We start from the raw sequence: 72,089 nt of genomic DNA on the forward strand, positions 1-72,089 counted from the left end.
ATGACAGAATAATGAAGAATTCTTTCTCTGTCTGACTGTCTTTGAGCTGAGAATTAGTTTTTTCTTGCATTTGTTGTGAAACTTATACCATTGACTCTCTTGGTTCTCAGGCCTTTGAACTCAGACCAGAACTTACCAGCTCTCCTGATTCTCCAGCTTTTGACTAAAAACTGTTGGACTACTCAGCCTTGACAACCATGTGAGCAAATTCACTATAATAAATTTCTTTATATGTTGTTGGTTCTATTTCTCTAGAGGATGCTTATTAATCAAATAAGTAATGAAATATAGATAGGTCTTTTTGCCCCAGTATAGATCTTTCTCTTTTCCTATTCTCCCTCCTTACCACCTTCATGCAAATTCTAGGAGCATCATCATTTCTTCTACTGAGTTTCTGATCTATCAATGGATACTCAGTGGGTACCAAGTAAGACAGTAAATTAATAAGAATGATTGAGATGTGATTTGTTTCCAGCTTTAATGTAACATTGCCTATAGCTTTCTGGGAAGTTTTCAGAGTACACAGGGGTGTCATATGGCTGATTTTTCTGCATACTTACCTAGAAACAAGTATCCACACTAAATAAAATAAGCATGTTTCAGGTTATGTGATATTGTAACACCCATTGTGATGTCCTTAATAAATAACCCCCAAATGAAGAACATCAGAAATAGGTATACATTATATCTACCTTTCTATTGTAGAAAAAATAAAAATAAAATGCTGATAAAATATCTAGCTTTCTTAATAATATCCATATACTCTTATATTCTAATCACTCACATATTGGCACTCACTAGAATGCTTGAGGAACATGATTTACAACCAAGTACACATTTGTACAGCCCATTACTCTATTTTCGATTAAATATTTAAATTATGTCCTATTATTATGCTATTTCCTTGATATAAGCAATAAATAAAAGTAAGATTTAAACAAAATATAGCAAAGCTTAAAGGCAAAATGAGTGTTTTTTAAAGGTTGTTTCCTAGGGGGATCCCTAGGTGACTCAGAGGTTTGGCGTCTGCCTTTGGCCCAGGGCATGATCCTGGAGTCCTAGGATGAGTCCCACGTCGGGCTTCCTGCATGGAGCCTGCTTCTCCTCTATCTGTGTCTCTTCCTCTCTCTATACATCTGTGTCTCTCATGAACAAATAGATAAAATATTTAAAAATAAATAAATAAAAGTTGTTTCCTAGTCTTGTGGATCAGAAATGGAAATAAAACAAAAACGACCAAAGTTAGTTTAACGTTTATTTTACATTTACTAGGACTCTGTACTCAGTAATGTGTTTATGGAGTTTCTGATCCTGCACACATTATACAGGGATGAATTGCCTGTTACTGGGTTTCACTTCTAGAATAGATATATTAGCAGCTAAAATGAAGGCACCGCTCTTGAGCAATAAAGTACTATAGTCTAAAGTGAGACCATCTTTCATCATTTACAAATCTTAAGGGATTTTTGTTTCTAAGACCTTCAAATGCAACTGATTGATGTGATATGACAAATTACAAGTAATGTTTAATGGGTTGTTTTGGACACTTTGGGATTGCATTTTTCTTTCGCCATATTCATGCTCCTCCTTGACAATGTTTTCTGATATTCAGATTCTGCTACCCAGCACACTGTGAGTGTTGGAGGTACATGATTAAATTTTTCTCAATAATTTTTTTGCATAAAAAGCTAATATGGAGTCCCACAAACATCCCTCAGATGTGCAAATACATGAGCACTCCAGAAGTATAACTAAATAGCAACCTGGAATTGCTAACACACCATGGTTCTTATCTGGTCATGTAGATCTCCCTGCACATATGGTATTGGAATATTAAGCAAGCCCAATCCAACAGCCGGGACTATAGAAAAGAATATAAAAAATCCTTCATTCCACTTGCAATTTTTCAATCTACATTATTCTTATATGAAATGTTACTACATAAGTTCTTTTTTCTATCCATTGTAAAATTATACTTACTAAAATGTCATCTTTTTATAGAATATATGCATGTGTATATTCATATTCACACATATATTTTACATATATTTATATATATAAATAATTGAGAAGGGAAGCAATAAACTGAAGCTCATTCATTCATATGTTCACTCAATATTAAATACCTGTTATGTGTCAAACATTGTACTAGTTGCTATAGGAGTAACTCTTATTTTTATTTTTTTATTTTTTATTTTATTTTATTTTTAGGAGTAACTCTTTAAATACAGTTTACATTCTTAGTGGGAGAACGGCGATCCTTTTCAAAAAAATTATATAAACCCAAATTTAACTATTATTATGATAAGTGCACAATAGAAGTGCTATGTGCTGCAAGAATATAACTGAAAAATCAAAAAATTTGGGGGAGGAAATTGGAAAAAGGTAGATTTAGTGGTGAAATTGATATTTTAAGTTGCAACCTTGAGTATGAGTTGCAAGGTAAAAAGGATTAACAAGTAATATTCATCATAATAGATCCATTCCTTGGATTATAAATGCAGAAATCTCTGAGGGCTATGACTCAGCAGAAAAGACTAGAAAATGAATGAAATTAGGCATCAAGTCTGTGAATGATTAGTTATCCCCCCACAATCACTGCATATGAAATACCATTTTGCAGCTAAAGATTGAGACCAAAAATGGTTTTTTTGAGAAGAAAACTAGTTTTTTTTGCTCTATTTCTCTGTTCCAGCTCCTATTTTCTCCATAAATCCTTTTCTCATCTTGACCCTCCACAGAGTCCTAAAGAAGGATTATAAGACAGTAAAAAAAACAATATTTGAACAAAAGGCAAATAAACAGGAGACCATAATATTATATATTTGTTTTAGACAAATGTATGTCCACTTAGAGACACATAAACATATGAATGAATAAGCTTCAGTTTATTGCTTCCCTTCTCAATTATTTATATATATAAATATATAAAATATATGTGTGTATATGAATATACACATGCATATATTCCATTATGTGTTCACTTAGAGACACGTAAATCTCTGTTGACAATTTTGGTATGTGAAAAATGAAACAAACCTCTTCCCTCCTGATGCTACCACAATAAGATTTTATTCATTCAGTGCCAAGATATGGAATGAGGATAGGATATCTATTCTCAAACAACTCTCACAGAGTTGACAGTGAAAGCCCATTGTCTCTGATTGCATGGCCCTATGAGATCTAGTGGTTCTTCATGGCTTCTGAGTTATTCCCAAGAGACAAACATCTGCTTGTAGTCCCATTTGCCTGATCTCCGATGCCACAATTTCTACCCTGATTCCTTGCCTTTCAGAGGTATTGTAGCTGGGAAGAATGGCATAGCAATCCTATTTTTCCCATATGCACATGTCCATGTTTCTCTACTCCCCAAGCCTGAGGGAATCTACTTGTAATCTGAATGAAATCTTTCTTTTTTTATGCTTTTCCAAACCACCTTGTGTATGCCTACTGCTATAGGACTTTCTGGACCCAAAATTTAGGAACTAAAGTGTATTCATTGCTTTCTTTCCTGTGACAAACTCTTCTGAAGCAAAAAAAAAAAAAAAAAAAAAAAAAGGACAAACCTTGCCAACTGCTTAAAGGAGGGAAATAAAGGTCAACTTAAAGGGAAGAAATAAAACACAAATTAAGATTTCAAAATATTTTCCAAGCAAATATGGAATAAGAGTAGTCTACAATAGACATTTAATTGAAAAACAGATAACCCATTGATACGTGGAATAAAGTTGAGCCTTCAAGTCTCCCTAATCTAAATACCCACTGACTTCTGCTCCTCTGAATATCCCTGTTGGTAGCCTGTTTGCAACAGTCATTGCATGCTTGTCAAGTTTTCTCTTGAGACAAATCCTGTGTTTTGCTTTTCTTGTTTCCTCCTTAAAAAACACTTCAATATTTGGCATATAACTACCACTGACTATTTGCCAGGCAAATTACTGACTACAAAAAAGGAGTATTTTAACCATAGCATTTCAAATACATGAAAATCAAAAGAAATATTGGCATAATGGTTAAAAAGAGAAACCAAAAGGTGGGTGGGTAATGAGCTTCATGATGATAGTACCCAGCTTTTTTCTTTGAATCTCTGGAATCACTTGTAAAGCCTAGTACATACTAAATCTAAATGCTTGTTGAAATTTTGAAAAAGCAAAACTGCACAGTGAGTATATTTCCATAATAGATTCTTTCAAAATAATCTTTAGTGATATTTTAAAAATTGCATATATGGTTTAATTCCTTGTCATGGCATATCCACAGATCTTCTCAAGAATAGTAAACTGCCACTGAGAAATATAAGATATAAAAACATATAAAGAGGGATGCCCTGGTGGCTCAGTCAGTTAAGTGTCTGCCTTCGGCTCAGGTCATGATCCCAGGGTCCTGGGATCAAGCCCCACATTGGACTCCTTGCTCAGTGAAGAGCCTGCTTCTCCCACTCCTTCTGCTTGTTCATGTGCACACTCACCCTCTCTTGTCAAATAATTTAATAAAAGAAGGTTGTGCAAGAGGCCAGAAAATGATAGGTTGCCAATGAAATCTGCAATGAGTCACAGGCTTAATTCCCTGAATAGTAGAGTATAAGACAGTGGATAGCATGTAGGCAGTTTCTTAGGGAGTGTTTTTGGGATTACCACCTGTGGAAAGGAAAGGATTGGACTAGAAAATTTGCAGTCTCAACCAGGACCCTGCACAAGCCCATGGGAGTTCTGAAACTGAGATGGCCCTATACTTTAATCTCAAGTGCTGGGGTGGGGGCCTAAATATTTGTATCTATTGAAGGTTGCCTACTTCTATAAAGATTCACGCTTAGTACAAGACTCTTCAGCTGAGGAAATTTGGAAAAAGGCTCACAGCACTCCCAGCAGGTAGAGAAATAAGTCCTTCATTATTAAAAGGAGATTTACCTAGAGGAAACATACCATAAAATCCATTACACATAGTATTTAAGGAAAATAGTGAAAAATAATGGCGTGCATATAAGCAAATAAGTCAATAGAACATAATCGAGAGCCCAAATATATCTCCTAGCAAAAAATGGAAAATTGTTGTATTGTAAAGAGGATATTGCAAATCTGTGAAGAAACTATAGACTCTTCCACATTTGCTATTAGAACAATTACATTATAATTGGAACAAGAAAACAAATCCTTAGTAATTCCCAATCACAAAAACATATTCCAGATAATTAAAGATCAAAGGGAAAAACAAAGTTGGAGAACTTATTTTATCCCACTTCAAAACTTACTATTAATTTACAGTAATCAAGACAGTGTGGCATTAGTGAAAGAATATACAGATTAGTGGATGAGGATATAGAGCTTGGAATAGACTCCCATAAATATAATCCACTGATATTTGAGAAAAGAGCAAAAGCAATACAGTGGAGCAAATACAGTGTTGTCAACAAATGGTGGTAGGACAACTAGACATCCACATGCAAGAAAATTAATCTAGACCAAGACCTTACAGCACTCACAAAAAATTAATTCAAAATGGATGTTATACACAAAACTAGGAGATAAGATAGGAGAAAACCTGCATGACCTTGAGTATGGTGATAACTTCTTAGATACAATCCATAAAATAAATAGTTGATAAGCCGTATTTCATTAAAATTAAAAATTCTGCCCCACAAAGACATTGTTCAGAGAAGAAGAAAAGCCACAGACTGGGAGAAAATACTTGCCAGACATGTCTGACAAGACTATTATGCAAAATTTATAAAAACTTTTTAAAATTCAAAAATAAGAAACAAATAACTTGATTAACAAGTGGGCAAAAGACCGTAATGGACACCTCATCAGATATGAGAAGTATTACACAGATGGAAAATAAGCATATGAAAAGATGCTCCACATAATATGTCATTAGGGAAATAAAATGAAAACAACAACGTGATACCACTTATAAGAATGGCCGAAATCCAGAACACTGACAACATCAAATGTTAGTGAGAATGTGGAGCAGCAGAAACTCTCATTCACTGCTGGTAGGAATCGAAAATAGCACAGCCACTTTGGAAAATAGTTTGGTGATTTCCTCCCAAATTTAACGCTGCCACAAAAACCTGCACACAGGTGTTTCTAGCAGCTTTATTTACATTTCCCCAAATCTGGAAACAAGAAGATGTCCTTCAGTAGGTGAATGGATAAATGCACTGTAGTATATCCAAACAATGGACTATTATTCAATGCTAAAAAGAAACAAGGTGTCAAGTCATAAAAAGGTGTGGAGGACACTTACATGCATATCTCTCTAAGTGAAAAAAGCCAATCTGAAAGTCTAGATACTATATAATTCCACCTATAGGATATTCTAGAAGAGGCAAAATTATGTGGACCTTAAAAATATCAGTGTATTCCAGGAGTTAGGCTAAGGGAAAGTTGCATAGGTGGACAAGGAGGATTTTTAGGACTGTGAAAATACTCTACAAGATACTAAATGATGGATAAATGTCATTCTACATTTGTCAGAACCCAAAGAATATACAACACCAAGAGTGAACTAAAATGTAAACTCTGGACTTTGGATGATAATGATGTGCCAGTGTAGCTTCATCAGCTGTAACAAATGTACCACTCTGATGGGAGATATTAATAATGAGGGAGACTATGAATGTGTGGGAGTAGGGGATATAGGAAATTTCAGTGCTTTCCTCTTAATTTTGCTGTGAACCTAAAGAAAAAAAGGGTAATTATTTTATCACATAAATAAAACAGTATTTCCTTCTTACCTTAAAAACAAGAATATGATCTTTAGCTACCTTAGTTTCAAAGTATAAATTGACAGCAGTTCCAAAGTAATTACCTCTTTTTTGTAAAAATACATTATCTCCAGTTCTGTGTCTGATTCTGCTGAATCTTCTGGTTCCAACTATCCTCTCGTGGTTAACGTCTTCTTCGTTTGAATTTGATATTACTTTATTTAATCCTAGATTTCAGTTCAAACACTATACTAGATAATCAATAGGTAATGTGATGTAATTGATCCAAATGAATGAGTAGTCCCAAAAAATCACCAATAACTGTTTCACTTCCTAGAATTTATTTATATTCTTTTTCCCCAGAAGTTTTGAGGAGCCTTTCAGAAAAAACAAATGCAAAGTATAGAATAGTAATAGAAAAACAAGTACAAAAATAAAAGAAGATTAACACAAACAAAAGCCCGCTATAATTCAGTTCTGACTTTGAGTATCCAGGCAGCAAGATCAAAATGAGAAACGTGGTCAGTTATATAGTTTGTGGAAAGAAGAATATTGTTTTAGTTTCTCATCAAGACAAAGACTTTCCTATTATTTAATTTTATGAAAAATTTTCCAGGTGGGACTTAACATAATGGATACTAATTAAAGTACCAGGTGTAACGTCTTTTGATTCTTTCCTGTAGGAAACTTAAATACTATCAGTTTATAACTTCAAAATGCAGTTCAGGAACCCAGGTCTTATTCTGATAGGAGCTAAACTAATGTGCTTCAACCATTTAGGCCTTTGATGGTCTAAGTGCTTTAATTGAATGTCAGGTCTCTTGTTCTATTAGCCTATGGATAGTGGCTCTATTGTCTATATTAGATGACAATGGAGTTCAGCAGAATATCTTTAAATTATTGAGAAATATATTAAGAAAGATATTAAGAAAGGATCTTGCAAAATTTTCATAAGCCTCTCACGAGACTTCTACATGTATTTGTGCAGATTATGCCTGGCCCAAAAGCTGAGTGTGCCAGTGGCAACAGAATTGTAGCCTATACTCTACTCCCTAAACCATACCAGAGTAAGGGGTATCTTGCTGTAATTAATCTACCTAGAGGCAATTCCCTGCCTGTGACAGACGGCCCATTTAACTTCCATTCCTAATCCACATCTCTATTGGCCCCTTATGTGATAAAGGATGAAAAAACTAAAAAAGAAAATCCCTGCTATTGTAATCAGGAGTGTCCTAGCAAGTATTGAAAGATTTTTGTAGGATTCATCTGAACATTTATCTGTGTTTATTCATTTCTTAAATCAGAAAGCAAAGATATCTTGGAAGTTTCTCAACTTCCTCTGTAGCTAGACTAGGCCTGGTGACTCTATTCCTTATTTCTTCTGTTAAATGCAGATATGATGACAAACTGAGGTAGCCATATGGCAACCATGAAATGCAGCCTAGTCCACTCTGGCATTAATTAGCTACCAAAGCCAGGTACTGCCTACCTCCACCCTTTTCCCTACTTTTGTTTACACAACTGCAAGTTGGATTTTCTGTTTTACATCTAATATATTCCTTACTGATATAGTGCCATAATAACAAAACAGGCAGCAACAACAATATGCTCACAGCAAGTTCACAGAGCTATATAGATCTTTTAATTCTGACATATCAGATACTCTATTTCTAGTATTCTCTCACCAAAGCTTGTTAAAAGTCTATTTTAAAATAATTTGTTTCTTTGATGGTCTAGGTTTATTAGAGAGCATTTATCAGCATTATGTGTGTGTGTGTGTGTGTGTGTACAATGTCATTCAGCCACCGCTGAATCATTAGCTCCAAACTGTGCATCAAATACCTCTTAGCTTCTTCTCAGAAGAATCTCCCCACCCCTTCATTTTTTCCTCTCAGATTAAATCACTCATATAAATGGCAATCCTCTTGTATTTTATTCTAAGAAGAAACATAAAGTCACTTAATATAACAACCTGGAGGACAAAATTATTCTCATTAATGTCTCTAAACTTTCCGTGGCACTTTCAAATGTTTATTTTTATCACTTGCTTTGAGAATATCCCTTTACATGGTTGTAGGTTTGAAATTTACATTTTATCCAAGTCCAACAGAATCCATGTTAATAGACTTCCATTCTGCTTGCTCTTCTATAACATTTCCCTAGAGCTCATCACTGGGCTTGAACCCAAAATTCTGTCCTCCTTTTCCCTATACTCCAAGCACCTGATAAATAGGCAAACAGATTCTGGGGCATGGGTAGCACTGCCGGAAGACAATGCTCAGTAGTCCCCTAGTGGCCTGAGAGAGTTCATGCAGTTTACTAAAATGCTTACGCTACTCCATGGAGGTGTGGGAAATTCATTAAGCAGCAAGATCACTAGGTATTTGCCAATTAGTACCCTCCTTTCCAGAAGGCCCAGGAAATACACTCATGATTCCACTTTGCCTAGGTTTGCTCTCCAGTGGGTCGTGCAGTCAGTCCATCCAGGCGATGTACTGTATCATCAGCTGCTTCTGAGCTCTAAAAGACCCTTTAGGAGCTAGTGACAGTAACCCAGTTACCTGGAGCAGAAATAAATAAACATAATCTATAAAAAGGATACAGTGCTTTCAGGGGGAACTCAGGGCAGATATGACACCTAGATTATGAAGGAATCAGGGAGGCCATCAGATATCTGGGCATCTGCTCTCTCAGATTTTTCGTTGCAGTGATTTGTCTCTGCTTATTTCTGTAGAACTGCTCCATTTCTGGTTCCTCTGTATCCATAGATATTTCTCTGACGTAGCATGAATTTGACCAAACATGCTTTCCTCTAACACTGGCAGCCTTAGTAAATACACACACACACACACACACACACACACACACACACACACACACATTTTTTTGCTTCATTTCTAAATGCTGGAGAAAAAAATTGGTTTGACCAAGAATGATAACAACAATGATGATTATGGGTGATGATGTTGGAAGTGATGTTTGTTGATGGGTATTTTTTTTTTCTTGTTTACTATGAGCAATTTCCTGTAATAAAGGCCTTAATGTATTTTTAATTTAATCCTCACCAAGACCCTGTAATTTCATTTTGTACGTGTTGAAGATGATACCTAGAGATAATAAATAATTTGCCTAAGTTATTTGCATGCTAATAAACCCGTTACCTGATACCAAAGTGGTATAATCAACAGAGACTTGATACAGAATCAAGCAGTACAAGCATGACAAATTAAGTACCTACCCCTATGAAAGGCCAATTCTCAAAGAAAAAGAGCTATTATGAATTCCTTAAACAACTCCATCATAGCCTACTAACACATGGCCATGGCTTTTCTCAAATCCTCCACTGAGGACCATGAAATCTCTCTATATTGAACTAGGTCTATCTTCCAGTCTTTTTATTCATTATATTCTTAGTCTCCTATTTTCTAGTTTCTCAGAGTTATTTGCTATTTATAAACATATCATGAATTGCCACATGTCTGAGTTCATCATACAGCTTGAAATGGCCTTTCCTAATCTACCAAAAGTTTATTCAACTTCTGAAGCTCATTTCAAATGCTGTGCCTTTCATGAAATAATCACTGGCACCCCTTCCACCACAGTTGCCTTTTTACTCTGTTCCCATAGCACATGGTTAATAATTAACTATATACCTTTAGCACCCAGTATCTTATCAGTTCTATTATGTTGATATTAACATCTAGAATATGAACATTCTAGAGTGAGCATTATTTTGTAAAATGTTTATATCCTCAGCATCAAGGGCTTGTCATCAGGCACTTAATGAATAAACATTAAATTGAAATGATACTGGTTGAACAGGCATAAGTCATGAATTCATAGACCTGTAATCGTTTGGACGTGACTTTTGGTCCCTCCATATTTGTATTTTAAAATTTGAAATTGATTTTGCCTGACTGTATTTCCATGCCCTATAATGTGTTGAACATTCTATTGGTAACCAAGCCAGAACAATTTAAAACTGGTGACCAGAGGATTCTCCCTTTATTGTCCTTTGTCTCCCAGAGCAATTTTATTCTTATTGCACTGGATTCCCAAACAGTATTGCATGGGAATTTTCTACAGTGTCCACAGAGAGGTCAGGTATCCCTTAACAATATAAAAAATATTGTTGGCCCAGAGAGCTTAAGAGGCCCAACTTTAGAAAACAGAGTCAGAGATATCATATGTAAGCATAAAATATAAAAGTGTAAACTTTGGAATCAGAGATAATAACTAGCTCTGGGACATTAGGGTATTTACATACATTTTCTGAGCCTCACTTTATCCTTTTGTAAAATAAGATGAAAATTGCTAGCTTGCAAGCCAGTTCTACAAATTAGAGATAATATCAATGTACATGATTGACATAGTAAGTGTTCAATAAATATTAACTATTATTTCATATTCTACCACTTTTTCTTCTTCCTTTAGTACAACCTAGTAGTACCTCTCCATTCTTCTCTTCCAGTGTACCTCCAAGATACATTTTACCACAAAGAACCTCTTTAAATCCCCTTTCTCACCACACTCCAGAGAAACTCCATAGCAGAATCTATGAATCCAAATATTCACTTGAGATCTCTACCAAACAGCTCTTCCTCATGATGACCCCAAATAACCTCCATCTCCTACTGAATATTCTTAGGGGTTATGTAATTTCCTCCTGAAACATACATGCATGAAACCTACCCATGGTTTTCCATGCTATACTTTATTAACAGGTAACTCATTTACCTTTATGGTACTTGTTCCATCTTTGAATAAATACCACAGTTGGAAATTATTTCTTTAGTAAATTGGAAAATTATTTTTCACTGTGTTTTTTCCAATGGCCTTAGCTTATACTTAGCTTTGAATTCTGATTCTGCCCTTTTTTTAGCCGTGAGATTAGGCAAGTTACCTTCTTGCTGATTTACAAAATGGACTCAATTATAGATACTTCACAGATTTTTGTGTTAGCAATGAATGAGTTGGAATATATGGAGTTCATAACACAGCTCTAGGCCCATGGTAAATGTTAAATATCTGTTAGTTACTATTAGCATTATGTTAATTTTCACTGATATAACCTTAAATTGCATTTATTATTTTTAGACTGACTTGTTCTCCATAATAGTTTCTAAGAGATAGGGGAAAATGTTTCATGCTCCTACAAGGTGGACAGCACTTAACATGAATACCAGAATCTTTTGGTTCTAGCCCTTTCTATACATGAAAACATTAATAGCTTTTTATATCATGGAAAGTAGTACTTGGTGTTTGGTGCCAAGTTTGCTTTTTCTGTAAAATAATTTCCTCTAATCATCTTTGAGTCTGTATAAATTATTTTATACACAGAAACCTTGGTGATGGTACAAGCAGTAGTCTCTTTAGAGACAAAGGTGACTTAATTACTATTTGTTTCTTTTAAATAAGTAATTTTAATGAGAAAATCATTCCCATTCTGTAGGTTGTAGGTATATACATGTACAATCTCACCTATAATTTTTTTTTACTATATGAAAAAAATCCAGTCTTAAACATCTAAGTTTTCTCTCTGATGATAGAAATCAGAGATGGATGATAAACATATTGATAGAAAAAATTATGCAAGTTTACAGGGATCAATACAAATCCTATGCTTGAATAAAAATAGTAAGTTGTAGTAAACATGAACAGAGAATTATTTCATAGCATCATATATACCGATAGGGTTTCGACTGTAACTGTACAATCATTGGAAGTTCAAATGTGTTGCAGTCATCAGTTAGAGTAAGTTTAGAGTGAAAAGAATAAAAAGAGATATGGAAACCAGGTCCTGTAATGAACAAGGGAAGATTCTAGGAATGTTTAGCTTAAATTTGAGAGGACATGATAGATAAATAGATATATTTAGATATATATTTGTTTAAATAGCTACCATGTGTTTTTTTTCCCAACAAATTATTGTGTATGGTTTCAAAGGTGAGAGCTAGGACAAGGGTGCAGGTTTTGGATTCACGCAAGTAAAACAATGTAAGAAAACAGATGCTGAATACCACTTACCAGGAATATTGGAAGGAACTGGGGGTTTTGATGAATAACCAGAAAATTCCATGTAACAGTGAGATTCTGTAATCTTAAAAAAACTACTTCACAGAAATCTTGCAGTTTTCCCTTTTTCTATTGTTTTTTTAAGTCATAGCCAACTTATTGAAATGTTCCTCAAATAATTGATGTCATGTTCTCAGAAATGACTCTTAAGACTGTGTTATATGTCTGCAGTAGTAACCATTACCTTTGTAGAATTTAGATTCTGAAGATACAGACTGTGAACTGGGTGAATATTGTGTAGATATGGCAGAGGGATGGTCATGTGAGACACTTGCTTCTTTCTTACGTTCCTGAATTTATAGATAAATAGAGGGAGGCCCTGGTGGCTCAGTGGTTGATCATCGGCCCTCGGCTCAGGATGTGATCCCGAAGTCCTGGGGATTGAGTCCCCACATCAGGTGCCCTGCAGGGAGCCTGCTTCTCTCTCTGCCTGTGTCTCTGCCTTTCTCTCTCTGTCTCTCATGAATAAATAAATAAAATCTTAAAAAATAGATAGATAGCATATTTATCTATAGAGAGAGATATTCACAATGCTTTTCCTTATTGCTATTTTAAATTATTTATTTAAAGATCAAAATTTTAAAACTTAAAATGACTTCCTTTATTCCAACTTCCATCTACCAAACTAGGCAGAGAATGCTATTTCTTGGGTTCAATTATTTTGCTTTTGACCTGTGGCAAGCCTTGTGAACTAGTTCAGCAACAGCATCATGAACCATGTCCTTGGATGCTCGATTCTTACAGTATTTCTACTTGGGGAACCTTAATCAGCTATTTCTGGACATTGTCTCTTAGAGGCAGCATCCATGAAACTGGCCAAGTTTCTAAAGATAGTGGTAGGACCCATTTACCTCTTAGCTTGAGATGTAATATCTTAGAAAGGATCAGCGATGTACTTAAACAAACAAACAAAAAGACATCAATTCAATAGCAAGACAGCCAGTTGTTTTAGTGTATGTAAATGCTTTTCAAAGAATAATAAGGGACAATTTTTAAGTGCAGAGGAAAGGTATGTCTGATGCAATAATCCTAATGAAATTAGAAAGAGGGGAAAAAAAGAAATCAGAAAAAGAATCCAAAAAGATCTCAATATTGTTAGACTTTAGACTTTTTGAGCAATAAGAGCTGTGTAGGAATCCTTCTGTGAACCAGAGAAATAATAAATGCTGAGCCTTTGGAACATAATCTCAATCAGCAAGATGCCACTGCTTTCCAGATTTTCTCACAGGGCCCTGCTAATTCCATGCCAAAACTAGCTGTGGATATCTTCCTTCTAATCTCCCCTAGTGCCTTATTCGATTATTGTCACTGCTCTCTGACCATACACTGTCTCTTCAGACTCTCGTTTCCCAATTGAGTCTACCAGAGGAGGCTGAGTGTCCATCAGGATGTAGTCTAAGACCACAAGCCACCTTGTTCCACATGAGAAGACAGAAGCAAGAACAAGAGAGTAAAGGGAACCTTCAAAGTTTTGCTGGCAACCTCTTCAGCTACAGATTACTGGCTGGATGCAAACAGGGAAAAGAGATATGAGGGGTCTGGACGATTACTCTAGTTGATTGGCAAAGGGGAGCTTGTTAAGAGGGAGGAGAACCTAGGAGGAGGGTGAACTGGACGTTGCAGTGCACTGCAGGATGGCGTCGCCTCTGCCCTTGCTATATATTATTCTGTGGTGAGTAAGATTTTTTCTGATTTTTCCTTTTAGTGCAGAGGAAAGTGAAAGCACACACTCACTGGGTAACTTCTAGACCAAATCATAGAATAAGCCTGGATGGTGTGGCATGTATTTGTGGTGGGGTAGATGAGGGAAGATTGAATAGACCATTCTCTTTGAGGCTGGGAGTGGGGTTCATTGATTATCTCCTCACAGGGTAGAAAATACCCTAGGGAAACTTGAAGATGAGGGAAACTTCTACTCCAAAAACATCAGTCGGATCCTGGACAACTTGCTTGAAGGCTATGACAATCGGCTGCGGCCAGGATTTGGAGGTGAGAGGAAGCATCCTTACTAGACCAAACATCTGTACTCTCCTTCCCCCTTCCTGCTGTTCCAAGACCCAGAGGCTTCATAAGGATAGCAGAGTGGTAGGGTGCAGGGGTACTGGGAAATGCCATGTGTTCCCATCCAGTCTCTGTCCCTCCTTCTGCCTGTGACCTTTTATGCATGTTATTTGAACCCTCTAAGCTTCAGCTTCCTCAGCTGTAGTGTGGGTATATGAACAGTACTTGCCTCATAGATTTGTGTGAGCATAGAATGAGATTCTCCATGTAAAGCACTTTTCTAAGTGTTCGTCCTATTAAAGCTATCAAGATGTGCTAGTTATTGTTATAATTTTTATAAGAACACTTACTTTCCCTTCATTCCTTCAATTTTCCAAATTGACCAGAAAATTTTTACAGTAATGCGACTGGTATGAGTTTTCAGAGTTGAAAAACCCAAGGGCTCTTGCTACTGGATTACTTAAGGGTGGATTGCAGATTCTGACCATGACAAAGGACTTCGTGGGAGGGTCATTACGTTCAGTCCCCTTAAAACCAGTGATGATAATTATTCTTATTCTTCTGGGCTAATTTCAGGTTCTGTTACTGAAGTCAAAACAGACATTTATGTGACCAGTTTTGGGCCTGTGTCAGACGTGGAGATGGTAAGCGAGCCCTGAGTGAGAAGGGTAATTTTACTGATTGGCTTGAGAATAGAGTCCTAGAACTAACAATCTTGGACATTGTTACCAAGCTTGGCTCCAGCATCCTAATGCAATATGTGTGCCCATGCTGGGAGGGCATGGTCATTAATGTAGGTTACTGGCTTAACCCCCTTCACATTTCACTAAGGGCTCTGCTTGAACACTTTGACCTGAGGCACTTTCTAAGATTATATGTTCTCTTCTGACCACCTATCATGCATCAATTCTTTTCTACAAAGATAAGATTTTCTCTATCTTAATGAAGTCCTGGTAAATTTTTAGAATAGAAGAAAGGAAAACCAACAAAGATGATACATCATGTAAGAGTATATTGAGGGTATCTGTGAAACTTAAAATATAGCTATTTTCTGTAACACATTATTTTTAGTATATTTTATTAAATAAGGAAGGGTATCACTTGAAAAAGCTAGTGCATTGTACCTTTTGTGTTGCAAATGGACCAGTAGGTGTTCTGGGAACTCTGTTCCAGGTACAGATGGCTGTAGGATTCGTAAGAGAGTATTTATAGTAAGTGGCAATGAAAATCTGAACTAGTCTTCTAGAACGAAGTGTATCACGGTATTTTTTCACAGTTCTCAGGTACCATTTCCTCCCTAAAAGTAAAATATAAAAGCTAAAATTGAAATAAACATAACTTTAAATAGTTCAATCATTAAAGTTTATTAGAGAAGTGTAGCTCTGGATAAATGGTTATTGAAGACTTTTTTATATTCTGCTTTTTAAGATGACAAGAAAAGAAAGAAGCAAGAAGGGAGGAAAAAAAAACGAAGGCATATCAGAGGAAGGGAAAGGAAAAGTTAGGGGAAAAGTAAGGAAAAAAAAACAAAACAAGGAAGTGAAGAAGAGGAAGGAGGACTTTAGGAGATAAATGTATTAAGACTTGAAAGAAAGGAGAGTCAGCAGTATCCAGAATCTTCAATTGTTTTACTATCATATTTTTCACTGAGTACTGACTCACCTCAAGTATAAATAACCAGAGCTCTATACTATACTATATTATGGAAGTCTGGGGAACACTTGGCACTTCATTTTATGCATGTGTGTCATTTTTAAAGAATATTTGTACAGTGGAGACTTGTGATAGCCTGGCTCTTTATTATATGGATACACTGTGTATCAAATTATATTCTGAAAATCTAATCACACAACTTGTAGTAATAGGTCTCATACAGGAACATATAAAGTAGGCAAAGCAATTGTTAGCAATATTTTGATATACTTATAAGGTATTATTTATCATTGTCTTTTGCAATGGCTCTTACCATAATTCTTAAGATTTCTAATGTTATTTAATAAAAGCCACAAATTAAAGCTCAAAATTGTAATTATGATGCTCTGGGTAATCATGGTAACATTTGCTTTTATATTCTCTGAAAACAATATAAAATAATTGTGATGTGCAGCTAGAGTATACTTATCAAGTGAAGTTTATCTATCCTTAAAAGTTTACTAAATAGTACCATGGTGTTCAGCAACACCTTTGAAAGTGAACAAGGCATTGAGGGGAATGGTTAGACTTAAGTGATGGCAGGAAGGCCAGTACAAAACCAGGACTGTAAATCTTTTCATATTTTTCTTCTAAATTAATGGAGGGGTAATTTCCCTAATAATAGGTCAATAGATAGAAAGGTGGATGACTCATAGGAAAGAGGAAGATTGTTGAAGAGAGCCAAGGTAGAGGAGGAAGGTTTGTACAACACAGCACTATCTTTTACAATAATATTGCAAATTATAAGTTTGAGAAAAATAGTTTACTGAAATCATAGTTTCTCTGATAGGTTATTATCATGAAAAATTGCTTTATTTCTTAAGTTTTAGGATTGGATATATAAGCTGGTGAATGAATTATTCTTAATAAATTATCTCCCCAGCTTGCATGAATATTTTATTTTCTCTTAGGAGTATACAATGGACGTTTTCTTCCGCCAGACTTGGACTGATGAGAGGTTAAAGTTTGGGGGACCAACTGAGATTTTGAGTTTGAATAACCTGATGGTCAGTAAAATCTGGACACCTGACACTTTTTTCAGGAATGGCAAAAAATCAATTGCACACAATATGACAACCCCTAATAAACTCTTCAGGATAATGCAGAATGGAACCATTTTATATACCATGAGGTGAGACTTCCCCAATTCAACTTCCTCTAACCCAAATGATTTGTCCAGTATACTAACTCAGAACCATTTATTTCAATGTCCCTAGGCTTACCATCAATGCTGACTGTCCTATGAGGCTGGTTAACTTTCCTATGGATGGGCATGCTTGTCCACTCAAGTTTGGGAGTTGTAAGTTACAAAAAGCCTCTGAGAGTCAAATAATGCATTCAAAATGTCTAATTATTGGGACACCTGGGTGGCTTAATTTGTTAAATGTTCAACTCTGGTTTTCAGCTCAGGTCATGATCTCAGGGTCCTGGGACAGAGCCCCACATTAGTAGGGCAGGTTGTCTGCTTGTTTCCCTCTGCTCTTCCCCCCCCCCACGCTCTATTTCTCTGAAGGGAATAAATAAATGTAAATAAATAAATAAGGGTAGAATATATATATATATATATTCTGACTACCATCAAATATATATATTTATATATATTCTGACTATAATCAAATATATATAATTATTTGATTGTAGTCAGAGATCAGAAAACAAAAGAGAAATATTACATGGTAGTCTCAATATGATTCCAGGAATATATGTATTTAATCCTGTCTGTCAATCTTGTAAATAGTCAGAGGTGTAAATCACTCAGATAAAAAAAAAAATTAAAGAAAGTTTATGGTCTTACCTTTTTTATATGGACGAAATATGCTTTGAAAAAAAACCACAACTAGTCAAATTCACTGCTATATTTCATTTGTTTAAAAAATTCAGATGCTTACCCCAAAAGTGAAATCATATATACATGGAAGAAAGGACCACTTTACTCAGTCGAAGTCCCAGAAGAATCTTCAAGTCTCCTCCAGTATGATCTGATTGGACAAACAGTATCTAGTGAAACAATTAAATCTAACACAGGTAAGAATTAGACAAGTTCCAGAATATAATCCAGCAAGGTGACTCCAGTGCACATTTTCAAAATATCTAGTTCTTTCTTCTCTGCATTAACCATCCTCAGCTATGCTTGTTGTTTTGAAGTGATGAGTAGTTTTCTTTAAACTTGATTTTGCAACTATGTGCATATAAAGATTTGTGTAAAAAATAAAAATAAAGATCTGTGTAACCTTGAAATAAGTAGTTTTGTATGTATATAACACAAAGAAACCAACTGGAAACAAAGACCTGATGTATCTATCCTCTGCTTGATCAAGTATCTTTGTCATACAGTGAAATATGCCTTTACTTGTTTTCTTCCAGCCCATGTTAATTTAAAGATCTGCACAATTTATTTCCAGTTACTTTCTTTTTGCACACTGTCAACAGCAATAATATTGATATACGTGTTTTCCAACAGGTGAATACGTAATAATGACAGTTTATTTCCACTTGCAAAGGAAGATGGGCTACTTCATGATACAGATATACACTCCTTGCATTATGACAGTCATTCTTTCCCAGGTGTCCTTCTGGATTAATAAGGAGTCTGTCCCTGCAAGAACTGTCTTTGGTATGCTTCACTCTGTCTATATTTCCATTCATCCTATAGCTCTTACTGCTTGCATATTTTAGGGGAATCTTCACACTAGTGCACTTTTTTAATTCACAAAGAAAATAGACTCCTATCATGAGTATGATATAAAATGGCTCTTATATTATCCCAAGCTATGTGGTACATACACAAAAAAATTGTCTTGGCAAGAATTCTGGATGGATTCCTGTGACTATTTACGAGTATTTTTTTTCTTTTTTAAAATCTCAATTTGCTTTTTCATAACTAAGGAAAAGCAGAAAAGTAAAAACCAACATATAAATCCATAAAAAGAAAGGCTAAGATATTGAACCCCAAATATAAATTATGTCTTGCTTTTATTAGGTTGAACTATAAGAAAGTGCCATTTTTCTAGGTCTAAAAATAGTTACATATGACCAATTTCCCATGTTTCAAACTAAATATTGAGTTGCATTTATGATATGTAGAATTGCTATTAGTTTTGATGGAAAAAATGACATTAGAAAAAGAGCTGTAACAGAAAATATCATCAATAGCAAAATCCAATTTTGGGGGGTTTTAATGATTATACAATTAGAGAGGTTCACAGGGAAGACCTGAGTCAAATTGAAATCGTAGAGGAATTTTGACTTTTTAATTTACTATATTAAAATAGATCTCATCCTGCAAATTATAAAAGAATACCTATATAATGATGTTGGCCATCTTCAAATTACATATATTCTCCACCTATTATATAAGACATTAAACTGCTAGTGACTGATGAAATTATTTTCTCATGAGTAAATATTTTACCTTAAAATCAAGCTAGATTTTTTTTTAAATTGAAGAACCTAATATTATGTTTACTATTCATACCAGATAGACTTCTTAAATATGATAGGTATTATCAGCTATTCAAATTGACCAAGAATTCAAGGTTTTAGTACTGATGTGATAATAATTTGCTGTAAGTTTTCTTAATAAGTAAACGATTAGAATTATTTGTGAGTTAAACTTTACAATAGTTAGGCTAAATCAAATCAGAAAATATTTCTTGAACAACTATGGTGTACACATCACCGCACTAAATATTGAAGGATACAAAACGATAACACCTATGATAAGAATTGTGAACAATTATAAAACAATAACAAAAATTATATTTGCAGAGTGTTTAATCCACTGACACATCCTCATTTGTTGTTATTGGATTCCAAATGCTAATGCTGCATTTCTCATTCTTTTTCATTGTAGGGATCACCACTGTTTTAACCATGACCACATTAAGCATCAGTGCCCGGCACTCCTTGCCAAAAGTGTCATATGCAACTGCCATGGATTGGTTTATAGCTGTTTGCTTTGCTTTCGTCTTCTCCGCTCTTATTGAGTTTGCGGCTGTCAACTATTTTACCAATCTTCAGACACAGAAGGCCAAAAGGAGGGCACAGAATGCAGCCTCACCCCCAGTTACAATATCAAAAGCAACTGAACCCTTGGAAGCTGAGATTGTATTGGTAATTGTTTACTTTTCTAATGTTTCTCATCACTATAGGAAAAGACAGCCTAACAGTGATCACAAACAAGTAAATAGTCCAAAAAATACTATTATGTGAACATAAATTACATAATTCTGGTTACAAGGCCAACTTTTGTTCCAATTTTGTAGGGGAAAAAAAAGCAACAATCTTTCATTTATCTTTGCTCTTAACTTCTTGCATTCTTCTTTTATCATCCTCACTGGTACTAGTGGATTCCAAGCTCTCAGAAGAGATGAGAAAATTCTTCTCAGCATTTAGATATTTCCTTTGAGCAGGTTTACTTATACCAACTAGGGAGAATAAGGTGAAAAAAAAAGTTCCTAATGAGGCTTCAGAGTCTGAGGGAAATAAACAGGGACTCCTATAGAATGGACAATTTTTGTTAGAAATCTGCTTGCTGCTTTATTTCAAGGCAAGATGTAAATATTAGGTTCTATGAATGCTGAGTCATAAGCCAGGTTTTTGATTGAAATGAAAACATTCTCATGTTCACATTTGTATATTAAGCACATGTATCCTAAAGTGTTTTTATTCAAAGACTTATAATAAGTGATGAATACCTATAAAATTCAGTTTAGATTTGCTGTGGCTAAGCTCTAGTTTTCAAAAGATTTTTTGAAAAAGAAACAAATGATGGCTTTAATAACTCAAGGGTCATAAATATGCCCCCAAATTTCAATTTCACATATGAGTAAATTTTCACAACAGTAAATTTTCATAGTTCAGCTGCAGACATTTTTTAATGGATTATAGGAATCATTGACAAATATACATTTTTATGTCAATGCAAATTCCAAATAGTAGTTCTTGAAAAGAAGAAAATCTTGCTCTGTAAAATTGAGTACTCCCGACACTTTGAATTAAAAATGTCTTTATAATCAATTCTTGTGACCTTTTCCAAATCACAGAACCACATGAAGTTCAGCTAATCCTAGTTTAACTTTAATGATAAAAATTGCAAAGCTATGTGTGTTTTACTCTCAAATACTCAGGCATTTATTGGTTAAAAAGATGATAGCTTCTTGTTGAAACTTCTCTTTTGATATACTAAGAAACTTGTTTGAGTATCTATATTTTCTCCAAGGAATAAGATAAGGCTGTTCCAATAGTGCAAATATATAAAGTCTTTTTTTTTCTTAAATTAGTTCTCATTAAAAAACAACAACAAAAGAAACCAAGTTTGCTATCCAGTGATCCAGACCAATTACCTCTGCTTACGAATCAAAAATAGAGAGGTAAAATGTTAGTTACTAGTTGCTAGAAAAACTAGGGTTCAATTCCAGATGTCATGATATACACAGATTTACAGAGGCAGAGTTATCCCATCTCCAACAATTCCACAAAGGCTGATGTATAAAAGAGTGCACACTACAAGATAAAACATTTTCAGAATATGAGGTCGTTCCTAAAATTCTTCCCTTGACCTCTTTTTTTTTTGATCTATTGTTTTTATATATATGTTTTGAAAGGCCACAAAAATATACATTTTATAGTAAAAGTATGCTAGCCTTAAGACTCAGTCTAAAACACTTGAAAATAATTTTTTAAATATTTTAAGAATTAGTTTATGTTTATAGTAACAAGTGATTATGCTATAAGCTATCCGTATTTAATAGGTACATGATCAACATATTGCCCAATGGTCACATATTATCTTACCATGTATCTATAAATAAAGAATAATTCATATTTATTAGAATTCAGTTTAACAGTTTCAGAAATGCAGTAAAAATGAAAAGAGAAATTCATGAAAAATAAGATAAAAAATAACTCAAATGATTTTGAATATGTTCATTGATCTGATGTTGAGATTAAAAGGAAAGACCAACTTCCTTACTTCAACTTCAGTTCTTTTGAAATATGTATTACTGAAAGGAATCTGATTTCAAATCCTTAGAGAAAGCATAGAGTTAGCATTTCCTTTGTCTATTATTTTAAAGGTATAATTTATTAATAAGATGGAATTTAAGATCTCAGGTCTTCATATAAGCTATCTTCTACAATTCTAAAATAGTAACATATAATGAGCAGGTCCTTTGGGAAGCTGAATAAAAATATGCATTTAAATCATCTCTAAGTACTTTTTTCTTGTGAGCTGACTTTTTCTTATGAAAAGTTTTATTTCTAAACCTGGCTTCACTTAAAACATTTTAAGGCAATGAAAAGTAGGATTTTGTTTCTGAAAGGCTAGGTCAAAGCATAAAAATAAAAATAAAAACCAAAATAAGCAAACCTAACAATACAAGCCTTGTAGGTATCAAAAATAAATATAGATGATTACATGGAACATTTACATTTTATTTATTCATGTCAAACCTTGGCAATTTGCCTTATATAATGTAGAGGAACAAACATAAATTACACATTTGCAATTTATACAACACAATGGTATATTATGATTGCTAGGCCATTTCTTTCTTTCAAATACCATGACATTTAAAAACGCCTATTCAGTTGTAATCAAAATAACGTCATTTGGGTAAGTTGGACATTGAAAAAGCAAACCAATGTGGTTAGGTTGAAATAAAATTAAGTGCTTAGATGTTTTATGTGATTCTAAGTTATATTTTAATGTCCTCATTGCTTTTCACAAGAAACTATTTAGAATGATCATGGGAAAGAGTTTATCACTTTGATTTTGACCTTGAAATTTGATATAATAATGGCAAAGAAGTTCAGGAGTTTTAAATCTAGCACTCAAACCCAAAGAGACATCTAAAACTAAATCCTCAGAAATGCTTGGTAGACTAATGATTTTCTGGTTTTAAGGCATTTAGACCTAGATACTAGGGTTTGGGTTTTGGGTTGTTTTTTTGTTTTTGTTTTTTGTTGGTTTGTTTTTAGATTTTGAGAAGAAATTATCCACACAGCTTCTTTCCTGCTTATATGGTACCTTTCCTTATTGCTTTTTATCTGGTATGCTGTATTGATATTAGAGAGTTACTCTTATCCTCATGTTTCACAAATTATTGTGTGTCTAGGGTATGCTTATTCTGCATGTTAGATCAAGTTTGGACCTACATCACTTTTTGGATGTTTGATAGTTTCCTTGTTATTTTATTTTTAAATTTCTCAACATCTTTTTTTTAAGATTTTTATTTATTTATTCATAGACACACACACAGAGAGGCAGAGACACAGGCAGAGGGAGAAGCAGGCTCCATGCAGGGAACCCGATGTGGGACTCAATCCTGGGTCTCCAGGATCATACCCCCGGGCCGCAGGCGGTCCTAAACCGCTGCACCACCGGGGCTGCCTAATAGTTTCCTTGTTATTTTAAAGGTCTAAGCCCTCATTACTATGTCCCTAAGAATGAATTTCCCCACCTATTGATACATTCAATGTGGCTTTTCTTTTTCATAGGAGGTATGATGTTCTTGGCAAATTATCTACAAACAAAATTGGCCAAAATTTCATTAGTCAAGACAAAAATTATATTTATGCTGATTACATTATTTGTTCTTTTTTTTTTCATCTGGCACCCATTTATCGAGTACCTATGTATTCACTGAATTACTCATACCATAAGTGCTTGTTAAATGTTCCATATCCTTTGTAGAATGCTGGGGATATGTTAGTGAGTGACATCAGTATCGCTTCTTCCCTCACAAGCTTTTTGCTGAACAGGAAGAAAGACAAACCAATGAACCATGACAATTCACTGTGATAAAGACTCTGGTTAGAGATGTATAGTGGCTAAAGAAGGGCCATGCAAGAGTACCTAACACAGTCTGGAGGGATTATCATTCTGGAGGAAGTGTTGCCTCAGCTGAGAACAGAAGGATGAGCCTGGCCCTGTTCTAGAAACACCAAGCCAGTTGCTAGCAACTTGGGAATAGAGAGGGGAAATAAGACATATTATATTCTTTCTTTAATCCCTTTCAAGATTGGGATGATCTGCTGGGTCATTATCATATTGCCTTCCACCTATGTAGAGAGATATGAAGCACAGAATACTAAAGGATTTACTTTCCATGTTCCAAATATTTCCTGGATTTCTTTGAATATTATCATTACTCTGTAGAACTAAGGGTTAAACTAAACCCATCAGAGACTCTGGGTCCCTTCATCATGGTTGTGCTATTGCATAAGTTCTAGAGAGGTCAGGGTGGATTAGATGAGGGGTGTAGGTAGTTAGTTCTTTCTCTATACCTTCTATCAAATCCCCATCCAATATTCCCTTCTTTACCCTCCAAACATTCCAGTATGATTTCCAGACATGTACCTTACACCACTGACCCACCAGATTGCTGCCAATAAGCTGCTTCTTTGTCGAAATTCTGGAATCATCTCTGTCCCAATTCTACCAGCTATTACTTAGATGCAAGAAAATTTGATTTGAAATTCTTATTTTCTCCATAATAATTCACATAATAGTTTTCTAAAAAAATTAAGTACTAAATGTTTTCATATTTCTCTTATATTTGATGCTCCCGTCTGCTGGTTCAAAAAGCAGGTGTTTTGTTTGTCCCTTGGATAATGCAGCCATGGCTAGAATATCTCTCTTGAGAGATAACCCATTGCCCCTCCCTCTTTAACATATTAGATTCACTGAATGCTGTATCAAAATTGCTTTAAGTACTTCCCAAATGTCTTATCTTTACATCAAATAATTAATTGTCATAAAGTCCTGTTTGACTCAAAGTACCTTTGCAATATGGCATTACTTAAAACAAAGCAGTGCTCTATAAATACCCAAAGCAGGATGGCATTCAGCAGCAGGGAAGCCCTGGAAAAATTCAAAACCACAGGTGTTCCACTCAAAACAGTGACAGCCCCAAGCTGAGCCCTCATCTGGACTCTGACAAAAACCTATTTTACCATCAGCTGAAGTTGCTGGGCTTACAATAGAACAGGCGGGGTCTGAAGCAAACCTGTATCTTGAATGGCTTGTAAAATTGGCTTTCTTTTCAGAAATTCAATGTGATTCTTCTAAATTGGAGTCCAGTTTCCTGTACTGCCAATTCCCAATTATGCAGGAGCTGATTATCCAGCATGTGGGTTAGCCAGGCCTCTTGCATTTCCTTGAGCATATCATATTTCCTGCCTGCTAGAAATACCCCCAAGCACTGCTGGACAGTGAGATAGCTGTAACTCCAACAAGCCAGTGATACTCAGTAACAGGTGACTTTTTTCCCTAGAGGATATTTGGCAATGCCTGGAGATATATCTGGTTGTCATAATGTTGAGGAGGGAGATGCTACAGACATCTTGTGGGTAGAAGAATCCAGTGATACTTCTCAACATCCCATGATGTGCAGGATAATCTTTCACAACATAGAAGTATCCTACCCAGAGTATCAATGGTTTTGTGTTTGAGAAACCATGCCCTGAACCTTAGAGCTGATGGGAAGAAATCATAAAAATTATTAAGAGTGTGATCTTAAGCATCTGAGAGTGATTAATCAATTCAGGCAGTGATTACCTTGTGTGAGTTTCCCACTTCAGCCTTCATTTTCTCATCTCTAAAATGAAAATAATAATTACATTATAGTTTTTTTCCAGGAATAGGCAAAATAATGCATGCTAAGGGCTGTGTAGTACTTGTCAATTATAAGCATTTAGATTTGGTACTTGTAATATGAAATGATACACTAAAATATAATGTAAAATAATCATAAAACTTTTTGTTTCTTTTCCCTGCCTGATCACTCTAAGAAATCCTGGAAATGTTTAGATTTTCATTCGTTTGCTGATTCAGCATATGCTTATCAAGCATAGATTACGCTCTGTGCACTGGTGAGGTACCGTGAAGCACTTATATTTGGAAATAATATGCCCTCTACCAACAAGGAGATTTTATGTCAGGAAAGGATATAAGGCACAACTGAAATCATGTTTACAAGGAAGAGTATGATAACAGCTAAGTAAATTATAACAGCTAAGTAGGCAGAAAAGTATTCTCTAATATGTCTATGATATACATTTAGTATATCTAATATCTATCCATCTATCTTATCTGTAAATATATACATCACATTTGCTTTCTCAAATTTTTAGGGAAAAGGAAAACTTACAGAGAAAGTAATAATTGTCCCTAGCTTTAAAGAAGGGAACTTCATATAGCAGAAAATTAGTATATATGGAATTGCAATCTAAGGCTTTTTCACTTTATTGTCCTCCTAACTCTTAAACAACCCTCCATAAAGATTGTTTGGGGAAGTAGATGAGGAAATGGGGAATCCTGTTGTAGGGGATCTTTGATTCCAGGCTAATGCCATTAAATTTTTCATGTGTTTTGAATGTCATTTGGTAATTCTTACTTTATGTGTGACATTGTGACAATGCCAAAAGATTGACAAATAACTATTTTCTCCCATAGCTTTAAAGAGGGGGAGATAAAACAATGCTTTACATTTTCATGGTAAAATATGTTTTATAATCATTTTTTGCCTCAACGACCTTTTTCATGTCTTCCCTCTTTCTTCTTAATAAAGGAAATAAACACAGGCAATGTGTGCTATTAAAAATCAAGATGAGTTTAGAAAGAGAATCTGCTCTAAAGGCTTGCTCTCATTTTCCTCCATCATGATCCTTAGAAATTTTACTAAAGTATTTCAGTGTTCCATGTATCTGGGAGGAGGATAACACTTTCTGGAAAATGAAATAGTAACACATTTTGCTCTTTCAGTGGGGGAATATTTCAATAACATAGTTAAGGGCTAAAAATTCAAATTAGAGTCTGAGATATATGATAGAAACTCTGAAAAGAAGGTGCTATGTTTATTCTCTATTTGCACTGAGACCAAAATACCACTGTTCTGGTCCTATCCACATACTGGCTGGTGACCATGGGCACAGTAGTCCTCAGCTGTCACATGATTTTAATAGAAGGTGTTATTTATTTCCTGTCTAAGATATGCAGACAGAGCCCTCTACTATTTAAGTTATATTCTAACATCAAAACCTATGATTTATTTTATTCTGTAAAAAGTCCTTAGCACAATACTGGGTGAATACATAATAAATAAAGATATTCTTTCCTTGAAATTCACCATGGTCATGAGAAATCTGACATGACTACAGAGATTCATTTTTGCTTTTGGTGAAGAGATTTTCCCATGGCCTCTAAAAGCACACCGGGCTTTAACTCTCAATGATGACTATTATTATTTAGGTACTCAGTAAATTCTATGACAAATCACACGGCAAAATTCAGAAGAGGACTATAGAGAGAAGAGGTTCTTGGATTCATTATTTCTTGCACTCCAAATGTCACCACATCGGCAGGTCATTCTGGTCCTGTGGCTCAACCCGCACAGGGGAGGCGACTGCCTCATCCTGTTGCTGTAGGGTTGCTGGCTAAAACCACGGGAGTCTGCCCACGTGAGTAACATACCCTGCCAGGCATCAAAGTGGTGATTTTGCTGCCAGGGAGAAAACAAGGCAGTGTTACAAGAGCAGAGATCATTTACAGCAAGTGTTTGAAGGCAGAAACCAACAAGGACAACCTGGCCACAAGGAGAGTGACTATTGCAAGATATAGATAAGAAAATATATAAATCAGAGGAAGGTCCCCTGGCCTCCAATGGTATGAAAGGAGTCTAAAGCAAACAGAATTAGAGTCTCTGAACTAGACCCAGTACTTTAAAGACAAGAAAATGTGTGGATGATGCAATAAACATTGAAATTGACCAGTGTAGTTTATTACTAATTTTGCGACTATGAGCTAGGCCTTTCCAGCTCCACCCTCTGGACTTAGCCTTCTCAGTTGACAATTAATGTACTAAATATTCCTTTCAGGACTAAAAATGGTTGTCTTATGATTTCTAATGATAAAAAAGAATGTATAACAATTCTGAAGTCAGTAAATGAAATCATTTTTTGGTGACTTAAGATGGAGGACCAGTGGAGAAGTTCTGAATGGGAAGCAGAAAGCTCTCAACATAGAACTTATGAGCTTAAAAGGCAGTATATATCAAGGGATGAATAGTCATTCCACTCAGTTTATGGGTACTGATACTTTGTCTCTGCCTTTTCACAAACACAAGCACTTTAATATTTTTTGTTGCTGTTTTCTCAGCTGGTTCAAATTTATGAACATGTGAAGATGAGGATAGAGGCGAAAAGGATGATATCAACTAACTGAACTGCTAGATTTTCTTATATTAACTAATTGTCCATATATTCCAAATTGAAATTGCCTTTGTTACCTACACTCATTGTTCTATAGGCTTATGCACCACCAGGAAAACGTGGGGATGATGAAATAAGCATTGAAATTGACCAGTGTAGTTTTTCCTAATAGCCTAATGGTCATTACAGTTTCTGGAATGTGGAATATGCTTGGCATCAATTGCTGATGTATTAAATTATAGGATGTTGGATGGAAGCAAATAATTTTTTTAAATTTGTTTTACCACTTTCTTGAAAGAGTAGCACCATCAAATACTATTAAGAATTTGCTAATATTGGGGTGCCTGGGTGGCTCAGTTGGTTAAGCGTCTGCCTTTGGCTCAGGTCACAATCTCAGGGTCCTGGAATTGAGCTCCCCATCAGGCTCTCTGCTCAGCAGGAAGCCTGCTTCTGCCTGCTGCTCCACCTGCTTGTGTTCTCACTCTCTCTCTCTGTCTGTCAAATAAATAAAATCTTGAAAAAAATTTTGTCAATATTTAAACAAGCATTTGCTAATATTTTATCTTAAATATATAATAATATGTGATATTATAATATAATAACATCTGTCAATGGTGAAAAAGTGACTAAGGGATCTCTAGTCTTTGATTTAAGCTGAATATTTATGTCGTTTCCTTACAGCATCCTGATTCCAAGTATCATCTGAAGAAAAGAATCACCTCTCTGACTTTGCCAATAGTTCCATCCCCTGAGGCCAGCAAAGTCCTCACAGGAGCTCCCATCTTGCAATCAACACCTGTCACACCCCCACCACTCTCTCCAGCCTTTGGAGGCACCAGTAAAATAGACCAGTATTCTCGGATTCTCTTCCCAGTTGCATTTGCAGGATTTAACCTTGTATACTGGGTAGTTTACCTTTCCAAAGACACAATGGAAGTGAGCAGCAGTGTTGAATAGCTTGCAGCCAAGACAACTTGTATTCTGTAAGTTCTTATTTTGTAGTATTAAGACTTGTATAGATGCTTTTCTGAAACATTGAAAATCTGTAACACATAGCTTTGAGTAAGCATGTATGGGCCAAAAAGCAATAATGTTACTCCTCAGAACTAGAAGTTGAAAGTTGTTGGAAAATAAGACTTTTTTGTATGTTAGAGAAAAAATTTTAAGAGAATAAGGTGTACTCAAGATGAATTTGCCAATCTTTGTCCTTCAGTGTTCAATATTTTAATTGTCACTGTGAATAGCCTTTACCACAAAGAAGATAAACTAAGACATGCTGACACATCCAAAGGTGGCCTTAAAATACATTTATTTTGGCTTAGTTGTCAAAAAGAGCAAAATATAAATAGTCTAAATATTTATCAATAGGTTAATACCAGCATGTTGGAGACCTTTATGCCAGTAAAATTGTTTTCAGCATCATTGTACAGCCTGTATTGAGCTTAGCCATTTGTTTTTAACCTTGCTGTGCTGTTTTACCTCAATAAAAATAAATAAATAAAGTATGCATATGTACATAGCTTTAGCTGGACTGCAATACAGTGCTGCTTTATCTCATTAGGCTCTCCTTTCAAAATAATATGCTCATCATAATTCCATGAAATTGTAGAAAAAAATAAGACTATAATGGAGCCTTGTTATGACTGTGGCTATATCTCATATTTTTCACTTGAGTATACCACTAAATAAAACAATAATAAACATGGTTCTCTGGATCTGTTAGATAAAGCTAGAGAGAAGACTTTCAAGTATGAAGAAATGAAGAGACTACCTCTACCCAGTGTTAGTGTCCCTGGTGATTCTAAGAAGTAGAAGGTGCGGCACAGGCAGGATCAGTCATCTGGCTCTAAACAGAGTCGAGGGGCACCTGGGTGGCTCAGCAGTTGAGCATCTGCCTTCGGCTCAGGTCATGATCCCGGGTCATGGGATCAAGTCCCACATCAGTCTCCCCGCAGGGAGCCTGCCTCTGCCTCTGCCTATGTCTCTGCCTATCTCTCTGTGTGTCTCTCATGAATAAATAAATAAAATCTTTAAAAAAAATAGAGTCATGTTTGTATTTAGAGTCAATCTTTCATCTCCTTCCTGCTCACTCAATACACTTTCAGTTATAAGATGAATACAGTCTAAGTAATATATAGCATGGTAACTATAGTATAACTCTCTATTGTATGATTGACAGTCAGTAACAGGGACACCTGCGTGGCTCAGCAGTTGAGCATCTGTCTTTGGCTCAGGGCGTGATCCTGGTCCCAGGATGGAGTCCCACATCAGGCTCCCTGAGAGAAGTCTTCTTCTCCCTCTGTCTATGCTTCTGCCTCTCTCTGTGTGTGTCTCTCATGAATAAATAAATAAAATCTTAAAAAAAAAGTCAATAAGAGAGAACTTAAATGTTCTCAGGGGGAAAAAAAAACCTAAAAGGTAAATATGTAAGTTAATGGATATGTTAATTGACTAACTCAATGGAGGGGATCATTTCCTAATCATATCAAATCATCACATTGTACATTCTAAATACCTTGCAATTTTGTCAATTATACCTGAATAAAGCAGAAAAAAACATGAATGAGACTACTTGTCTCTCTTTCTGCTATCCCAGCTCTTCCTGATGCTGACTCTAGCCATGTTTCTCCCACAGAGAATAAGAGTCTTATGGAAAGAGGAACTAAGGTAGGAAAAGGCATGCAGGATGATTTGTCCAAATTGATAAACCTTCGTTAGTTGTTGTTGGGCCTTAAACATCACCGAGATTACCCTGAGCTATGAACTCAGAAAGAAATATTTTGAGATCACTACTTTTGACTTAATCCAGAAAAATTCCAAAATTCTACAGCCCAACAAATTAGAGGGTAACTAAAATAGCTCCCCGTTAAGGGTGAGGAGAATGAGAGCTCCATCCAATGTCTCTATTAATTAGCTACCTGACCAAATCTCTTAGTCTTTGGGAGACTTCCTTGTATTTTCAACTATAGGATGAGAGGGATTGATCAGATGCCCTTTAGAGGTCCTCTCCTTTTAAACAATTTATGCTTGTTTTGTTACTACTCTTTTCTATGTAAATTAAGTTAGTCTAACTATACTGGGCCTGCTTCTGTTTTAGGGAGTACATTAAACACTAGGCAAGTGTTACCATCTTGTATGCTATATTACATTTAATCTTCCTCACAAACCGGTAAAGTATATACTATTATCATCTTCCATTTAAAAGATGAGAAACCAGGGTACAGAGAGGATAACTCATTTTTTTCAAAAGCAAATGGCACTCAGGTAGTATAGCTGAGAATCTATATGCAGTGTGAATCTATAGCTTGTTCACTTAATCATAACCATATACATCCTCATAGAACCCAATGCAACTCATTTTAATCCCCTTCAGAATTCTCTCATCTTGTCTTTTGTTTCCTGTAATAATTTTCATGGTGTTCTGATATCCTTCCTGCCCCTTCTTCAGCATTCATTCTACATTTCACTGCAAAGAACATTACTTTCAGTCAACATTTATGCTTAGAGCTGAAATAGATAAGTAAAACCAATTTATTGGTATTAGATTTCTCCTTGATAAAAGAATCTTGAAAAAAATAATAAAATTATAACATTTCTGAATTGCTAAGGATTCTAGAGAATACTATTTTTCAATGTATGTCATGGAGTGGTAATAGAGATTAACTGTAAACAAAATAGTTTTCCTAGTCAAATAATTTGGGAAGAGATGTTGAATATTTTCTGCTGGACTGCTCAGAGCATTTATTATGCTTATGTGCACCATGATTCTCTCACTGTTTGCTATAGTATTTAACATTTCCCAAATCCCCATGACCATAAGTATTATTTTGCTGGGAGGAAATTTTGGGATTAGTATTCACCAGAAAAAAATTGGGAAACACCATCTTAGTATTATTTATACTATCCCTTCTATAACCACCCACCAATTAAACAGGTAAAGATTTGAATCTGAATGGTGACATGACTTATCCCAGCCAACACAAATTTGGACTGTGTAAAACAGAAACTAGATTTTATGTATTTTAATAAAGTGAATTTAATATAGAAGGAGCTGATAAATGAGCAATGCAGAGATAGTAACTATAGGAGCAGACACCAAAACAGAACTGGTAGGCTCTTTTGCCGAGCCTAGAAAGTTGGGTAAGCGTACTTACAGAGCTGGACTCAGTCATTTGAAAAGATGCTGTCACCTGGATAGTGAGAGTAGCTAAGCAGCTCAGAGAAGGAAGCCCCAGAACTGGGAATCAGACCTCCAAAGTCAGAGTTCCACATAGCTGATGGTGGAATCACAGATAATCAGAGGAGGGGCACCTCTGGCTGGGTCTCAGACTTCTGTGGTCTGTCCACATGCTGCTAGGATCTCAGCTGTGTGCAAGAGAACACTTGCACATTTGGGATCAGACTCGAAAGGAAGAGGTGCTGCTTGACTGAAATGGACACCTTGAGAAAGCACAATGGGGCTGGTTCTGGGAGTGCAAAACACTGGAGACTGGAATCAACTGTTTTCACAAAGGTGAAGGGTAACATTAAAGGGCAAAGCAAGTTAATAAAAAGGAGAATGTTCCTTTTCCTTTCCCTTTGCTCTCTACTCTTCCTTCAGTGCTTTCTACTAGAATAACCTGACAGTGGCAGAGAAGAAATGAACATTAAAGGGTCCCAGCCCCAGCATCATAAAATAGAGTATGGAAAGTTGGATTTGGAGGTGACAGATAAATGATTAATAACTGCTATACTTCACCATGTCAGTTAGTGGATATCATACATTCATTTCTGTGTATATGTATACTGTCTCACAGCAATAAGATGCCATTATGCTTCATACAAATAAAATGCTCTCAGCATTTGTCCAAAAAGGTGATACACAAAATGCAAACAGCCATCATATCCATTTCTAGGCAAGAATCACAGCATCCATTTTTGAGTGATGACATTTAATCTTCTAATATAATCACAGTCCCCCTTGAATAATCTATTTCCCAAAGATTCAATTGTAAGCCTGTCTATAATGAAAACCCCTTTCTATAAAACAGCAAGGGTATAGAAGAAAGGAGATCAAAAGAAAGTATTTAATATATACAAATATCAATTTGTTTAAATACCCATGTGATTTTTATGCAAAGACAGAGCTATATATTTTTATGAAAGTAATAGTAAACAAGGAATAAAATATGCATGGCTTCTATGGTCCCCATACCTATATTAGTTACATGATTGTAGTTGATATAAATAACTTCCTTCTTCTATTACCCTTTTCTCTCAGTCAGCCTGTCAACTGGTTGATTTGCAATTCTTTACCTGGTTGAATTACTGAAGGGTCTTAATACAAGAGCAGGATCATCTCACATCCAGGACGGTGGGTTGCTTCCATTGCTAAGAAAGTCTTAGTGGGACGTGTGGGTGGATCAGTTGGTTGGTACCTGACTCTTGATTTCATCTCAGGTCATCATTTCAGGATGCTGAGATCTAGCCCCTCATGGAACCCCGCATGAGGCTCCATGCTTAGCAGAGTCTGCTTGCCCCTTTCTTTCCCTGTCTGCCCCTCTCCCCAACTTGTATGTGCGTGTGCACTCTCTCAAATAAATAAATAAAAATCTTTTTTAAAATGTCGTATAAAATCTTAAGAGTTCTAAGATTCTCAGCATTGTTCAAGTCCACTCAGATATCACCATACATTTTAGCCTCACTTTCCTTCCCAATTAATGTCCTAATTTTCTCATAAGAGACATGGCCAATGTAAGATTTTGATTTACATTGTAATTCTATAATTAGTACAATTAAAATATGCATCTACTTTTAAAGAGAAGCCAGCCCTGTAGCTACAAGAAATAAGAGATTCTTTTGAGACTGCCATAGGATCTCCTTTGTTCTCTATTACTTGAACTGAGAATTAAAAGCCCTGAGCTTATACTTTTTTGCCTGTTGATTCTCCTGTGAAGTCAAGAGGACTAACTACCCACAGTTCTTAGAGCCATCAGAACTGCTTTAAAAATTAAGAATTGAAGGCACTTGATCCTCAGGATTATTTCATTACAATCAACAAGGGTGATGCTTTTAACTAATTGTGATGTGACTTCATATTAAGAATTACTATTATGACACTTCCTATTGGAAAGGAGAGCAGTACTTTATTAAAGGACATGGTATGACCAAATAAACTTCAGCATCTCCTGGTATCAAGTGCAATTCAGATAGAGAAACACCTACTATCTTAAAGTTAGGGGAAAAAAGAAAAGGGGCTGGGAATAGCATCCTGAGTAAGATTCCCAAGGAGCTGGCACCCAGACTTTTAAAGGGGTCAATGCCTTGGTCATGATGGGGCTAGTCCTGGGAATGCAACAGAAACCTAGGGGCTGAACCAAGTGCTGTTGCCAGAGTAGAGGGCCATTCTCAGGACAGTCCTTATATAAGAACATGCTTAGAACAGACTAAACAAGTCCTTTCTCCTTTTTTTTTTTTCTTTTTTCTTCTCATCTCCCTAGAGGGCTTCCTATTCCCAGACTGGGTAAGAAGCATCTTAAAGGGAGAAATAAAAGCTGTATAGTTTAGTACCAATGTTACAAAGAAGTGTGAATTTGCAACCAAGAGATAGTAGCTTAAACATGAACATGACTTGAACCTAAACTTTTCTGTTACCCGGTTTAAGCTCTTTAAAATACATCCTAATGGTTGGGTTTCAGGAGCCGTAATGAGCTGATGGTGGAGCCAAATGGGCTGGTGGGGAAGAGGGATTTGTCAGAAAGCTTTTACTGGTGAAAACCTATTTCCATATGTTATCATCAAATGAATTCATGTATGTGAATTGCTTATAACAGTGTCTAGTATATCTAAGGCACCATAATAAGAAATCTATGAAATCCATAATCATAAACTCACTTTTTAAACAAAGATTAGTTGATACAAATATAAAATGTGTATTATCACACCAAAAACAAAAGAAAACCACAAATTGCTGTAGAAGTTTGAGTGATGTGAGGTGCTAGCTACATGAACATTTCAAAGAACTTCCCATAAAGTTTGGTTATTTGATTACATGTTATGCCATAAAAATGTCCTTAACCCAGATTTTGGCAGTCTAATGCTTTCTGCCCCAGAAACACTAAAGGCAATTATTGTCTTATATCCTCCAGAATCTGAACTACATTCATCTTTCTGTGTGTGTTCATGAGCAGGTGAGTAAATATTGGGGAAGACCTGTAGATCAGGACTACTCTAATGTCCCTTTGAATGGAAATTCTTCTAGACTAGATGCTTTATGTACAGTCATAAAGATAATATGCAAATAGACTTTTCCTACATTTCTATAATTAATTTGTTTCTCAATTATTACAAAATAAATTGACAGACAACCTTCTCTGTTTAACTTCTACATTTGAATTCTAATGAGCACATTAAAATCTCATAATTTAATTACTATTCTTGGGTTATTTTTGTTGGTGGTGATAGTTTATTAATTCATTATCAACTCCTGAGTTTTACATTTATCCAAATGTGAATGTAACAATGCCTCACTTTTATCTATAGTTCACTTTTCTAGGGATTTTAATTTTTTCATAAAATTGATAACCTGATTGGGGCTCCCAGGTGGCTCAGTTGGTTAAGCATCTGACTCTTGGTTTTGGCCCGGGTCATGATCTCAGGGTTGTGAGATGAAGCCCCAGGTTGGGCTCCCCACTCAGTGGAGAGTCTGCTTGAAATTCTCTCTAACCTCTCCTCTGCCCCTCCTCCCTGTGCTCTTTCTCTAAAATGAATGAATAAATAAATCTTTAAAAAATGTGATAACCTGTTGCTTAGCTCAGAATTCCCCTCAATTTCCCCTACCATCCACAAAGTAAATAAACCAAAATATAGATATTGAAAGTCAACTGTTTTACTCACAGCAGTCACTCTACCTTCACTCAAAGCCTATTAACTCCTATTTTAAACTTAGTTCACTCTAATTTGTTTCTTACTCCAAAGTGGATGAGAAGGGTAAAATATGAAAAAAATAGGAGGAGCTAAAGAATCAGGCAAATCAAAAGTAGAAATAACAGCACATAAAAATCAGTGAGGCAAAAGAATATGAAAATTAGCTTCAAACTTGTAGGCTCATTGTGCATTGGGGGGCACATAGCCCTCCTTCTAAATAATAAAGTAGTGAAGCCATAATGCCTTAAAGTCAACAGTGCATTGGAACAGATTCCTGCACTAGGTTAGGTGAGCAATGAGCTTCTCTGGGCCTTCATTTCTACATCTTTATAATGAGGAGATTTGTTTGAGATGATTTCCAAAATCCTTTAACAACATAAATTTCTATTATTTTATAATAATTGTATAATGAATTTTCAATGACCTCCAGGTAAAATGCTATGAGAGTGAGATCAAATGTTTCAAAGTATTTCTACCAAAAACAAAGTAAAAATGGTTTGGTCTTAATATTACTCATTACATGTTTTTTAAGTAAGAGTCTAGCATTTTTGTAAGTATTTAGATATATTGTTTTGTTTAATATTTGTAACAATTCAATGAAGCATATTCAATTTATGAACATTTTACAAATGAGAAAACAGGCTCACACAAGTGATGTTAATTGCACAATATCTCATGGTAAGGCAAGATCTACAATCCATTTTTGTCTTCTGCAAAACTTTGTAATACCTCTTCAAGTAGTACAGATAAGTTTCATATACTTGCATGGGTGCTTCTGCTTTATTTCTGGGCCACAGGCAATCAGCTCATTTCTGGTTTAATGCTATTCCACAGCTGATTGATGAGGAGCATGGCCCCTGCCCCTGGCTATAAGCAGCTATAGATTCTGCTGTTTTACCAGGTGGCCCTAGTTTCTGCAAGAATATTCAAGTGATTAAACATGATTCCCACCATATGACTTGAATACCAACTTATCACTAAGGGATTGCTGATACATGGAGAGTTATATTTTTTGAATATGGCTAATTGACTATTTTTAAGTCTATTATTTCTGTGCCTTTGAAGTGAACAAGTATGCACAAATACATCCTTGTGACATCTTGATCAGATGTTAATGTCCTTTTTTTTTTTTCCTTAAGCAGATATATAAGAATAGAAACCACACATAAGAGGCAGTATCTCACAGCAGGGAACATGGACTGTAAAGGCTATCTGATACAGCTAAACACTTTAAATATGCCATCTTAGGCAAATTACTTAAAATCTCACAACCTCGGTTTTCTCATCTAAAAACTGGTATTAATAACAGTTCTTAGCTTATAAGGTTGTTCTGAAGATTAAATGAATAAGACAGCATCTGACATAAGGTTAAGTGTTGAAAAAAATGTTAGTTGCTATTAGCTGACTACAGATTTATGACTTAGGAGTCCACTGATAGTTTGAGACAACTGAAGGCTATTTGGAATCTATTTCTCTTTATTTACTTAGTGTCTGGTGCAGTATCCAATATCTTACGGATGCTCCATAAATTTTTGAATGAATGTCATTTACTGCTCCAAGGTAGTTTGTTTCTTTTTCCCATCTCAAATGGACCTAACCTGCCAGCCTTGCCTCACAGAAATGGTTATTATAGGTCATATAATATACAAAGTAGTTTGTTTTTATAAAAATCTGTTTTATTCCCCCACGTTTTATGGACAAGGAAAGTCATCTAACTTGCTCACAGTCAGCAAAGAAAAGCAAATTCAGAATCTGCATCCAAGTCTGTCTTGCATCTGAACCAGGGTACTTTGTTGCTTCTCGCTGCTACCCTACATATTATAAGCTAGTTTATGAAAAAGAGCTTAGAATACTGAGAAGCACATGCTTATATAAGACATTTGCATATGTTAGCAAGTTTGTGCCAGTAGCCTCTTAACTAGTTCTCTTCAGGGACTAGTTCTCTTCTCTCTGTTTCCCTGTTTATGAGCTATCCTAGACACCAAGTGGCAATATTTAAAATACAATAGAAGAGGGCAGCCCAGGTGGCTCAGCAGTTTAGTGCCACCTTCAGCCCAGGGTGTGATCCTGGAGACCCGGGATCGAGTCTCACATCAGGCTCCCTGCATGGAGTCTGCTTCTCCCTCTGCCTCTCTCTCTCTCTCCTCTCTGTGTATTTAAATAAATAATAAAAAATCTTTTAAAAATTTTTAAAAAAATACAATAGAAGAGGGTGGAGTGCTCTTGCCATTCCCATTCAGACAATTCAAGTGAATCAATTATCTAGTATATGCATTATTCCTACACTTTTAACTTTCTAGCAATTGTCCAACTGCTGGCTCTTTTCTCACTATCATAAGCAAAAATATGTTTTGACCAGACTGTTGTGACATTCATTAGCCGATCATCTGAAAGTCACTTGGAGAAAGAGAGAAACACCAGTTTATTTACATAATCACCTATGGATTCAGTATCATCAGTTTCATTCCATGGTCCAATGTACTCATTTGTAAAATAAGGATACCAAAATTGCTTCACTATAATCATGACATTTAATATTTTAATGTAGAGATCCCTCTACAGGTACATATGCAGAGATCAATCAACCATAGCATACTGTGACTAGCAATTAGGATAAAGGCTACAATTTTAAAACTAAAATATCCATAGAATAATCAATATTAAAGTAGTTGTTAATTTATTCATTCTTCATTTATCCTACACATATTTAATTCATATCAAGTGTGGCCATCAGGCTTAAAAGAAGGCTTACAAAGGTAGAACTATATTTAATTCACATAAATTTAGTGTATATGGTAACCATAAATTATATAATTAAAGTCTCTATTCCACAGAGATTGATTTCTACTTTAAATCTATACATGGTTTTCTATATTTTCTCTTTCTTTCTGAATGTATTTCCCATTATTGATCTAACACATAAACTTCATTCATTCAGAATGAATGGCATGCGACCTCACCGTTTGTCAGAGCAGCGCTGAAATTAAAAAAAGAAAAGTAGTACGTACCCTATACCCTCAAGGAACTCAGTCTAAAGAGAAAAAACACTGACAGATAATTAGAATCTAGGGAAAGAAGTGCTAATAGAGATATTTGTAACACAATATGGCAGTAATGAAGAAGACAAGGGTGAGTGAGTGCCATGCTCTGCTAGGGGCATTAAGTAACACGGGAAGAGAAGAGTGATCTTTGCCAAATTGGCTCACTCCCCAAACTTGTTCATTTTGTTTCTCAGTAGAAACTGCTGCAATGGAAGCTAAGAGATATGAAGGCAAAATAGAAATATCCAGAGGTCGATGCTAGTGTATTCTTTTTCCGTGGTGTTATCTAAAGCAAAGGGCATCAGAAAATTGAATCCAAGAGAATTCTAAAACAGCTAAAGGAAGAATTCACCTAGCAGTTCATTGGACAAAGAAACCTCATTTTAAATCTTCTCACTTTCTGTCCCTCCTTTTATTTTCACTATTTCCAGTGTTTTGAATACTTCACTTTACTTAGCTAAAAGTTCAATGAATTAGAAATCAATAATTCAGTTATAAAACTGCAAAAAAAAATAAGGTCTAGGTTTTGGCCAAGTCTACAGAGCTATTTAGTGGTATCCAGTAGTCAAAGTGTGGTGTTTATCTCCAAATACTCTCTCCTAAATCACTCTTCTGCACAGTGTCAATACAGTATAGGAAATGTGGGGACAGGAGTCATTATTTCTAGGATCATGTCCAATTCTATAATTCTGTAAATACCAAATACTTTGAGAAATTTCCTAATTATATTTCTACCTTAACCATGATTCACTTGTTAAATGAAAAATAAAAAGGCTTAGTTAGATGTATGCTTTGTATATACCCTATGCATACATATGAATGCCACTTTGTACACAAATTTGTACAAAGTTGAAGAAGTTTTAGAGCATTGGGGTTTAAAACAGTTGGTCGGCAAGATGGCAGAAGAGTAGGGTCCCCAAGTCACCTGTACCCACCAAATTACCTAGATAACTTTCAAATCATCCTGAAAACCTACGAATTCAGCCTGAGATTTAAAGAGAGAACAGCTAGAATGCCACAGATGCGCTTCTATCAAGGTAGGAAGACGGTGGGGGGGGGGGGGGTAAAGAAATAAATAAAAATCATCCAAGGGGGAGGGGCCCCCGAGGATCCGGGCTAAGGCCAGGGAGAGCGTCCCCAGGACAAGAAAGCCCCTGTCCTGGGGCTACTGGAGAAGCAGGAACTTCACCAATCCTCCTGGAGAAAAGGCGCTTGCAGGGAGTTGGAGCAGGACCCCAGGAGGGCGGGGATGCCCTCAGGCTCCCGGGGGCACTAACAGAGCACCTGTGCCCCGGGGAGAGCCCCACACTCCACGGCCAAGCTCCCTAAAGGGCTGCAGCGCGCGCACTGCTGGACCCGGGAGCAGCTCGGAGGGGCTCGGGGGGAGGCTGCGCGGAGGGAGCTGCGGGGCCCGGGAGTGCGATTCCAGCGGCGCAAGCCCTGGAGCCCAGGGTGTTGGGGGACACAGGCCAGGATCCGGTGCTCCCCCTGGGAAAGACGGAGGCCGGGAGGACACAGGACAGCGAGGACACTCCTGCCACCGGCACCCCCAGAGCTGTACAGATCGGGGCCCCGGCCCCCGAGCATCTAGGCCCCTGCAGACTGGGAGCTGCGGTAGTTTCTGCAGGAGCTGACTCCAGGGCTGGGGACCTGGCCGCCAGTGGGGTTGTTCCTCCTGGAGCCTCACAGGATAAACAACCCCCACTGAGCCTTACAGTGGCCTCACAGGATAAATAGGATAAACAACTTCACTGACCGGTGCACCAGGCAAGGGAATGAGCATCTCCCCCAGGTGCACACACCTGAGAATCAGCACAGCAGACCCCTCCCCCAGAAGACCAGCTGGAAGGACAGGGGAAAAGCAAGTTATTGACCAAGCAGCACTGGAAAGTTCCAGGGGAAGTCGAGGGATTTACATTAAGAGAATCAGAGGATACTCCCCCTTGTTTTTTGTTTTCTGTTTACTTCCCCCCCACCCCCTTTTTTTTTTCTCTTTTTTCTCTTCTCTCTTTTTCTCCTTTTCCCGGTACAACTTGTTTCTGGCCACTCTGCACTGGGCAAAATGACTGGAAGGAAAAACTCACCTCAAAAGAAAGAATCAGAAACAGTCCTCTCTCCCACAGAGTTACAAAATCTGGATTACAATTCAATGTCAGAAAGCCAATCCAGAACCACAATTATAAAGCTACTGGTGGCTCTAGAAAAAAGCATAAGGGACTCAAGAGACTTCATGACTGCAGAATTTAGATCTAATCAGGCAGAAATTCAAAAACAATTAAATGAGATCCAATCCAAACTAGAGGTCCTAACGAGGAGGGTTAATGAGGTAGAAGAACTAGTGGGTGACATAGAAGACAAGTTGATGGCAAAGAGGGAAACTGAGGAAAAAAAGAGAAAAACAATTAAAAGATCATGAGGATAGGTTAAGGGAAATAAGTGACAGCCTCAAAAGGAAAAATCTACGTTCAATTGGGATTCCCGAGGGCACCAAAAGAGACAGAGGTCCAGAATATTTATTTGAACAAATCATAGCTGAAAACTTTCCTAATCTGGGAAGGGAAACAGGCATTCAGGTCCAGGAAATAGAGATATCCCCCCTAAAATCAATAAAAAATGCTCAACACCTCGGCATTTAATAGTGAAGCTTGCAAATTCCAAAGATAAAGAGAAGATCCTTAAAGCTGTTAGAGACAAGAAATCTCTAACTTTCATGGGGAGAAATACTAGATTAACAGCAGACCTCTCCACAGAGACTGGGCAGGACACAAAGGGCTGGAAGGATATATTCAGGGTCCTAAATGAGAAGAACATGCAGCCAAGAATCCTTTATCCAGCAAGCCTCTCATTCAGAATAGAAGGAGAAATAAAGAGTTTCCAAGATAGGCAGAAACTGAAAGAATATGTGACCACGAAGCCAGCTCTGCAAGAAATACTAAGGGGGATTCTGTAATAGAGGAAGTCCAAGGGAACACCCCACAAAAACAGGGACTGAATAGGTATCATGATGACACTAAATTCACATCTTTCAATAGTAACTCTAAACATGAATGGGCTTCATGACTCCATCAAAAGGCGCAGGGTTTCAGACTGGACAAAAAAGCAAGACCCATCTATTTGCTGTTACGAGAGACTCATTTTAGACATAAGGACACCTCCAGCCTTAAAATAAAAGGTTGGAGAACCATTTACCATTCAAATGGCCCTCAAAAGAAAGCAGGGGTAGCCATCCTTATATCAGATAAACTAAAGTTTATCCTGAAGACGGTAGTAAGAGATGAAGAGGGACACTATATCATACTTAAAGGATCTATCCAACAAGAGGACCTAACAATCATCAATATTTATGCCCCAAATATGGGAACTGCCAAGTATATCAATCAATCAATAACCAAAGTTAAGACATACTTAGATAATAATACACTTATACTTGGTGACCTGAATGTAGTGTTTCCTACAATCGACAAGTATTCTAAGCACAACATTTCCAAAGAAACAAGAACTTTAAATAATGCACTGGACCGGATGGATTTCACAGATATCTACAGAACTTTATATCCAAAAGCAACTGAATACACATTCTTCTCAAGTGCACATGCAACTTTCTCCAGAATAGACCACATACTGGGTCACAAATCAGCTCTTAACCGATACCAAAGAATTGGGATTGTCCCCTGCATATTTTCAGACCATAATGCTTTGAAATTAGAACTAAATCACAAGAAGAAGTTTGGAAGGATTTCAAACACGTAGAGGTTAAGGACCATCCTGCTAAAAGATGAAAGGGTCAACCAGGAAATTAGAGAAGAATTAAAAAGATTCATGGAAACTAATGAGAATGAAGATACAACCATTCAAAATCTTTGGGATACAGCAAAAGCAGTCCTGAGAGGGAAATGCATCCCAATACAAGCATCCATCCAAAAACTGGAAAGAATTCAAATACAAAACCTAACCTTTTGCCTAAAGGAGCTGGAGAAAAAACAGCAGATAGATCCTACACCCAGCAGAAGAAGACAGTTAATAAAGATTCGAGCAGAACTCAGTGAAAGACCAGAAGAACTGTGGAACAGATTAACAAAACCAGGAGTTGGTTCTTTGAAAGAATTAATAAGATAAACCATTAACCAGCCTTATTAAAAAGAAGAGAGAAAAGACTCAAATTAATAAAATCGTGAATGAGAAAGGAGAAATCACCACCAACACCAAGGAAATAGAAACAATTTTAAAAACATATTATGAGCAGCTATACACCAATAAATTAGGCAACCTAGAAGAAATGGACGCATTTCTGGAAAACCACAAACCACCAAAACTGGAACAGGAAGAAATAGAAAACCTGAACAGGCCAATAACCAGGGAGGAAATTGAAGCAGTCATCAAAAACCTCCCAAGACACAAAAGTCCAGGGCCAGATGGCTTCCCAGGGGAATTCTATCAAACGTTTAAAGAAGAAACCATACCTATTCTACTAAAGCTGTTCGGAAAGATAGAAAGAGATGGAGTACTTCCAAACTCGTCCTATGAGGCCAGCATCACCTTAATTCCAAAATCAGACAAAGACCGAACCAAAAAGGAGAATTATAGACCCATATCCCTGATAAACCCAGATGCAAAAATTCTTAACAAGATACTAGCCAATAGGATCCAACAATACATTAAGAAGATTATTCACCATGACCAAGTAGGATTTATCCCCGGGATGCAAGGCTGGTTCGACACTCGTAAAGCAATCAATGTGAATGATCATATCAGCAAGAGAAAAAACAAGAACCATATGATCCTCTCAATAGATGCAGAGAAAGCATTTGACAAAATACAGCATCCATTCCTCATCAAAACTCTTCAGAGTGTAGGGATAGAGGGAACTTTCATCAGCATCTTAAAAGCCATCTACAAAAAGCCCACAGCAAATATCTTTCTCAATGGGGAAACACTGGGAGCCTTTCCCCTAAGATCAGGAACAAGACAGGGATGTCCACTCTCACCACTGCTATTCAACATAGTACTAGAAGTCCTAGCCTCAGCAATCAGGCATCAAAAAGAAAAAAAGGCATTCAAATTGGCAAAGAAGAAGTCAAACTCTCCCTCTTCACAGATGACATGATACTGTACAGAGAAAACCCAAAAGACTCCACCCCAAGACTGCTAGAACTCATGTAGCAATTTAGCAGTGTGGCAGGATACAAAATCAATGCCCAGAAATCAGTGGCATTTCTATACACTAACAATGAGGCTGAAGAAGGAGAAATTAAGGAGTTAATCCCATTTACACTTGCACCCAAAAGCATAAGATACCTAGGAATAAACCTAACCAAAAAGGTAAAGGATCTATATCCTAAAAACTATAGAACACTTCTGAAAGAAATTAAGGAAGACACAAAGAGATGGAAAAATATTCCATGCTCATGGATTTGAAGAATGAATATTGTGAAAATGTCAATGCTACCCAGGGCAATTTACACATTTAATACAATCCCTATCAAAATACCATGGATTTTCTTCAGAGAGTTGGAACAAATCATCTTAATATTTGTGTGGAATCAGAAAAGACCCTGAATAGCCAGGGGAATTTTAAAAAAGAAAACCATAGCTGGGGGCATCACAATGCCAGATTTCAGGTTGTACTACAAAGCTGTGGTCATCAAGACAGTGTGGTACTGGCACAAAAACAGACACATAGATCAATGGAACAGAGTAGAGAACCCAGAAGTGGACCCTGAACTTTATGGTCAACTAATATTCGATAAAGGAGGAAAGATGATCCACTGGAAGAAAGACAGTCTCTTCAATAAATGGTGCTGGGAAAATTGGACATCCACATGCAGAAGAATGAAACTAGACCACTCTCTTGCACTATACACAAAGATAAACTCAAAATGGATGAAAGATCTAAATGTGAGACAAGATTCCATCAAAATCCCAGAGGAGAACACAGGCAACACCCTTTTTGAACTCGGCCACAGTAACTTCTTGCAAGATACATCCATGAAGGCAAGAGAAACAAAAGCAAAAATGAACTATTGGGACTTCATCAAGGTAAGAAGCTTTTGCACAGCAAAAGAAACAGTCAAAAAAACGAAAAGACAACCTACAGAATGGGAGAAGATATTTGCAAATGACCTATCAGATAAAGGACTAGTATCCAAGTTCTATAAAGAACTTATTAAACTCAACAGCAAAGAAACAAACAATCCAATCATGAGATGGGCAAAAGACATGAAGAGAAATCTCACAGAGGAAGACATAGACATGGCCAACATGCACATGAGAAAATGCTCCGCATCACTTGCCATCAGGAAAATACAAATCAAAACCACAATGAGATCCCACCTCACACCAGTGAGAATGGGGAAAATTAACAAAGCAGGAAACAACAAATGTTGGAGAGGATGTGAAGAAAGGGGAACCCTCTTGCACTGTTGGTGGGAATGTGAACTGGTGCAGCCACTCTGGAAAACTGTGTGGAGGTTCCTCAAAGAGTTAAAAATAGATCTGCCCTATGACCCAGCAATTGCACTGCTGGGGATTTACCCCAAAGATACAGATGCTGTGAAACGCCAGGACACCTGCACCCCGACGTTTATAGCAACAATGTCCACAATAGCCAAACTGTGGAAGGAGCCTCAGTTTCCATCGAAAGATAAATGGATAAAGAAGATGTGGTTTATGTATACAATGGAATATTACTCAGCCATTAGAAATGACAAATACCCACCATTTGCTTCGACGTGGATGGAACTGGAGGGTATTATGCTGAGTGAAATAAGTCAATTGGAGAAGGACAAACATTATATGGTCTCAGTCATTTGGGGTATATAAAAAAATAGTGAAAGGGAATAAAGGGGAAAGGAGAAAAAATGAGTGGGAAATATCAGAGAGGGAGACAGACCATGAGAGACTCCTAACTCTGGGAAACGAACAAGGAGTGGTGGAAAGGGAGGTGGGCGGGGGTGGGGGTGACTGAGTGACAGGCACTGAGGGGGGCACTTGATGGGATGAGCACTGGGTGTTATGCTATATGTTGGCAAATTGAACTCTAGTAAAAAAAACTGTCATTTTTGGCAGTTTTCATTTACTGGATAAATATTGCTATCAGACATAATGACAATAATATTATTTTGAATTTGTACAACATATCAAAGAAATATAAACATTAACAGACCAATTAAGTTATTAACTTCTAACAGTGGGGAACAAACATGTTTAAGAATTTGGGCAAGAACACACAACAAATTAATGGAAGAGCTGATAAGTTCATGAAGTCTGTGGATTCAATTTAGTTATTAAAGTCTTATTTGGAAAAATCAGAGGAACTTAAAATTCATACACAGTGGCACATAATTACTTCTTTTGAAATACCATCAAATTCATGAAATAAATCTGTAAGATAATCTATTTTTGATCACATGAAAAGAGTATATGTGGCATTACTGGTATACTTCAGCCTACCTACTCTAGGTAAAGAGGTAACTGGTGTTAAAAATAAGCTGGGAATGATACCTCTTAAAATAAAAATGGGCGTCTTAATTCACCTAGTAATATTAGCTACTTAACTCCCTCAAGGAGATATTATGATGATTAATTGGATCATGATGGAGAGTAATTTATGAAAAAACCTGAGTACTCAAAATTATTAGCATGATTTCACCACAATTATCTCCAATTTTACTCTTTCTTGACTTAAATTTCAATTTTATTGGCTCTTTGATGAAAACAGAAAAGCCACTTAATGTTTGAGGCACACTCTTTTCAGAAGCTATGGAAAGGATTAAAAGAGGTAAATTTTAGTGAATACATGGTGCAACTCTATTCCTGAGAACAACCCTTGTGGAACTGAAATTCCACTGTTTGGCAGCTGCATCTCGAAGGACTCAGCAAAGTTTCAGACATGTATTATAGAATAGCAAGGTAGGAGGGAATCATAGCAATTTTTCCAACATCTATTTCATATGAAAAAATGAAAGCCAGAGTAGTAAAGTGATTCACATATATAACACTACTGTTTGGTGTACTCCTGACTTGAGTTCCTTGACTTTCTATTTTTGTTCAATGGTTTTCTCTGGCCATTTGGTGTTTGGGCACTCAGAAGCATCAGGATATATCTTCCTTTCAATACAGGAGAGAGATGGCTCCTGAAGCAATCTTTCTGATATCTGAAAACAAATGCCATTTATATTAATAGTGAGACATGTATGCCAACCAGAGTGCTTATTTTAGGCACACAATTAAGGTGCGGGGATTGCTCAAGTGATCGCTCCTAATCAGAATTATGTCCATAATGAGAATTACAAGAGGTTGTCATTCATGAATCTACACACAATAAAGTAAAACCATCCTGGGCTTTGGTAAGAAAGCAGAGAATATACTTATGGTAAAAGTAAAAGCCTTCAGGTTATAATTAATGTGACTAACCAGCTGCTTTGAGCTCAACAAATCAGTGATATCAATTATTTCTTCTACAGATGATGTAAGAAACCGAAGTCCATATTTCATATTTACTATGATGCCACCTCTAGGAAATAAATGTTTGAACTGCTTTTAGTAGTATAAATCAATATATGAAAATGTTCCTCCATTTGTTAAGTGCCAAAACTATTTCCTTTTTTGTTTTAGCATAAATTCCAGACTGATGAAACTGCAGTGGTGCTCACTCTATTTCCTTTTTAAATCAATCAAGTATTTACCTATGAGGTCAATTACTTAGATGATAAACTTAGTTCAAATAACTTTAAAAGAGTCTTAAAGACTAACATTTTAAATTAATGCATGAGGCAAGCAAACCTAAATAATGTTGTATAGAATATTTCTTTCAAGCAGTCATGTCTGTAAACTTCCTGTTTACCTAATTTGACTTATTTACTTTCATGGGAATATGGATTAATAATAAAATGACTCTCTTGCAAGATTTGTTAAAAGTCTCCTTTTAAGTTATTTTACTTTTCCTTCTGTTTTAAATTTCAATTCTCAAATTACTTAAAAGGAATGTTGGACTGTAACATCAAAACTTTGTAATACTGAGTTTCTTATTTATTTTTGCATAGTTCAACATCTCAACATATCTACTGTATGTTCTTTAGTATATTAGTGAATGTGTCTATGCCTATGTGTCTGTGTGTGTACTCTAGTTTTATTTTCAAAAAAATTTGCAGCTGTATGAGGTATAATTTATATACAAAAAACTGCACACATTTAATATATACAATTTTGTGAATTTGGACATTACATATATCTGTGATACCATCACCACAATCAAGGTTATAAATATATCCATCACATCCAAAAGTTTCCTGCTGTTCCTTTTCTTTTTCCCTCTTCCTTCCCACCTTCTAACCCTCCCTCCATTCCTTCCTTCCTTCCTTCCTTCCTTCCTTCCTTCCTTCCTTCCTTCCTTCCTTCCTTCCTTCCCTCCTTTCTTATTGTTGTAAGAACACTTAATATGAGACCTACCCTCAATAGTTTTTAAGTACACAATACTGAACTGCTAACTATAGGCACTGCACTCTACAGCATATCTCTGGAATTTATTCAACTTTTATAACTGTGTTATGCCCATTGAACAACTCCCTATTTCCCCCTCCTCTTGTACCCTGGCAACTATTCTATGTTTTACTTCTGTAAGTTTGACTCTTTCAGATACCACATAAAACTGAAGTCAGGAAGTGTGTCCTTTAGTGATTGATTGGTTTATTTTATTTAGCACAATGTTTTCCAAGCCCATCCATGTTGTTGCAAATAGTAGGATTTCCCTCTTCCATTTAAAGTTGAATAATATTACACTGTGCGTGTGTGTGTGTGTGTGTGTAGACACCACATTTTTTAATCCATTCATCTATTGATTGATATTTAGGTTGCAAAGTTGAAGGATACATAATCAATATACAAAAATCAGTTGCATTTCTATACACTAAAAACAAAGTGTGAAAAGGAAATTAAGAAAATAATCACACTTATAATAATGTCAAAAGGAATAAAATACTTAAGAAGCAACTTAACCAAAGAGATCAAAGAGCTATACTGGAATATATATTACAATATATTGATACACTGAAATTAATACATAAATAAATGGAAAGATGTTCATGTTCATGGGTTGGAAAACCTATATTAAAATGTACATATTTCAAACAAATTTAAAGGTCTTCATTTTGACATAAATCTTAATGTGCATGTACCAGTTGTTAAAGTGTAAGAAAAAAATGATATTTTTTAACTTCAATCGCAGAAGCAAAATAACAAAGATCTCTATTTGTCAGCCTTCTCATTCTATAAATTTCACTTATTCTCATCATTTTATTGATAATATTTTATTACTGTCTTCATGTTTTATACATTTCAAAGCACTTGAAATCTACTTTCTGAGCTGAGTCTCTTGGAATCTCAATAAAATCCCCATGAGCAAATATCATTATTTTCACTTTGTGGATGAGAAAATAGAAGGCACAAGTGGTCAGTTTTTTGGTTTCCATAGTGAGTCAGTTGCCATGCATTGTATAGAACTGAAATCTGTGGGTCTTAGATTTTAGTTAATTTTATAGCATTTCACCTCATGACATTACAATTGATACCAAATCTGGATAAAATTCACATAAAAATCAAATACATAAAATATGAGAATATGGTTCCAACAAACTATAATAGCTGAAGGCAGTATTTCACAGCTCTTTCATTTAGACATATAGGAGATAGAGTATTGTTTTTAAGGTCAAATTGAAGATCTGACTGGAAATTGTGTCTGAATAAGATGAAAAACTTTTCTCAAATAGTTGATAATGTTTTTGAGTTATTTATATATTAAGAGTATATGCTGTGAGGTTTGGAGAAGATCTTAAAATTGCAGCAAATACTGAAAAAAATGCTGAAGCAGTAAAGGATGGTTGAAAATAAGGGAATTGGCAGGGGGGAAAGTCTGTTAGGTTATGAATAGGTACAATGTTCCCATCTTCATCTTCTCTTTATCCTAGAGACATACAAAATTCTTATTTTCTCTTCCTGGGAGATATAGTGTAGCTAAAGCTCATATATACAGGGGCTTGATAGAATTAGTCTCATTAGACAATATTGCTAATATTGCCTAAGAAACTGCTATCTTCTATTTCAAAATAATGACTTAAATTAACCTTCTCTTTGGCCTAAGAGATACTGCAATTCCTGGGGTGAATTTTTCATTGTGGTCTATAATTTTTCTTAGAAGAAGTAAAGGAAAAAAAACTTTTATTTTTTAAGTTAACCTTAATAATTGAGTGAACATTGTATTGACCCAAATCTGCAAGTAAACGCAGAAGAGTAGAAAAGAAAGGACACTCAGAATTTCTATCAGTTCGTATCTCTTAAAGGTAGTCTCATTGTTAATATTCAGGTAATGACATTCAATAAGTATAACGTATGAGTGTGCTTTTATTGACAGCTTGGAAAACCAATCAAAATGAAAGCTTTATAATCACCAAAATGTTAATCTGGATATAGCTACATTTCATTTATATGTGAAATGGTGATTTTGTCTTCATCATGCTTCTTCTTTTCTCATCATGCCTTCTTCTTCTTTTTAGCCTTATTACCAAAGTATACAATATATTTATCCCCAAGTATTTTAGTATATTAGGGTGTATGTTTTAAATCCCTGATTGAGATACACACACACACACACACATTTATATTCTCTGAGTACCCTGATGGTTTAAACAGTTTGGGTTTTGAATCCTTCTTGCCTAAAATAGTTTTATCGTAATTTAGATTCTGGGCATTTCCTGAGTGAGTGTGATCTATATAGGAATATTTGTACCGCAGACAAATTACAGTGTCTATTCCTACCACAAAATCTCTCCACATGGAGACAAAGTGAATATTTAATTTCCTCCATAAGAAAACTGCAATTCAGGATACAAAGTTGTTCTTTCCTGTGGATAACCTTATTTTTCATTATTTGAATAAACATGACTATAGTCATAACTATTAAGAACCACTTCTCTCAGCCAACAATTAACTGGGAAAGAAAAGAAAAACAAAACAAAACAAAAAAAAAAAAACCAAAAACAAAAAAACCCAACATGAGATCAGAGTGATTGGTTCCAATAATTCAGGCATCTTTGAAAATACTATTTGATGATATTTGCAGATTTGTACTCTATATAGCCTCCATATATAATGCCTGAAGTTAAAAAGATATGAAACTCAGGTAATGCCTCTATCATAATAATGTAATTAAATACAGGAATATTTACCTTTCTAATTTTACTTGTACATATAGCATACTATTGCAACCCCAGAAACCATTGCTTGTCATTTTGTTAAAATTCTAGCAAGACATTGTACCTTTCCAAAGGCTCTTTCAACCAAAGGAAAGAAAAGTATATTTGAAAAGCTTTTTTGTGAGGCATCATAATGTAAGGAGGGCTAAATTACAGAGAGCTGTTATTTTTTAAAATCAACATTTATGCTACCATAGAAGAGACTATAGATAGTTACTATTCTTTTGAGAAATACCAATTCTTAATGATAATGCCTTTGTCACTATATAGCTACTTCAATTTTTAAAAAAATTGTCCTGTATCTATGATAGAAAATGTTACACAGTTGACTTTCCTGAGATTACGATGTATGAAATAGAAACATAGGATATGAGATTTGCTTTCAAAGCCAAGAGGTAAATCAGAATTGCATGCTATCAGAAATAGGTTGTAATTCTTTAAAATGTCCATGTAAAATAAAATATACAATATGTTCAGTTATGTTTATACTAAAAGGTCATGTGATGAAAATTATCTATCTGTGAATCCTAGAATCCCATGTCACAGGATATCTTCCAAGTATTTGGTAGTGAATGAGAAAAGAGGGAATTCACTCTGTCATTTTAAGATCACTCCAGCCCATATACCCATGGTAAGAAGTGACCAATGAAATCACGTCCTCTTTTAAACTGTTCTCTATTTCTCTCTCCTGTCTCTGTCTCTCCCTCTCTTACTCTCTCCGTCCTTCTCCTTCTTCCCTCTCTCCTTTTCCCTCTTCTCTCCCTATGTCCCTCGCTCATTCTCTTTTCCTTTGTCAACAGAGGAGAAAAAAAAGTTGGATTCAGGTGACTAAAATATAGTCATCAGAAAATCCTGAAAGTATAGCGATAGGAATTGAGACAGTAAAAGATTCTCAACACAGTCACCCTACTTTAAATTTCTAGCTTACAATCATCAGTAGGGATACTCTGAGCCACAGGTAGTTAAGTACTTATGAAGTTTTTACCAGGTACATTACAATACTATAGAAACTGGACCCTAGGAGAGGGTGACCTATGGAATAAAAGTCAGGAGTGTATTTTTTAGGCTAATGCTTCAACATTTGTCAATTACTAGATGAAAGGACAAAATCATAGAATTTGTTGAAACACATAATTGAGGCATGAAATTTAATGGAATTATTGGAGGGGTGAATGCATTGTAATTATTAACATGCTGAGCATCCTGAGATCCTTAGGGTCTAATTCTCAAACATTTTGAGCCTGTGGATGGCATACTTTTAAATGGCATATTTTGGGGGCACACACCTGAAGGGATGCTGTGAACTGAATTGTATTTCCCCAATTGTAAGGCCAAAGGGCGGTAATCAAGTTTAAATGATCCTGATGGATCATAAAATATGGCTCATAAAATGAGGAAGATCTCTCTCCCCCTCCCTCTCTGCTTCTCTTCCCCCACGTCCAACCTGCCCCACTCCCTCTCTCTCTCTCTGGGCATGCACCCTAGGAAAGGCCATGTGAGGATACAGAGAGAAGGTGGTCATCAACAAGCCAGTTAGACGGCTCTCAACAGAAGCCAATCCTGCTGATTGAACTGAGACTTCTAGCCTGTGGAACCGTAAGGAAATAAATTTCTGTTGTTTAAGCCACCCAGCCTGTGGCATTTTCTTGTAGCAGCCTGAGCTAGCATACACTTGTGTATTAGTCAGGGTTCACCAGGAAGGCAGAACCAATAGGATATATAGATGTACATAAGAGGAGATTTATTACAGAAAATGGCTCACATTATTTTGGAAGCCAATAAGTCCCACAGTCTGCTTTCTGCACAGCCAGTGGCGCAATTCAGTCCAAGTCCAAAGGCCTGAGAACCAGGGGAGTTCATGGTATATGTCCTGGTCTGAGTGTCAAAGCCCTAAAACCAGGAGGACTAATGTCCAAGGGCAAGAAAGTATGAATGTCTCCGCTCAGGTGTAAAGCAAATTCACTCTTCCTTACCTTTTAGCTTATTCAGGCCTCCCAAAAGATTGGATGAGAACTACCTGCATTGGCAAGGGTAATCTTCTTTATTCAGTCTACTGATTCAAATACTAATTTCTTCTGGAAACACTCTCACAAGCACAAGAAGAAATAATGTTTTACCAGTTATGTGAGTAACCTTAGCCCAATCAAGTTGACATATAAAATTAACCATCAAAATGACATTAACATGTCACCAAGAATCATTACATAACCATATCATATATAGGATAAATAAACACATCCACTAGTATTGGTCTCTTTATCATTGAGTAGAATTTTCTTCCATGATGCCATTTTCTTATATACTGAGAAGCACATTTTTGAATTTTACATTTTGTATAAAATCTTGTCTTTGGCACCAATTTCAGATAATACCTCTAACGTTTTACGTTTACTTGTACCAAGATTTTAACCCTCTTTATCCTGCTCTATAATCATCTTTATCATTTACACAAAAATTTATGTTGCCCAGTGACCAAAATATAGTAGTGTCCCATGGTAGATTTGTGAATCTACCAGAGGTCAAGAAGAGCTATAGGAAAATTTCTACAAATAAAATTCTTACTTTTATTCTACAAATAAAATTTCTAAACATTTAAAATGTAATAGGCATGTCAGTATTGAGACTGAGAACTTATCCTAAGTATTTTGAGAGAGGACCTTGATTGACAGAAGAGTAATATAATAATTCTATACCAGTACTAAGGATTATTTAAGCTTCTGTCCTTAGGAAGATTCTTGGGAAAATATAGTGGGTGTTTAGGTAGAGATAACAAATCTGAAATACTTAAAATAAATGAGACACAGTTATATACTCTGGAAAAAATTATTATATTAATGCTAATAAGTACTATTATTTATTTTTAATCATTATTATTATAAACACATATATGCATTTAGTTATGTGTTAGCACTTCACACAGAATATCTTATTTCCTCCTGTAATCAATCTTTTGGAGAATATATTATTATCCTGATTTTATATAAAAAGCAATGCAATGAGAGATTCAATAATCTGTGCAAGGGCTCACAGTCAGTATGTAGGGTAGTGGAACTGAAGCCAAGCCTAGATATGTCTAAGTCCAAAGCTTATGTATATTACCACCTTATAGTTTGTCAGAAATTTGAAGAGCCAATGTTTGAATTCTATCTATGTATCCTCGTTCAGTGATTATTTTGTCATTGCTTGAACATAAAGAACTCTGCAACATAGAGCTCTCTATTAATTTTTTTGGTATCTTAATAGATTGTTCTTATTGAATTAAAATTTGTTTTCCTATAGGCCCTGTCAGTTGGTCCCAGATTTTTCTCTGTTCGTACATATAGAATACTTTACATGAGAAATTTTGTACAGCTCATCCTTTTATTCATTCATTCAAAAACACAATTCCCAGAAATAAAGATACAGAAAGGAACAAAATAGATACAATTCCTACCCTTTTTAGGTTTACGTGACAGTGGGAAGAGGTAGACAATACAATAAATGAATGCAATATAGAGAAATGAAAGAGCATAGGCCATGTGGACAGTGGTGGTGAAAATTTGAAGCAGAGAGTTCAAGAAATGTTTACTGAGACCAAAAACCTGAAGGAGATGAGGACATAGATCATGCTATTGGAGGGATGTGGTTTCTACTTTTTTTTTTTTAATATTTTATTCACTAGAGACACAGAGAAAGAGGCAGAGACTTAGAGAGAGAAGCAGACTCATCGCAAGGAGCCAAATGTGGGACTTCAATCCCAGGACACCAGAATCACACCCTGAGGCGAAGGCAGATGCTCAAACACTGAGCCACCCAGGCGTCCCATTAAGGGAAGTGGCTTCTAAAGAAGGAAAATAGTACAGGCCTTTTGAGGAAGAAACACAAAAGGAAGAGCAAGGAAGCCTTTATGGTTGGGGCACAGCAAATACAGACAATTGGAGGAGATGAGAAAGAAGTGACGGAGCTTGTTGAGAAGGGTCTTGAGATCTTTTTAGGTCTTTCTCAACCTCAGCACCTTGAGCTGGATGATTCTTTGTTGTGAGAAGCTGCCCTGTACTTTGTAGGATGCTTAGCAGCATCACGGCCTCTGTCCACCAGATTCCATCAGCACACTCATCCCTCATGATGGCAACCAAAAACGTCTCCTGACTTTGCTCAATATCGTTAGGCAGGTAAAATCCACTCTTCCTACATCTTTACCAACCATTATTTTAAGGTTCCATCTTTCTCTGAATAAGATAGGAATCCACCGGGTAGTTTTAAACAAAATAAAATGAATTTACCTTTTATTTTTTTGTTGTTTCGTTTGGGTTTTGACCTTACATTTTAAAAGCGTTACTCTTTTTTAAGCTGTCTCTTCTTAAGCTAAAGACACCCCCCCACACACACACATCAGGTCCTTTCGTGGCCCTTGTGTACTGCGCCTTTGCTCCTATCACTGCGTCTCATGCTGCTGTTTTCTCTTCAACATGGTGATCAGGCCCTGCACGTGCCTCCTCCCGGGAACCCATGGAAGCTGCAGACGAACAAATAAAACCCAGCTTGCCACCAGCCAAGCCTGGGGGAAGGAGAGAAGGCCCACCTGAGAGCAGGTAGGGGCCACGGTCCCACCAGAGAACCCGCCTCAGCAGGGCGACCTCCAGGCAGGAGGGAGCTCACAACGGGGAGCGGAGGGTTTCCACCTCACATCCAGCACCCCTCATTTTTAAGACCTGACCCTCAGACACGAGCCCTTCAAACATCTAGCTTTGAAAACAGTGAGGCAATATGTTAACATATTCCACTGTGAACACATTAAAGGAAAATAAACCAAGAGCCCATTACTGCCCGGCCATTCATACCCATTCCTGCCTTTTGCAGTCATGATACCTGAGACTCTACCAGTAATAACTTGAAATGGCTGTTTATTAAGTTCTAGAAAGATTTCATGTATGCCTTACTGTAAAATTATTTGCTTTATTAAAAACTTGTTTGAACCGGTTAAAAAAAAAAAAGGAAAAATGTGTCCAGGCCTCCCACGTTGGTTTAATAACAGTCTTAGGGAAGAGCTCTCCTGTTTGGACTCAGCCCTGACGGGGCCCAACGCAGAAGGGGCTGCTGGAGGGGCTCCCTGACTTGTTTGAGAGACGCCCATTTGCTTGTCCCGAAGCATCAGCCTGACACTCTGGCATCTGGAGGCAGGCTGGGGGTCAGCGGGGCTGCTGTCGGGGGAAGGGCATCTTGCGCTTCATCTTTCTCAGCCAGGAGGCACCCCCCCCCCTTTTTTTTTAATCTGTGAGCGAAAACATTGGTTGCACAAGTTTTAATCCAATACAGAGGTGCACCATCTCACCTCCTATTCTATGAAGCCTAAAATGACATGTTGGCCGCAGGATTTGTTGACTTGTATAGTTCTTATTTCCAACCAGCCACTCAGACATATTCACAAATTGTATGTATACTTTTGCTAAGTCACATCCATTTCCTCCTATTCATGGGGTACTTGGCTGCAGTGGGGAGGGAGGTGTGGTGAGGAGGGAAAAGTATTATTCCTCTACATAAAAAAACTCCTATTCAGAAGAAAGGGTTTAACTGAACTTTATATGAATAGTTCCCTAAGAATAGTGCATTAAAGTAGTAGCCAGTGGACAGTCCATCATAAATAGATGCTTTTTAGATAGCTTGTCTCTGTAGAAACCTGATATATCCATCAATCCACAAGCATGAATCCCACATCTACAATATACAAAATACTGTGCGAGATATAATGATGAGTAATATTTATTGCTTTGCTCTTAAACATGGAACAGGTTTTCTGTTATATAAAGGTGTTTACCATTTGTATGATCAGCAGCGTTCTTTTTTTTTTTTTTTTTTTTGTAATTTGGATTAAGAAATCTGCAGAATCTAGGAGCACCTGAGTGCCACAGTGTGGTAATCTTCAGACTCTTGGTTTCACCTATGTTGTGACTGCAGGATCTTGAGATGGAGCTCCATGTCAGGCTCCTCACTCAGTCCCCTCCCTCTCCCCTCCCCCCCCCCACCCCCCCCCCCCCGCCCATGCTCCTCTATCTCTCCCTCTCAAATAAATAAATAAATCCTAAAAAAAATAAAAAAAAGAATTCTGCAGAATCTAGATCACTGTTATAGTCACCAGCATTCATAATCACTAAAATGTTATTTTCTGCTATACATTCACTTATCTAATGAATGTGTACGTGAATGATACTATGGCAAGAGCTGGAGTTCAAACACAGTCCAGCAAATACAGCTATGCTTTACTGTCATAGAAGACTAATAGCAGTTCTACTCCTGAACTTAAGATACATTTTATCATTTGCTGTGCTGTATTATGTATTCTGGATGTATCTGTGAAATCTTTAACATAGGAAATAATGTGCAGGCAGGATAAAACTTATAAATGTAACAAATCTACTTAGGAGGTCAAACTTTATTATAGGTGTAATTATAAATGTTTGCACTAGTAAGAAAACCTCAATGCCATCATCTTCATCTATAAAGGACCATATTTGCTTCTCTCAGTGAGATAAGTAGGGCTTGTCTACTATTTTGACTCTTTTTGGGTTGTTTTGTATATAGATTAGGAAAGAAAACATTAGTATAGGATAAGAATCTTAAGAATTAGGAGCAAGGGTTATCAAGTGCTTACCACAGTTTGGTTTCCCTTCCTTGAAAATAGTTAATACAGATTATCAATAAAATATTCAAATATTTATGGAGCAATATACAAAAATTCCTGTAAATTGCCACATCAATTTCTGTAAAGAGGTTGTACAGATCAGTCTTTTCTGGATTGATTCATCCCATTCCATGGACTTCAATTAAACTTTTAACCTATGAAGTTTGTCTTACAACTTTTTAGTCATGCTTCCAAAGAAGAGCTTGGTTGAAAAAAGTGTGGGCATCTTAAGGCAAAACTATTCCTAATACTATGTAAAAAAAATCAATGGCCAATTCATACTCTGAGATCAATATCATTATGCATAATTATTGTACAAATAACATTTTTGTACCAAAAAAGTCAATTTTTTTACTTATAAAAAAGGGTAGTTCCTTCCCAATTCCTCAAAAATGCATTAACATAAATGAAGTAAGAGAATGCAAGATATTTATTCTGAAAATATAATAGAGGACTCTATAAATATTTTCTTAGTTTGCATAACAAGTTTGTTTTTTTAAAGGCATATAGACATTAAACAAAGTAAATAATCAGATCTTCACTTCTGCCCAGTATTATCTGTTCTAGAACTGTTCCATTAAGTTCTAGTCTCTAAACATCTTAAATTTCAATAATCATCCTCTTCCTCAGAGTCCATGACTTTTCTTCTGTTGAATTTAACTGTGGTTTTCTTTTCTGTTTGTTGGCTTACCTTTTCAAGGATTTCTATTAAACCTTGTTCTGATACCGTCCTGTTTAGTTGTCAGTATCTTGCCATCTCTATGAGGTGATTCTCTACTGCTTTAGTTTTTTTCAGGCTTTTCAAGTGCTAAGTCACTTAAAAGGGCCCAGAATGACTGATCCAGATATCTATCTATACACACACACACACACACACACACACACACACACACACACATCAAGACTAAAAGTTGTTTTAATTTTTATTCCACCCCATTCAGAATATTGGGACATCCACAGAAGAAAATCTAGATGACATAGTGTTTGGTCATAATTCTTTAGATGCAACACCAAAGGCCCAATCATGAAAGAAAGAATTGATAACATTAAAATTAAAAGGTTTTGCTCTGAATACACTGGCAAGAGAATAAAAAGACAAGCCACAGACTGGAAAAAATATTGACAAAAGACATATCTGATATGGGATTGTCATCTAAAATATATAAAGACCTCTTAAAACTCAAAAATCAGAAAATAACCTGCTTAAAAATGTTTTTTATAAATGACACTTCACCAAAGAAGTTATGCAGATGGAAAATAAGCATATGAAATGATGTTCCTCATCATGTCATCAGGGAAATGTAAATTTTAAAGGAGTTACCACTGTACACCTATTACGATAACCAAAATCCAGAACACTGACAGAAAACACCAAATGCTGGCAAGGATGTGAGGCAGTAGAAGCTCTTATTCATTCCTGGTAGGAATGGTATAGCCACTTTAGAAGACAGTTTGGTGTTTTATTATTAAACTAAACATACTCTTGCCATAAGATCCAGCAATCGTGCTTCTTGGTATTTACCCAAAGTAGTTGAAAACTTATATTCACACAAAAATCTGCACACAGATGTTTATAGCAGCATTATTCATAATTGCCAAAACTTGGAAGCAATCAAGATGTCCTTCAGTAGTGAATGGATAATGTGGCACATCCAGACAATGGAATATTATTCAGTACTAAAAGGAAATGAGCTATCAAGCTGCAAAAAGACATGGAGGAAGCTTAAATGCATATGACTAAGTGAAAGAAGCCAACCTGAAAAGCCTATGTACTATAGGATTCAAACTGTGTGACATTCTGGATAAGGCAAAACCATGGCAACAGTAAAAAGATCTCTGGTTGCCAGGGTATAGGGTAGAAGGAGGGATGATGAATAGGTAAAGTATAGATGATTTTTAGGGGAGGCTGCTGAATTCTTGTATCCTCACTTTGTGGAAAGAAAGCTAGCTAGCTAGCTCTGGCCTCTTATAAGAACACTAATCTCATTCCTGAGGGCACTACCTTCAAGACCTAATTATTTCCTAAAGGTCATACTTCCAAATACCTTCACATTGGCATTAGGGTTTCAGCATACAGGTTTGTGGGGACTCAAACATCCAGTCCATTGCAAACTCATTTGAATAAATACCAAGGAATGTAATTGCTAGATTTTTATGGTAAAATTATGTTCAACAGTTTTAAGAAACCACCAAAATGTCTTCCCAAGTGGCTTCACTATTTTACATTCCCACTAGTAATGCATAAGAGAGTTCCTGTTGCTCCACGTTCTCACCAATATTGTGGTGTCACTATTCTAGATTTGGGCCATTCTACTAGGTATTAATGTTAGTATTTCATTTTTATTTTTATTGCATTCCCCAAATGACATATGATGTGGAGCATCTTTCTGTATACTTAAGCATTTATATATCTTCTTTGGTGAAATGTCTATTCAGATTTTTCACCCAGATTTTTTATTGAGTAGTATTCTTTCTTATTATTGAGCTTAATGATTTTTTTAATGAAAATAATAATATCTTCTTATTTGCTGATGGAGATGATCCACTAGAGGGTGAAAAATAATGTAGGCAAGAGGAGAATTGCTGGAGCATACTTTTAAGGATGTGAGAAAGACTGGGTATAGTGCTCTAATTTCTTAGCTATATAATTACTGAGTTTTCAATATATGAAAACTAAATGGTGTCTTATAAGTATATGTATATATGTATGATATGCATAAAGATATACTTAAGTATATATTAAGTATAATTTTATTTGTATTTATATAAATAGATAAAATATATACAAGTATGTGTTATATATATTAAGTATATATATTTATTGAGTATATATGTATGTATATATACACTGAAAGTATATATTCACTGTATAGCAAAATATGTATATTATATTAATATATATACTTAAGGTGGATATATATACTGAAATTTAGCTATGGGTAAATAACAAGGTTGCTAGAGAAACACTGTAATAGAACACTTTATTTCGCTGAAATTTGCAAATTATAAAGTTGTATTATGTTTAAAAACTACAAGAGTCTCTAGTGTCTTCGTTTCTTAAACATACTATTAGTAAGAGGTTATCTTTCCTCTATATCCCCTTTTACTGCATTCACTCTGACCTAACATACAGGCTTGTATTCCTTACAAGTTTTAGACAGATTATCCTTCTGTTATAAGGAGAATAAAGAAGGTGCCAATCAAGAATGAGTAAAACAGTTTGGCTCCAGCGGGCTGGCAGGACCTGCTGAGATGTGAGGGCTTTTAAAACCATGAAATAAGGATCCTCCACATAAGGAGCCATTTGGCCCCTAGTTATAGAGACATTAAGTAGTCACATGAGAATTTGCTTTCCTAAAGAAAAGACAAGAACTGGCCAGTAAAACTGAGATCTCACATAAAAAATATCATCAAAATGTCTTGAAAATGATCAATTTAATCCACAGGTGTTCAAAATAAAGAAACTTTGTTCATCTGGGGGCCAAACATTTTTAGAATAAAAAATAGTTCCAACTAAAGCATTCTTAAGAAAATTTAGCACTTGGTATAGTACTAAAAAATAAAAATTCTCAAGATATTAATGAGAGCTATCTGGAGGTGTGGATTAAGAGTGATTATTCTTTTACTATTTTGCTTATTTGAGCTTGTTTTTTTAATGTGCATCTATTCTTTGCATAAAAGTAACATTAAGAATTAAAACCAGTATGGTACTTGGTGGGGTGCCTGGGTGGCTCAGTGGGTTAAGCGCTTAAGTCTTGATTTCAGCTCAGGATCTTTTTTTTTTTAATTTTATTTATTTATTCATGAGAGACACAGAGAGAGAGGCAGAGACACAGGCTCCATGCAGGGAGCCCGATGTGGGACTCGACCCCGAGTCTCCAGGATCAGGCCCTGGGCTGAAGGTGGCACTAAACCACTGAGCCACCCAGGCTGCCTTGATCTCAGGGTTCTTAAGAGTAAGCTTGCTTTGGGCTCCACACTCAGTGGAGAGTCAGCTTGAGATTCTCTATCCCTTTCCCTTTGTGCCTCCCACTTGTGCACAATCTCACTCTAAGAATAAATAAATCTTTAAAAAACAAAATAAAATAAAGAAAAATAAAACCAGGACAACACTCCATAGAATTATCCTATTTGAGGACTGTTGGTTGCATAAGAGGCCGAAGAGATCTGGCCAAAGCATGGTAAATATTTTATTTTCTGTTCTAGCTCTGATTCACAGTTGCCTAGGTCATTGTGCTGAGTGATTCTGTAGGGAAGAGTGCTGTGGTTGATTAGTGGTACCTACTATGGGTATAGAATATAGAAATTGCAGTGTTTCTCAGGTGTTTGCCATTTGTTATCTAAATCAGCTTCCTTGTTTTATAGATCGCAAAACAGAAGCCCTTTGAAAGGAGGGAATTTACTGCCCGAGATCCTACAGAGTTCTAATTACAGATCAATTATATGCACTTTTAATTCAATGTAGAAATAGATGTGTGTTATGAAAGTCTCATATACGAAACACTTCTTGTGGTGACTTTGCAAATAATATGAGGATCCTTTAAAAATGCAAAATTAAAGAATGAATAAAAATAGTCCCCTAAATTGTCCTAATCACTGAATCATTTTCCCTATTCAGAATTCCACAGCCTGAGCTAAGTCCACCTGACTCTGAGATCTCACATTTATTTTTAAATCCACAAACTAGCATGCCCAGACATGAGGTATCATTTTCTCTAAATTAAATAACAATCAAGACTCTGTCACTTTCCTAATGAAGACTCGTGCATAGCACCAAACCTTCGGAAGTATATTCAGGTGAGGATCTGTGATTTTGGCATCGAGACTTGTTAAGGGACTCATTTAAAGAAAAAAAAAATGTCCTAAAAGGAGCTCTTGAGATTTAACACATGATTAAACAGGGAAAAGCTGACAGAACTCTGCATTTTTCTCAAAGGAGAGCAAAAGTACAACAAGGTTATCCCTTTACAATGAGACCTGCTACTGACTCATTTAACAATAAATACAGCAATTTCCAGTAAAGGTGGAATGTAGTGATGTTTGTTTTGGAACAGTCATGACTGTTCTGGTACTTTGTAGACCACATGGTCCAGATTGCTTTTCTTTTCAGGATTCAGAGCTGATCTTACATATCAGTGTCTTGCATTATTTAGGCAGGGAGCTTCCTCCTCTGTTATTTAGCTTTCAGTCAAGTTAGCACTCTGGTCAGGAAGTTTTTCCCACTCCCCAAACTGTATTTCCTGTCTTTCCTATACATTCATCAAATGTTCTTTATTTCTTGGGTCACAGCACATATTAGTGTCTTACTTAGTCCATCTACATACATTTTTCCTATACCACATTGTACACTCTCTGAGGGCAGAGAGCATGCCTTTCTCTCTATTGAGATTTTTTTCCATGCCTATAATGGCATCTACCATATAATAATAAATGATTACTAAATATACATAAATGAAAGAACAAGTGAATGAATCAAAGACTTACACATTACTGAGGATGCAAATATCCTGAGCTGTTCTCACAATTGATTGTAAGCCTGCTATTCTATTCACATGGGGATGATGGGGAAATGGGAATAGGAAGAGCATTATTCCTGAGCAATCATAAAAGACTCTGTATGAAATAAAATCCTTCCATTTTGACTTATCCTCAAGATCTGGAGTACCACCTATATGAAAAAAATAAGACTATAAAACCTAACCTATTCCTCTGATGGCTAACAGATCAAAGGGACAATATATTGATTTGGGATGCTAACATTCACAACAGAGCAAGTAAAACAATAAAAATTGTCAGTGTGTAACTCTCATTAACTTGCACATTTTAAAGTTGATAAAAACAAGTAAAATTGGCTTTGCTTCATTTCAGGGTAATTACTGTACTCAAAACTTAGAAAGTCAATAAATGCATTTCAATGTATATGATACAATAATCACGCATTATAGTCCATTTTCAAACAAATCGTAATTACTGCCTGAATATGACTCAAATCACCAAAGAACTTTCCGAAATGCTAAATTACTTGCAATTTGAACATGCTAAAAATGCCATGCCTTTTACCACACAGAACAGTGATGGGCCAAACTTAGAACATGCAATTCACTCTCAGTGATGTTACAAAAATGCTCAACAGATGGTGTGGTCACTGAGGTTATGCAAGGCCTGCTTATTAAAAAGAAATCTGCTTTTAGATACTTTCAGGGACTTCTAATTAAGATGCTTTTAAATAGTCTAAATCTTTTCTATTCTAGGCATATTAACTCAATCCAATCCAAAATCCACGGAGTTTTTTGGCACAAAATGCAGAAATCACTCCTCTGACCATTTAAGCAATTCGAACTTTGTTTTTTTTTTTTTTAAGATTGACTTATTTATTTTATAGAGAAAGAACAAGAGCAGGAGGGACAGAGGAAGAGGGAGAGAGAGATTCTTAAACAGACTTCACACCTAGTGTGAAGCCCGAGGTGGGGCTCCATCTTAGACCCTGAGATCATCACAACCTGAGCTGAAACCAAGAGTTGGATGCTTAACCAACTGTGCAACCCAGGAACCCTAGTAATTAGAGCTTTTAAAGCCTCATCTTTGGGTACCAGTGTTTTCCCTCCATTTAGTTAATGTACACTATCTGAGAATCCACTAAACACCAAGACATGTGCTAAGAACAAATTAAAAAGAATTCAGAGACTCTATCCCTGGTCTCCAGGACTCATGATTCATCACAAGATGATGTGGTGACTGAAGGGTGAAAACATCAGTTCCTTATCTCAGTGACTATAAGAAGAAGATTCCTCAGCTAAGGCCTGAAGAGTGAGTAGGGTTTAATCAGGATGGTGTGGGTGAGAGAAAACGTAGATGTCTAGTACATCTCTGGAGGACTGGTAGTAGACAACTCAATGGAAATAGGTGGAAAGATGCTTGGTCATATTGGACCTTGAGTGTCTTACTAGTGTGGATTTTATACTAATGGTAGAGAGAATCTATTAAAGAATTTAAACCAGGTCAGTGAGCCTTTGGATTTATGCACCAGAAGGACTCCTTAGGCAGCACTTTTGAAGACTGATTAAAAGAGAAGCAAGGCCAGGCAACTTCCAGAGTGTAGGCTAATGCAGTATTCCAGGTGACAAATGAAGATCTTTAGGAATATGGGAAGGGGTTCCCTCCTCACTGAGAATACCCTTGTCTGAATGACTAGTGATATGATACTTCCTTATCTTGTGGGCTAGATGGAGTAAAGTAAATCTATTTTACAGCTAAATTTAAATTGGTACAATGTAAGTATTTTATAAGCCCTGATACATCATAACATTTAAATATATGTTTTTAAATACATATTAATATATTTTAAATGTATATATATATTTAAAGATTTTATTAATTTATTTGAGAGACTGAGATAATAGAGATACTGAGAGAGAGCACAAGCAAGGAGGAGAAGGAGAAGCAGGTTCTCCACTGAACAGGGAGTCCAATGTGGGGCTCAATGCTAGGACCCTGGGATCATGACCTGAGCCAAAGGCAGTTGTTTAACTGACTGAGCCTCCCAGGTTCCCCTAAAATATATTTTATAAATAATAGTTTTATGCATCTAGCTTTATTATTTATTTTGGTATGCAAATATGTGTTGAGCATTCACTATGTGTTTTATTTTAATTTTTTTAAAAGATTTTATTTATCTATTCGTGAGAGACACACAGAGAGAGGCAGAGACATAGGCAGAGGGAGAAGCAGGCTCCCTGCAGGGAGCCCGATGTGGGACTCGATCCCAAGGACCCTGGGATCATGCCCTGAGCCAAAGGCAGATATTCAACCATTGAACCACCCAGGCATCCCTGTGTTTTGTTTTATTACATTCACTATGTGTGTGGCACAAGGGGAGGCATATATGGAATTATACATACAGGTATAATACCAATCTTGAAATATCTAGAATTCTATTGAGCAAGATACAAATTTTTAAAAAGATGTTTATCTTAAAATAGGTGAAGGCAAAATTTAATAAAATACCAAGATATTTAAGAAAACATGTTTTTGAAAGTAAGGAAACCAGAGTAATTTATCTAGGCTAAGAGAGCATGGGAAGATTTTCTGTGTATAGATGAGGCACAATTGAGCTTTAAAGAAATAGATAGAAAAAGACTAGAGGCCAAACCACTCTACATTATATAAAACAAATAAATGTAGAGCAAAGAAAGTAAATCTGGGGCATATGGGGTGGGGAAGCAGTATGGTATAGTGGATATCAGATTATGCTTGGAAGATTGGCAATCCTGCCCTTCCCCCACTTATCTGCATTTTATAAGGAAAGATAAGCCCATGGGCCTGAGAAGCCAAAAGGATTAGTTAGAAAAGAAAGCAAAAATGTGGAGATTTCTAGTGGAATCCTATCAGCTCTTCCATGATTCTTCTCGGGGCTGTTAAAATCTTGCCTTTGGTTCCTCTGATACACCTTGTTAGTGTATGATTAATTCCTGTTTTCTAATTGAATAGCTTGAATTTAGTTGCATTATTACAATAAAAACAGTCACATAGGTGATCCACATTACTAAGGACAAAAGTTTTTAAATCTTAATGTGGGCTTCAGGGTGCCTGGGTGGCTCAGTCAGTTAAAGCATCTGCCTTCAGCTCAGGGCATGATCCCAGGGTCCTGGGTAATAGAGCCCCGTACCAGGCTCCCTACTCAGCGGGGAGTCTGCTTCTCTCTCCCTCTCCCTCTCCCTCTGCCCTCTTACTCCCACCCACTTGCTCTTTCTCTCTCTGTCAAATAAATACAATCTTTAACAACAACAAGAAAAATCTTCCTGTGGGCTTCAGGATTAGCCTCTGCTCACCTTTCCAACTTTTTTGTGCCAACGTCTCTGCTGTCCATGCTGCTTTTTTCAGTTCACTGGCATAAGTTTGTTCCCTTTTGAGGATTTTTCTAGATGCCTGTTACTTTTCCTTGAATTGTATTTCATCTCCCTCTTCTTGTGACTATCTCACCCACTCTTACTTCAAAGCTTCAATGTCACTTTCTAAGTGTCCTTTCTTTTGCTTTCTAAGAAAGGACTTTTGTGGCAGTTCTCCATCTGTTTCCCCTATTATATTTATCAATATGATTTTTTATTTGTGTGATGTTTTAGTTCATTCCCAAATACATAGTGCCTATAAATTTCTGGAAACACTTTTTTAATGAAGGGATGAGTGGGTAGAAAGATGGGTAAATGTATGAAGAGTATAAAGACATTTTGTTTGGGTTTTGCCTGAATATTGCTTTTGTTGATGGTGTTGCAAATGCATTTTTTATTCATTCCAATAATATGTCATATTAACTATTGATTCAATTTATTTAGTAGATATAGGGTTACTTGAGTTATATATTACCCCTTGTGTGAGTTGTAGCACTTCAGTGTCTTTCATGGAATTTTACCATACGATCAAAAATTATACTCTTTTCTTCATTTTTAATATTAGTGAATTGTGTGTCTTATTTCCTTTTCTCTTGGTTAGCCTGGTTAGATAGTTATTGACCTCGCATGAGAGCCAAGTTTTGTTTTGTTGATTTTTCTCTATTCCTTTCCTGTTTTTAATCTCATTGATTTCCACTCTGTTATTTATTTTCTTTCTAGTTCTAAAGTTTGCTGTGTCTGAAGTTAATATAGCTACTACACCTTTCTTTTCATTAATGTTTGCATGGTGTAACTTTCTCCATCTCTTTTTCATCTTTGTGTGTATCTTTATATTTAAAGTGGGTTTCTTTTGTATAGTAGATAGTCAAATCTTTTTTATAATCTTTTAATTCATCCAATATTGTCTTTCTCATTTAAAGTTATTATTGATATAACCATATTAATATCTACCAAATCTGTAACTGTTCAATTCACTGCTTATATTTTTGCTCTCTGCCCTACTTATCTTCCTTTTTAGTTTTAATTGAGCATTTTTATATTGATATTCTATTGTGTCTCATCTGTTAGCATATCATTTTTTTTTTTACTTTTTGAGTGTCTCTTTTAGTTTACAATATATATATTGTCATGTTATTTAAGTTAATCTTCAACTGATGCTATACTTCACATGTAGTGTAAGTACATACAACAGAATTTCCAATTCTTCCCTCCCATTCCTTGTGGTATTGCTATCAATTGTTTCACTTATCAATATGCTATAATTGCCCAATACCTTTTTACTATAAATATTTTAAATGAAAAGTGGTCTTTTAGATAAATTAAATAAAAATGAAAGATTTTGCCTTCATTTATTATTTCTCAGACACCTTTTTCCCCTTTATGTAGATCCCAGTTTCTGCCCTATATTAATTGTCTTTTCGCTGAATAACTCCTTTAAATTGTTTATTTTTATTTTTATTTTTTTCAGAGCAGATCTGGTGGCTATGAATCCCTGATTTTGTTTGTCTGAGATAGTCTTTATTTCTCATCCAGCTTTAAAGATAATTTTGCTGGGTACAGAATTCTAGGTTGCCTTACAGCCTTTCAACACTTTATCAGTGGTATAATTGTAAATTTTTTGCCTTTTTAAAAATCTTAAGTGGAAAACATTGAATCTTTCATTGTGAAGAATGATGTTAATAGTATGGTCTTTTGTAGATGCTCTTTATCATATTGAGGAAATTATTCTCTGACTAGTATGCTATGGGTTTTTTTAAATCAAATGGTGGTTGAATTTTGTGAAATGATTTTTCTATAAAAATGGATATAAGACTTCTTTATTGTTGTTGTGGTGGATTGCAATGATTGATTTTTCAGGTATTGAACCAGCCTTGCATATCTGAAATAAGTCCCACTTGGACATGTTCCATGGGCAATGAAAATGATATATAGTCTGATATTGTTGCATGGAATGCTCTATAATTGTCAATTACATTCTGTGGTTTGATGCTGTTTTTCAGTTACTTTATATATTTGTAGATTTTTCTCTGTAGGACTTTTGTCAATCATTGAAAGAGTACTATTAACCTCCCTAATTATAGTTCTATAAATCTATATTTTTTCCATTCAGCTCTATCAGTTTCTTTTTTCAGGCATTTTGAAACTCTGCTATTCATTGCATAAATATTTAGCCCCCTTGGTAGATTGTTCCATGTATGATTATATCATATCCCTTTTTGCCCCCTTGTTATTTCATTTTCTCTGATGTCTACTCCATCTGCTAATAGCATAACTAATCATAGGTTTTAAAATTAACATCATAATGATATATATTTTCCATTTATTTTGCTTCCATCCTACCTATTTCATGGTTATTGAAGTGATTTTCTTGTAGATTGCTTATAGATGATTTACTTAGGTCATACTTTTCTTTTAATTCCCCTCTACCAATCTTACTTTTAATTGATATATTTAGAATGCTTGCATTTAATATCATTACTAATATGTTAGGGTTTCAGCATATCATTTTATTATTTATTTTATGTTCAGATCTTCTATTTCTCATTCTGCTTTTCTTGCCTTTGAATAATTTTCATGTTTTGAGGATTCCATCTTACTTACACTATTTTTGAGTAAAATATATAGGTATGTTAGTCATTTTAATATCCATAAGTAATTTATCACAAACTATTACTACTGACCTTACTTTCATGTAAGTCCTTATACCCTCACTTTTAAAATATTGTTGTTTAATGAATTTCTTCTACATATGTTGAATATAACAGATTGTGTTATAATTCTTGTTTCAACCATCACATATGACTTGAGCATTAGGAGAAGACTAATCTATTTGGTTTACCCTTTTTTTAGCCCATTCCATTGTTTATTTTTTGAAGTTCCAAGTCTTCTGTTATCATCTTCTTTTTGTTTAAATAACCTCTTTAGGGCAGCCCCAGTGGCACAGCGGTTAGCGCCTCCTGCAGCCTAGGGTGTGATCCTGGAGACCCTGGATCGAGTCCCACATCAGGCTCCCTGCGTGAAGCCTGCTTCTCCCTTGCCTGTGTCTCTGCCTCTCTCTCTCTCTCTCTCTCTCTCTCTCTCTCTCTCTGTCTCTCATGAATAAATAAATAAAATCTTTTAAAAAAATAGCCTCTTTATGTCATTCCTTAAGAGTAGTTTTGCTAGCAGACAGTTCTCTTTGTTGTTGTTCTTGTTTTGTTTTTTAAACCTAAGAATGTCTTGATTACCTCTTCATTTGTAAAAAGGATAGTTTCTTTGTAGTTAGAAGTTATTGAGTATTTTTTTTGTTAGTTTATAGCACATGAAAAATATCTATTCCTTCTCTGTCCTCCATGATTTCACAGAAGAAACTGGCTATCTCAGTTGAATTAATTTCCCCTTTGGGTAATAATATCATTTCTATCCAGTTGCTTTTAAGGTTTTTTCTTTGATTTTAGCTTCCAAAAGTTTAATTTTATGGTGTGTCTTCGCATGTATTTCTTTGAGTTTATCTAATTTTGTATTCCTTCAGCTTATTTCATTATAGGCTAGTGTCTTGCCCTAAATCTAGGAAGATTCAGCTTTTATTTTTTTGAGTAATGTTTCAGCCATATATCCTTTCTCCTCTTCTTCTGGGACTCCAATGATACGTATATTAACTCTTTAGTTATTCTCAGAGTCCCAAGTCTCTGTTCATTTTTTGTCCAGTCTACTTTCTCTCTTTGCTTAGATGAAGTAAATTCTATTGATCTATCTTTAGGTTCACCAATCCTGTCATTGTCATCTCTGCTTTACTATGAAGCCCATCCACTTCTTATTTTGGTTATTGTATTTTTTTAATTAAGTTTGCATTGAGCAAGTTTTTATTTTTATTTTAATGTTTTTTATGTCTACAGTCTGTATTTGAGCATTTTAAATAGCATCTATTTCTTTGTTGAAGTTTTTGTATCTGTTTTAAAGCAATTTGAAAGTTCTGTTGGGCCAATTTTGTGATGAATTTTAAAAAAATCATTACTGAGTAGTTTCAGTATCTGGTTCATTTCTTTATTGGCACTTACTGATTGTCATTTATTATTTAAGTCGTTGCTTTTTTGCTTGCTGCCATGAAAAATGGTTTTCACTTACATCCTAGACATTTTGGATATTATTTTAAGAGGCTTCTTATTCTATTTAAATCTTGTATTTTAACAAGAATCCACCTTCTTTAGATTTAGTGTGTAAGTTTCAGTCTGCTTTGGTGGGGCATAGTTCCAATGATGATTTAGTTTCCTAAGCCCTTGCCATGCTTTCCTAGTCCACTTTGTTCTTCTGTGTGGGACAGAATATAAGTTAGCTAGTATAGATTCTATTATTGCCATTCCTGTAGACAGATCAAGTGAACACCTGTCAGCAGGTATGGGGAAGGATATGTGATTGTCTCTGAGTTCTGCTGGTGTCACAACTATAAGAAGATCAGAATTCTTCCTGCTGGCAGATGTTGGGCATGGGATAAAACAGTTCATTTGGGCTCTGCCAGTGCTGTTACTGCAAGTAGATCAGGCCCACCACTGCTACTGGGTATAGATCTCTTCATTAAGTCCCATCTGGGCTTCCCCTTTACTGATCCTTTGCATAGAGAAATCAGAGCCTTCTTTTTTTTTTTTTTTTTTTTTTTTGCTTGCTTGCTTGTTTGCTTGTTTTATATGCCTTATG

At 35.9% G+C, this 72,089-nt stretch overlaps 1 protein-coding gene across 1 annotated transcript; it reads left to right on the forward strand.

Moving 5' to 3' along the window:
- Positions 1-14,412: 14,412 nt before the first annotated feature.
- GABRA6 (gamma-aminobutyric acid type A receptor subunit alpha6) lies at positions 14,413-29,641 on the forward strand. The gene is made up of 9 exons (XM_055325611.1): positions 14,413-14,450; positions 14,649-14,767; positions 15,356-15,423; positions 17,383-17,603; positions 17,689-17,771; positions 18,353-18,496; positions 18,933-19,085; positions 20,325-20,584; positions 29,366-29,641. Exons 1-9 carry the CDS (start codon positions 14,413-14,415, stop codon positions 29,639-29,641), a joined length of 1,362 nt encoding a protein of 453 aa, XP_055181586.1.
- The last annotated feature ends 42,448 nt before the right edge of the window (positions 29,642-72,089 follow it).

This window comes from Nyctereutes procyonoides, unplaced genomic scaffold (assembly GCF_905146905.1).
Source record: "Nyctereutes procyonoides isolate TBG_1078 unplaced genomic scaffold, NYPRO_anot_genome, whole genome shotgun sequence".
Classification (NCBI taxonomy): domain Eukaryota; kingdom Metazoa; phylum Chordata; class Mammalia; order Carnivora; family Canidae; genus Nyctereutes; species Nyctereutes procyonoides.

Bases quoted from the DNA above. Each gene is read 5' to 3' on its own strand.
- GABRA6 (XM_055325611.1), top strand. From the start codon at position 14,413: ATGGCGTCGCCTCTGCCCTTGCTATATATTATTCTGTG. The intron at 14,451-14,648 runs GTGAGTAAGATT...ATCTCCTCACAG, and splicing joins TTGCTATATATTATTCTGTG to GGTAGAAAATACCCTAGGGA. The intron at 18,497-18,932 runs GTAAGAATTAGA...GTTTTCCAACAG, and splicing joins AACAATTAAATCTAACACAG to GTGAATACGTAATAATGACA.